Source organism: Bombina bombina, chromosome 5 (genome assembly GCF_027579735.1).
Source record: "Bombina bombina isolate aBomBom1 chromosome 5, aBomBom1.pri, whole genome shotgun sequence".
Taxonomy (NCBI): Eukaryota; Metazoa; Chordata; class Amphibia; order Anura; family Bombinatoridae; genus Bombina; species Bombina bombina.
This window is the reverse complement of record NC_069503.1, coordinates 402,915,217-402,987,305: the sequence shown is the minus strand read 5'-3', so window position 1 is coordinate 402,987,305 and position 72,089 is coordinate 402,915,217.

The window sequence follows — 72,089 nt, the reverse complement described above, 5'->3', positions numbered from 1 at the left end:
GATAGATAGATATTCAGTTAATAAAATATACATTTATTTGTACAGTGCTGCCTAATTCCATGGTACTGGTTCTAATACCTTATGTTTAATCCTTCAGTCATATGCTTCTGTGACAATTATCATGTTATTTTACTGAAAATACTATTACTGCTTTTACCTCCAGAAGGTACAAATCCTGGAGAAAGTGCAATTAATATTAGTACCTTAGATATTTTCTATTACATATTTTATAGTTGTAAAAGGAAATTTGTCTGCAGTGAACCATGCACCGAAACTGAACTATCAAAATAATACTGACTTGCAGAATAAAATTACTAATATAGAGTATAAAATAATACAGTAACTCTACTGTGATATAAAGATTTTTAAAAAAAGTTTTCAGTACCTTGAACAAACTCTCTAGTTTCTCACAATATACTTGGTTATATTATATTATTATATTATTTCTTAGAACCAAAATCACTCTTTAACAACATACATTTATTTTATCTGTAGCATCACCTCCATCGTTTTCTCGCTCTTACTATTCTTCTCTTTTTTAACCTTTTTTGCCACTTTCATCTGTACATTCACTGAAATATCCCCATTAAATTTAATGTTCAGAAACACTCTTCATATTTCTCAGTGCATGATAAAACACAGCATTTTGTGCTTTAGTTTGGTGTAACAATGGATTTATTTGGTGCTCATGGGATTTATTTGGTGCTCACTGGCAATGTCTAATACCTCAGAGGGACACACAGCTTGCATTTGATACACCTGTGTTGGAAAAACCGCCTCTTTAAAAGGGGCATGGATTAATTTTTGCAATATACTTTGATAATTAAAATGCTTCTAATAAAAGCTATCTCTGCGGACATATGTTCCATAGTTCACTGAAGCAGTAATAGATATTACTAGAAGCTAATACTAACACAAATGGATTGCAAACATATTTCTCTTCAAAACTGAAATGTAATCCTGTGTATTTTTCATGTATGCCCCTTTAAAGGGATACTAAACCCAAATTGTTTCTTTCATAATTCAGACAGAGAGGCCTACTTATCAAGCCGTCAACTATGCTGCATTCGACGGCATCAATACGCTCGCCTAACTTCACGGCCATGGACCTGAATACGCTCTCCTGATTTATCAAAAAAGCTGTCAAAAAGCCGCACACCAAGTATGTGCCGATGAACAGCGGACTGTTGTTAACTAACAGTCATCGATCTCGCTGCTATTCAGGTTTTTACCAACTTTATTTATACTCTGTCACTAAACACCGCCACTATACTAAAATGTTTAAACCCTATCTAGCTGCTCCCGAAGCCCACCACAAGTCTACTAAAGTTATTAACCCCTATCCCGCTGCTCCCGGACCCTGCCGCAACGAAATAAATATATTAACCCCTATCCCGCTGCTCCCCGAGCCCACCACAACTAAATAAATGTATTAACCCATAAACCGCCACTCCCGGAGACCACTGCAACTAAATAAATGTATTAACCCCTAAACCCCTGGCCTACCACATCACTACCACTTACTAAACCTATTAACCCCTAAACCCCCCACATTGCCATAAACTAAATTAAAGTATTAACCCCTAAACCTAACAACCCGCTAACTTTACATTAAATATTAACTCATTCCTATCTTATAATAAATTAAAACGTACCTGTAGAATTAAATTAAACTATATTAAACTACTATTTAACCTACCCTAACTATTATACTAAAATTACATTAAACTAATAATTAATCTACCCTATTATACTAAAATTACATAAAACTATATTAAACTATTAATTAACCTCCCTAACTATTATACTAAAATTACATTAAACTATATTAAACTATTCATTAACCTATCCTAACTATTATACTAAAAATACATTAAACTACCAATTAAATTAACTATATTAAATTTCTAAAAACCTAACCCTACTCAAGTTATTTAAATCTACAATAAAAAATTACTAAGTTGCAAAAAAATAATAACTAAGTTACACAAAATAAAAAAACACTAAGTTACACAAAATAAAAGATTGAGCTTTTCATCCTATTGGCTATTCCAATCAGCCAATAGAATGCGAGCTCAATCCTATTGGCTGATTGCAACAGCCAATAGGATTTTTTCAACCTTAATTCCGATTGGATTGGCTAATAGAATTCTATCAGCCAATCGGAATTCAAGGGATGCCATCTTGGATGACGTCATTTAAAGGGAAACTTCATTGTTCAGAAGAAGTCGTCAGAAGAGGATGCTCCGCACTGGATGTCTTGAAGATGAAGCCACTCTGCACCAGATGGATGAAGATAGAAGATGCCGTCTGGATGAAGACTTCTGCCCGGTTGTATGAAGACTTCGGCCCGCTTGGTTGAAGACTTCTGCCGGCTTCTCTGAGGACTTCTGCCGCTTCGTTGAGGATGGATGTCGGGTCTTCAAAAACTGTAAATGGATCTTCAGGGGTTAGTGTTAGGTTTTTTTAAGGGTTTATTGGGTGGGTTTTAATTTTAGATTAGGGGTTTGGGCTGAAAGAGCTAAACGTCCTTTTAAAATGGGTTTTACTGTAGGGGGGGTATTTGTATTTTTATTTACAGGTAAAACAGCTGATTTATTTGGGGCAATGCCCCACAAAAGGCCCTTTTAAGGTTTATTGTAGGCTAGAGTTTTTTTTTATTTGGGGGGGGGGGGGCTTTTTATTTTGATAGGGCTGTTAGATTAGGTGTAATTAGTTTAAATATTTTTATTATGTGTAACTTTTTTATTTTGGATTTTGTGTAACTTCGTTGTTATTTTTTTGTAACTTAGTAAATTTTTATTGTAGATTTAAATAACTTGAATAGGGTTAGGTTTTTAGAAATGTAATATAGTTAATTTAAGTGGTAGTTTAATGTAATTTTAGAATAATAGTTAGAGTAGGTTAATTAATAGTTTAATATAGTTTAATTTAATTCTACAGGTAAGTTTAAATTTATTATAAGATATGGATGAGTTAATATTTAATGCAAAGTTAGCGGGTTGTTAGGTTTAGGTTTCAATAGGTTAATTTAGTTTATGGCGATGTGGGGGGCTGGCGGTTTAGAGGTTAATACATTTATTTAGTTGCAGAGGGGTCTGGGAGCAGCGGGATAGGGGTTAAGAACTTAATTTAGTTGTGGTGGGGTCCAAGAGCAGTGGGATAGGGGTTAATATATTTATGTAGTGGCAGCGGGGTCCGGGAGTAGCGGGATAGGGGTTAATAACATTATGTAGGTGGTGGCGATGTCAGGAGCGGCGGAATAGGGGTTAATCATTTTATTACAGTTGGGGCGATGTCGGGGGGGCAGATTAGGGGTGTTTAGACTCGGGGAACATGTTAGGGTGTTAGGTGTAAATGTTTCTTTTATTCTACCATAGAAATCAATGGGATATCGGGCACCAGCGAACATAAGCTTTCTCTGCTTTCAGACTCCCATTGATTCCTATGGCATCCGCGGCCTCCAGGGTGGTGGTTTGAAAAGCAGGTATGCTGGGCCGGAATAGCCACAAGCGTACCTGCTAGCAGTTTGATAACTTGCAAAAGTAGTCAGATAGTGCCGAATTTGTATTCGGAACATCTGTAATGACATAAGCATCGATCTGTGTCGGATTGAGACTGGCGGATCGTATGTTATGTCACAAATTTCAACTTTTGCCGGTCTGTAGGCTTTGATAAATAAGGCGAATCAGGCTCGCCACAATTATTCTGCGGAATTCCAGCGTATTTGCGGTAGACGGCTTGATAAATAGGCCTTAGAGCATGCAATTATAAGCAACTACATTTAGCCACCATTCAGTAAGCGCTACCCAGGTGCTGAACAAAAAATGGGACAGCAATTAAGCTTAGATTTATGCTTTTTCAAATAAAGATAGCAAGAGATCTAAGAAAAATTGATAATAGGAGCAAATTAGAAATTTGCTTATAATTACATGCTCTATCTGAATCGTGTAAGAAAAAAAAATGGGTTTAGTATCCCTTTAACAAAGAACAAAAAAAATCTTTAATAATAGACCTATGAGCTGAGGCATTGTGTGTATATCGTACATGTGTATACAATGTGTTACGTATACGTATGTTTCTGTAAAGTAATATAATATGTATTTAAAATGTTTTTTGTTATTTAAAGGGACACTCAAGTCAAAATAAACTTTTATAATTCAGATAGAGCATGCAGTTTTAAGACACTTTCCAATTTACTTCCTTTATCAAATTTTGCACAGTCTTTTTATAGCCACACTTTCTAGGAAACAAGATCCTATTGAGCATGTGCACAAGTTCACAGGGTATACATATACTAGTCTGAGATTGGCTGATGTCTGTTACATGGGAGAAAAATTAAATGTGTAAGAAAATAATCTACTGCTTATTTAAAATTCGGAGTAAGTATTATTGCATTGTCTTGTTATCATGTTCTTGTTGATTATGTAATTCTACTGCATTGAGTGGCCCTTTAAATAAGCATGTTTGTAACTTTTAGTGTTTTGGTTTTACAAAAGTATTTTCTTTTTTTAACATTACACTATGTAAAACATGTTTTTTGAAATTGCTACACTGTTAAAAAAATGTGTTATTAATATAGAACACATTTTAAGAATATTAAAAAATTAAGCTGTCAATTTCAAAAAACATATTAAGCAAATTTGTAAATTGTATTGTAATTCTATATTGTCTAAAAGTATTTTTTTACATTACACCTTCGGTGTAGGTGGCAATGCTGATTTTAAAATCCCATAAATGTCAAGAAGTATCGCCTCCCACAAAGAAATATATCAAAAGCAAAATGCCGCTTTGAGACTTGTCAGCCACATGCATTATTTTATTTTGTTTATGTAGCCATATTTTTTTTTTCATGGCCTCCAGACTTTCCATGTGGGGTAACTCAGGAGGCAAAGTTGCAGTCTAGTTACAGAGTGTGGCAAAGGAACTAGAAGTAGAACAGTGTGGATGAATGCTCTGTATAAAGGTTGTCACCACACCTGTGCTGCAATAGGCATTTACTCTCTGGGGGACGGTATCGGACAATTTCCTATGGCCGTCCTGAGTTAGTAAGTGTGCCCCAGGAGGTCTCATTCTGTAATTAAATCTCCTGCCAAAAAAGATTGTTACAGAAACGGCTCCAGCTTCTAAATTCTATTTGCTCTTCATTTCAGTTGGCAATGTTTTGTCAAAGTGATCTACCAGAATCACCACCTTTCTCTGATATTTTATGGAAAATTCAAACCAGGTGGCAAACCGTGCTGCAAGTAGTATGTGCTGGGGAAAAAATAAAAAAATAATAATGCCTCGCACCTCGACTCCCAAAAAAAAAACTAATCTCCCTATGGGTTAATGGAGAAAAATAAAGCAAAGAAGGGGAGCATCGCTAAGAGAAGCAATAGGGTATCTACTATGATATATAAATTAATAGATGGGTGATACCTAACAGCTAGGACTACAAAAGTAGAGAGATAGAGGAAGAAATAGATGCAGATGAACTAGAGACTGAAAACCCTGGAAACATAATACAAGCAGAAGCCAATCCCCCAAATCACCTACATTTATTTAAGAAACAAACCAAAGAGATAAATTATAGCTATACACACACAGAACAAAGGTTGAATGAAGGAAATAGGGATTACCCTAGGAATATGAGAACTAGACAAAATGTAGAAACAGGAAGAGCATACGATAGATAAATCCATAACAGAAATTTCCATGAGAAAAAAAGTTATGGATGGAGGAAAGAATACAATAATGGGATAAGATCCCAACACAATACACAGTATAATACTAATTACCCCAGAGGACATCACCAACAACACTACCAAAGAGATCACCCCAGAACATAAGACCAACATAATTACACTAGAGAAGAACGTGAATGGAGAGGTGGATATCAACAACACCAGGAGGGAAACAATTATCAAAGGCACACCTATTGAGTAATAGAGGACAATATCAATAATAGACTATACAACAAAGATGAAAACTGGAGACCAGTACAAACACAAATAATAATAGACAATATTCAAGATATGAAGATTGAAGAAAAGGAAATTCCAACACATAACAGATTTGAAAAAGTATCTGTCCAAAACATAGAAGAACCATCCACATCCAACTATTCTTTTTTGGGGGTAACCCCAACCCATCAGGAGGTTTTCAGAGAAATAGAAAAAAAGGGGAAAAATGAACCAATGTTAACAAGAAAAGGAAAACAAAGATTAGAGGGGGCAGAGGGTCCAGAACAAGTAGAAAACCCAAAGAGACTAAGATGAATAGTGGAAAACCAAAAGAGACTAAGAAGATTAATACAGGGGTTTTTAATCTTAGCAATATCACACTTAACAACAAACAAATCAACATTTTAGGTAAGGGGTTAACATTTGCCCCCACTTGTAAATTAGACAAATTCAATACACTAATAAGTGTCAACAAGTTCATAAGAAATTTGACATGGAAAAGGTACTTTACAAAAAAAACGATTGAGAGGAATTCTAAAGACACACATAGTAAATTTGTACACACGAATTTCAAACCCAGATCAAAATTTTACCCTACACATGAGAAAGGTGATTTTATAAAAAAAAACTGAAGAGGTAGTAAAAGACGACCTTAAGAAATATGATGACCAGAAAGAGAGAACCCATTGGAATCTAACTAAAAAAGAAACAAATACACTGAAAAACCTACAACAGAACCCTGATATCATGATAAAACCAGCGAATAAAGGGGGTGGGGTGGATCAGGACACTAACGGCTAGATTTAGAGTTTTGTCGGTAACGACCCGCGTATCTAGCGCTGGCTTTTTTTCCCCCGCACCTTTTAAATACCGCTGGTATTTAGAGTTCACAGAAGGGCTGCATTAGGCTCCAAAAAGGGAGCGTATAGCATATTTACCGCCACTGCAACTATCAATACCAGCGGTGCTTACGGACGCGGCCAGCTTCAAAAATGTGCTTGTGCACGATTCCCCCATAGAGTCTAAACACCCCTAACCTTACACTTATTAACCCTTAATCTGCCGCCCCCGCTATCAGTGACACCTGCATATTTTTTTAACCCCTAATCTGCCTCTCCGTACACCTCCGCAACCTACATTATCCCTATGTACCCCTAATCTGCTGCCCCTAACACCGCCGACCCCTATATTATATTTATTAACCCCAAATCTGCCGCCCCCAACGTCGCCGCTACCGACCTACAATTATTAACCCATAATCTGCCGAGCGGACCGCACCGCTACTATAATAAATGTATTAACCCCTAATCCGCCTCACTAATCCTATAATAAATAGTATTAACCCCTAATCTGCCCTCCCTAACATCGCTGACACCTAACTTCAAGTATTAACCCCTAATCTGCCGACCGAACCTCACCGCTACTATAATAAATGTATTAACCCCTAAAGCTAAGTCTAACCCTAATCAGCCAATAGAATGCGAGCTCAATCTGATTGGCTGATTGGATCAGCCAATCGGATTGAACTTGAATCTGATTGGCTGATTCCATCAGCCAATCAGAATTTTCCTACCTTAATTCCGATTGGCTGATAGAATCCTATCAGCCAATCGGAATTCGAGGGATGCCATCTTGGATGACGTCCCTTAAAGGAACCGTCATTCGTCGGGAAGTCGTTGGTGAAGATGGATGTTCCACGTCGGCGGGATGAAGATGGATCCCGAAGAAAGAAGATTGAAGATGCCGCTTGATAGAAGACTTCAGCCGGATCATGGACCTCTTCAGCTCCCGCTTGGATCAAGACTTCAGCCGGATCATGGACCTCTTCAGCTCCCGCTTGGATCAAGACTTCAGCCAGATCATGGACCTCTTCAGCTCCCGCTTGGATCAAGACTTCAACTGGATCATGGACATCTTCAGCCCCTGCTTGGGCTTGGATGAAGACGTCGGAGCCAGGATGGATCGGTGAACCCGGTGTGGTGAAGACAAGGTAGGGAGATCTTCAGGGGCTTAGTGTAAGGTTTATTTAAGGGGGGTTGTAATGTTGGGGGGGTATTGTATGGTTTTTTTTTTACAGACAAAAGAGCTGAATTCTTTGGGGCATGCCCCGCAAAAGGCCCTTTTAAGCTGGTAAGGTAAAAGAGCTTTTCTATTTTAATTTTAGAATAGGGTAGGGCATTTTTTTTATTTTAGGGGGCTTTGTTATTTTATTAGGGGGCTTAGAGTAGGTGTAAAAGTTTAAAATTGTTGTAATATGTTTCTAATGTTTGTAAATATTTTTTTATTTTTTGTAACTTAGTTCTTTTTTATTTTTTGTACTTTAGTTAGTTTATTTAATTGTATTTATTTGTAGGTATTGTATTTAATTAATTTATTGATAGTGTATTGTTAGGTTTAATTGTAGATAATTGTAGGTATTTTATTTAATTAATTTATTGATAGTGTAGTGTTAGGTTTAATTGTAACTTAGGTTAGGATTTATTTTACAGGTAATTTTGTAATTATTTTAACTAGGTAGCTATTAAATAGTAAATAACTATTTAATAGTTATTGTACCTGGTTAAAATAAATACAAAGTTGCCTGTAAAATAAATATTAAACCTAAAATAGCTACAATATAATTATAATTGATATTGTAGCTATATTAGGGTTTATTTTACAGGTAAGTATTTAGCTTTAATTAGGATTAATTTATTTAATAAGAGTTAATTTATTTCGTTAGATTTAAATTATATTTAATTTAGGGGGGTGTTAGTGTTAGGGTTAGACTTAGCTTTAGGGGTTAATAAATTTATTAGAGTAGCGGTGAGGTCCGGTCGGCATATTAGGGGTTCATACTTGAAGTTAGGTGTCGGCGATGTTAGGGAGGGCAGATTAGGGGTTAATACTATTTATTTTAGGGTTAGTGAGGTGGATTAGGGGTTAATACATTTATTATAGTAGTGGTGAGGTCCGGTCGGCAGATTAGGGGTTAATAATTGTAGGTAGGTGGAGGCGACGTTGGGGGCGGCAGATTAGGGGTTAATAAATATAATATAGAGTCGGCTGTGTTAGGGGCAGCAGATTAGGGGTACATAGGGATAACGTAGGTGGCGGCGGTGTGCGGTCGGCAGATTAGGGGTTAAAAAATTTTAATAGAGTGGCGGCGATGTGGGGGGACCTCGGTTTAGGGGTACATAGGTAGTTTATGGGTGTTAGTGTACTTTAGAGCACAGTAGTTAAGAGCTTTATGAACCGGCGTTAGCCCAGAAAGCTCTTAACTCCTGACTTTTTTCTGCGGCTGGAGTTTTGTCGGTAGATTTCTAACGCTCACTTCAGCCAAGACTCTAAATACCGGCTTTAGAAAGATCCCATTGAAAAGATAGGATACGCAAATGGCGTAGGGGGATCTGCGGTATGGAAAAGTCGCGGCTGGAAAGTGAGTGTTAGACCCTTACCTACAAGACTCTAAATACCAGCGGTATTTAGAGTCTTGTAGAATGCTGGTTTTGACGGCTAACGCAGAACTCTAAATCTAGCCGTAAGAAACTAAGAGGAGATCCAGTAAAGACACAAGAATTAGAATTATCCAAGCTAATGAATTCATAAAAAGATACAGGAATTATAAAAGATCAAGAGTTTGATTTTTTTAATGCAAAAAAATCCCAGAACCCAAATCTTCTATTTTTTTGCCCAAGGTCCACAAGAGTCTCCAAAATCCACCAGGGAGACCGATACTTTCAGGTATTGGGTCCTTGAAAACTAACATGTCCCAATATGTTGATTTTTTCCTACAAAACAGTGTTAGTCTTTTACCAGCATACCTGAGAGATACAGCACATTTCTTGGAGGTTTTAGGAGGTATAGACTGGAAGAAAGGATACATAATGGTAACGTGTGATGTAAGTTCATTATACACCAACATAGATCACCAGTTACGTTTAGAGGCAGTTAATCACTTTCTTAATAACAATGGAGAAATGAAAGATGTTCAGCAATACTTTATTTTACAATTAAAAGGAACAGCTATGGGCACAAGGTTCGCCCCCAGTTTTGCCAACTCGTTCATGGGGTATTTTGAAGAATTCTTTCTCAGTATGCTCCCCTGGTGGGCGAACCTTGTGCTCTATAAAATGTTCATGGATGATATTTTTATTATTTGGCAGGGAGAAATAGAAATTTTAAGCCTATTTTTGGAAGATTTTAACAGAAATTAATTTGGCTTTAAATTTACTTAAGAACGCAGTAGCCAAAAGATACATGTTTTAGATTTTGAAGTATATATATAAGACAACAATCTGAAAACTAAGACATTTAAAAAAAAAAAACAGATGCAAACAATTATATTTTTTTCAGATAGCTGTCATTTAAGTATCTGTAAAGAAAACATACCTAAAGGTATCAACACTTTTGAGAGAAAGTTTTAGAGAAAGGGGTTACGATGCAACCAAGATAGATAACACCATCCAAAGAGTACGGTCTATGAAAAGAGAGGAGCTGTTAATTAACAAAAATGAGAGTACAATAAAGAATAAGAGACATACCAATAATGAATGGGAAGTCCCATTCGTAACAGGTTACAGCACCGACCATAGAGCAATTACCAAAATCATATCCAAACATTGGCACTTGGTCAAAGAAGATCCCCTAATAGGCAAATCACTGAATGCCAAACCCAAGTTTATCTATAGAAAAGCGAGGAACCTCAAAAACATCTTAGCACCGAGCGAATTTAAAAGGAAATCTAATCTAACAGAACAGAGGAATTTAGAGGGGGGGAACTACAAGGTTTTTTTCCTTGTGCAGACTGTAAATCGTGTAAACTAAGTTACAAAACTAAATCAGTGAGAATAGCCAACACCAGTAAAACCTTTACATTAAAAGATACCATTAGGTGTACAGACAAAAATGTCATATATATGTTATAGTGCTCATGCTCTCTACAGTATTTAGGCTAAACCAGCAGACAATTGAAGGATAAAATTAGAGAACACATCTGGCAGATAGAAAAAGGAAAAACTGAGAAAGTCCTGTACAGACATTTTAGAGAAATTCATAAGAGAAAGACTAAAGACTTGTTATTCTGGGAATTAAGAAAGTCAAATCAGACGACAGAAAGGGGGATTTTGAACAAACCCTACTTCTTAATGAAGCCAGATTAATTTACCAATTCAACACTCTACACCCTTCAGACCTTAACACAGAACTAGATCTTTATGTGTTATGCTATGTATAATTGATTAATTGATTTTACTTTTTATTTATGGGAAGTTTAAACAAAATAAAATCCTCAACCTCTACCATATATTTTTTCCAATCTAATAAATGAAATAGGGCAGAATAAATATTTAAAAATTAGTCTAATCACCCAAGTCCCTATAGACCAAATGAATACCAACAGGACACAACATATATTTCAGAATGGATTTAAAAATCTAAGTCCCTGTATATGGAAGATACACTAAATCTAAATGTTTTATTTAGTAATAAGATTACCCACTGCCCTAAGTATAGATAGAGAGCTGAGTGGTTAGGGAGATTTTTTTTTGTAATTCACACCTTCCCTGTACCATAAGTTCGAGCCCCAAGTTTGGTACAATTGCATAATATCCAATTTTTAAACAGATGTATGACTAACATAACTACTTAAGACACATATCTAAAATAAAGGGATATCAGACAAACCTATTTTACCATCATTTAAAATTGTAAAGCTTCACTTAATAAACAGGAAAATAACAACTCACTAAGTAAGAGAGTAGCTTAGTGGATAGAGAAATGATCATCAGTAGTTTGTAGCCCTTATTTTTCCGAAAGTTCGACTCCCAATAGGTATATAGACATATATATATATACATATATATATATATATATACATATATATATACATATATATATATATATATATATATACATATATATATATATATATATATACATATATATATATATATATACATATATATATATATACATATATATATATATATATATATATATATATACATATATATATATATATATATATATATATATATATATATATATATATATATATATATATATACATATACATATATAGAATCTATGGAGTTCGATCCCCCTTGAGGATCTGAGAAGGATCTGAGAAGCTTTAAGATATCTATATAATTGAATCATATTTCTATCTTACATAAGATCAAAAAATACAAGCAAAATTAAGAGGCAGAGTGGTTAAGGAGTCAGATGATTTGCAAGATGAATGGCCAAAAGGACAGGGGTTCAAACCCCGGTGGAATAATTATACAAAACCGTATGAAATATATTTCTTGGACATAATTTTTCACAAATTTCTTACTTATTTATCACAAGGAAATACTGATAACCACTTCACAAAAACTAAATACCTTTAACAGGTAATACAGTCAAGACCAAATATCACACATAAAGGAATCTAATTAATTAGCCAGCACTGGGTTAAGTCTACAAAATGTATATGAGGTAACCTTAGAGACAATCAGGCACTCTTGAAAAAGGCTCTTTGCAGCTAAAACCGGTAGACATAACATGATTGGTTCACTCCTTTTTGAATCTCCAATAGCTCACTGAGCTTACTGAACAGCGTCCTGTAATGGCTACATCTCAAGGAACCAAGTAAAGAATATTCAGCAATACTCTGTAAACAGGCTTCCAACGAAGCCATTGAGTGACTGCACTCTCTTATTTAGAGACTCATCACAAGATCCAGGAACAGATGCCTGTGTGGTCACACAGCTAAATTGGCTGACAGGCTGACACACAGGATACTTCAACACTATTCACCCAGCTGTGTTAAGGTACTTTATATCACCATTTGATGACATTTGGAATAACACTCCCATCACTTAAAGGACACTTTCCTATGTATGTGCACAACCATTGGAAAATAAAAAATTTTTAATTTTTTTTTATCACTGACCTTATATTTTTGAAAACTAAAATGGAAAAATAGCACTTGGACACATTTTTCCCTATTTTGCTGACTTATATATATTTTTTAGATATTTTATACCACTTGGTCCATCATAGACTATTGCAATAGTTTCATATTTTATGTGTAGAGGATGCGGATCCTTATCATTGTTTTATTGTACTATTTTATTGTGATACAGTATTGTTAAGAATACACTCATTCTCTTACCCAAACTTTTTTGTTTTATATATCATTTATATTTCTTTGCATACTATAATTTTTGAATTAATTGTATTCACTATTTGATATAACATATACCCACATTTTAAGTCCACACTCCCTAGCTATTAGGTATCACCCATCTATTAATGTATATATCATAGTAGATACCCTATTGCTTCTCTTAGCGCTGCTCCCCTTCTTGCTTTAGGTAGTATGTGCTGGTGAGACGGTTTATTGCTCATATCAAATTGCTAAATAGTTCTCCATTAAATATCCAAGAATGATGCTTAAAATGGAGTTAAACTGGTTGTTAAAAGAACAGATATGCTGTCTTCAAGCTTCTGGAAATAATTTTGAGTGCCTAGGGCAGCACAAAACCTTAATACACAACTGCATTTTATTATTATTATTATTATTATTATTATTATTATTATTATATTGTTAATTGCACACATTTAATTCATTATCATAAAGTTGAAAAAGTTGCATGCAAACACATTCAACAGTCATCATTAATACTGAATCAATTAGCCACTATGTTTTACTTGTGCTTAATCTGCATATCTTTCTCTTCAGTGAAAGTTGGTAACAAGCACGTATCTTACATTTTGCTTATGTTTCTCTAATCTGAATGTTAAAAGTCAGCATTTGCCTAATGCAGAATATGGGTGAATTAATTATTTCAGACAGTGCTGCCTCTAATTGATTGGAATCCCACATAGAAAGAAGCCAAAACTAGGCATGGTCGCTATCAGTGGCATTCATATCTTTTTGGCGACAGATTTCTTCTTGTGACAGTGCAGCACACAAAGATCTGGATTTGTAGTAGTTAATTAACCGTATTCTTCATTAGGTAAATGCAGACTTTTAACATGTTTGGCATTCATTTGCTAACCAAGTACACAGATGCACATCTACCAAAAACACTGATGAGCACAAATTCTAAAGGAGTGGATTTGGGTACAAAATTGGATAGTGCTGTCAATGCCCGTCTTTGCTACTTCTTTTACATTATAATATATAAATCCTTTATTATTTCTGAATAAATCAATTCAATACTTTTTAAAAAAAAAAAAATTTTCATTAGGTTTGCACTTTTACAGAAGCTTCTACAGACAAGCTTGAGTGCTCTACTTTCAGTTAATTATAGTTGACCATCAAGTTTAACTTGCATAGGTTAGGACAAACATTTTTATATTTTCATTACGTTTGCATATATATTGTTTTGTCTTCTAATCTAGGGAAATTATTAGAAGTCTTATAATAAAAAAAATATTACCGTTTATCAATTTCACATACATGCTGCCATCAAGCAAGAATTCAATCATGTTTAATACATTATAGATATAACTGTTTAAGGTATTAAATAGTGTCAATTCTTGTACAGTCCCCAGAGGCTCTACAGCAAAGTATAACCTTTCCATGACTGTGCTGAATATAGTCCAACTCTTTACCACCTGACTTTCTACAATGTGTCAAGGACATGTCCAACTGCTTAATCATGCAGAAAGCACATATTATTTATTTAAAACAACATGACAGTCACACTTGTGTGCCTCAAACTCAGAGGCATATGGTATTTATATAAAGTTTAAATTATCAATACATTAAAACAGAACAAATGATCTCATTTCCTTGACTTTGTTTTGCGACATTCTATTTCTGTTACTGTTACAAAGAACAAACATCACCTGGATTATTGCTGAATGAGAGAATTGAGAAACAGAAATAGAGAAGATTGTAGATAAATTAGACGCAGACCAATAAATGAATATGAAAATAATAATGTACATACACATACAATTCTGCATTCTTCTGATAACTGGAACAAGATATAAGTGATACAGATATTAGCAATACTGTGAGTTAAGAGGCTACAAAAATAAATGAAATAGGTTTTAAACAATGAAAAGCTTAGAGAAATGTTATGAAGGGATCTTTTCTGAAAAGGCTGGAAGAAGCAACTCTCAGCAGATGTGTAGTGGCCCATATAGTATGGAAATCAATGAAAAGTGTGAAAGAAGTGCGGAGGATAAAACTGGGACCAATTAAGAGCCTAGTTTATTACTGATAACACTTTGAATTCTATTTTTTTTTTTCAATTTTTCAAACATACTGTTGAGAATAATGTTGATTGCAATGTCACCATCAGAGAATCTGCCACTGCACTACAACCAAGCACCACATTTTCTGTGATTTAAAATAATAAAAATGCACAAATTTTAAAAAAATAAAACTAAAGCAATACGAGAAACTTAATTACTAACACAATTACCTTCTATAGATTTTTTTTTACTGTCGTGATATATATACATTTATTATCTTTTTTTTAAGAATATTTTTTTCTTTGCTAATCATACACAAACACACATCTATCTATCAATATATCTATATATAATCTACTTTAATGTTTCATTACATCTCTTTATAACTTGGCTGTATTCTTATTAAATTAGTTAAAGAATATTTTTTTTCTTTGGTACTCATACAAAAACACTCATATATCTAATCTATGTATAATCTATTTATCTATCTATATATTATCTATCATCTATTTATTTATCTGTCTGTCTATCTATCTATCTATCTATCTATCTATCTATTTATCATCATCTGCTTTAAAGTTCCATTACATGTCTTTATAAGGTTGTATTCTTTGTTTCTGTTTGCAACATATTATGTATACTTGCCTGTCTCTGCTATGTATTATTTGAAATAACTACTAATCAAGCATTTTACTACCTGACTGGATCTGTTTCCTTATCTCAGGGATACAGACAATCTTACTTAAGAAGTTCTTGATCATGTCAATGTAAACTTCCACTGAGAAAAATGTCAACCTAATCCAGGCATGAAGTATCAAATAATTGAACTTTATTGTGTAATAATTCCTACCCTTTTCTTGCTTATATATATGCAAATAGTAGAAGAAGATACAGATGATCGTGTTTCTTCTAGAGAAGTTTACAAATATTTACTTCTTATTAATTCCTTTCTATTCTTGAAATGAATAGAAAGTGTCAGTTGCTATGAAAACACATCATTACCACAGATGAAACCAGAACCTTCAGAGAGCAAAAAGATAATCTAGTGCACTTCATTGTAATAATGTAGCAGTGATTTGTTCTAAAGTTGTCTCTTGTATATATACAGTTGCAGTGACTTGGTTTTAATGTTTTTTTCTCTTTTTTTAGTATAATTTATCTAAAATAAAATCTCTTATTTTGCCTAATATGTTATATATATGATAGGGTTAGCATGCATTATTATAATGCCAAGGAAAACTGTAATTGGTAAATGTAGAAAAAAAATGAAACTATACACACATACACAGTCACACACATATACATATATATATATATATATATATATATACATATATATATATATATATATATATATATATATGTATATATATATATATATATATATATACATATATATATATATATACATATACATATATATATATATATATATATATATATACATATATATATATATATATATATATATATATATATATATATATATATATATATATATATATATATATATACTTAATATGGAATGTATAGCTTCTACTTAAAGTGGGAGGCTGTATCTAAAGTAGCAGGGTAAAAAGTACAATGCTGTGGTTGCTTTTAACATAGAAAACATCAGGCCTGTTTTTTTATTTGTTAGAGATAAATATAAAATAAATTAGTTTTTGTTTTAAAACATTGATATTGGCTCATTTTAACAAAAGCATATTAAAATAAATATCCGTTGGAAATGAAAAGTATTTTTTGATATATTTTTTTGGAATTGTTAAATTTATTGTGATTCTCTTGCTTTGTGAAGGTAAGCTGGGTACACTTGACATGGTCAGTAGGTGAGCATAAGTGATTACCTTGGTTGCAACTTGCTATTAAGGAGATAAGATTGGCTGATGGCTGTCACATGAAGTAGTGGGAAACAAAATAGAAAACCTTTTTGAAATTTGTCAAAAAAATAAAATCTACTACTCATGTGAAAATCAAACTAAGTGGTTTTACATTGACTTTTTATTATGTATATATTATTTAAGCTATTCTTCTCTGTTTAGTGGTCTTTTAATTCTTATAACATAGTTTGGGTGTGTTCTTCCATGTAACTCATAATCTCAATCAAAGGTATATGGTGATGAATACCTGAAATATGTTTTTCTTTGTCTTCATAAACATGATCTTCCAAAGTTTGGCCTTCTTGACATTTTTTTGTGTGTGTGTTTTATCATTGTTGGATTTGTATTCATAAACAGGGTCTTGTTATTGTACTTCTGACTCAATTTCTTGAAGTTATTGTAACCTGGCCTGCTTGTAAAGGGTAATGCCACAGCATCACAGACTAATATCTCAGCCTCATGCGTGGTTAATTTCTTAAGGAACTGGACTTGATTACTCTTGCATCTGCTTGTAGTATGGAAAACAAAGCTGACCAAGTTCTCTTTCCCCAAGGCAGAGCATACTGTGCTGTGAGATATCACATAAAATACAGCATGTTTGCAAATCGAACGGGCACATGCAGCAACTATTTGCACTTTTGCTTTGCAACACTGCTCAAGGTCAGGCTGTTCTCTTCAAACAGTGCTGTGCTCTGGCTGCACTATGAAAGTTTCCCTAACATAGTGCAGCCAGAGCAAAGCGCTGTTTGAAGAGAACATTTAAATACAGAGCAGCATTGTGACATGGCAGCGTACTGATTGTTTTACTTGCTCTTAAGGATTTTTTCAAACCCCAAATCTTTGGCTCCTGAAGGTAAAGCTGTTCTTGTGAGCAATGCCCAAAATTTTTTACAAGATTTTTACTTTATCATTATGTGATGTTAGATGAAGAGCACTGGAAAGATATTCAAGATACATTATAAAAAACTTAACATTTGGGTTTTCTTTCATGATTCTGATAGATCATACAATTTTAAACAACTTTCCAATTTACTTATATTATTTAATTTGCTATATTCTTTTTTTATTCTTTGATAAATGTGCAGCAAAGCACCACTGGGAGTTGCCCGATGGGTGTTTAATTTTTTCTCTCCATTTACTTATATTAGGAATGCAAAAATGTGTAGGTGTTTGTGCAATCTTAGGCGTTAGGCTTTTCTCACTTTTTTTCCTTCATTGATTTCTATGGGGGGAATAGATGCAGAGGCACGCAAAAACATAAGTTAGGTTTTTCGCGATATTCTAGTTAATGCTAGCTCAAAATAAGTGTTTTTGAAACTTGTTATACAAATGCAACCCGATTAGTGCAAAAAGCTTAACACAAGCAGAGTTTTCATGATAGCGGGAAGAAAATACAGCGCCACTTGTAATGTAGCCCTTACTTTGATTTTTACTGTGTATATTTACAATGCCTTGCAAAAGTATTTACCCCCCTTGGCATTTTTCATGTTTTGTTGCCTCACAGCCTGGAATTAACATGGATTGTTTGAGGATTTGCATCATTTAATTTACAGAACATGCCCACAACTTTGAAGATGTTTTTTTTTTTTATTGTGAAGCAAACAACAAATAGGACAAAATAACCGAAAACGTCAATCGGCTAGATTTAGAGTTCTGCGGCCAAAGGGGTGCGTTAGCTACGCATGCTTTTTTTTCTCCCGCACCTTTTAAATACCGCTGGTATTTAGAGTTCACAGAAGGGCTGCGTTAGTCTCCAAAATCGGAGTGTATAGCATATTTACCGCCACTGCAACTCTAGATACAAGCGTTGCTTACGGACGTGGCCAGCTTCAAAAACGTGCTCATGCACGATTCCCCCATAGGAAACAATGGGGCAGTTTGAGCTGAAAAAAAGCAGCGTTCAGCTCCTAACGCAGCTACATTGTTTCCTATGGGGAAACACTTCCTAAGTCTGCACCTAACACCCTAACATGTACCCCGAGTCTAAACACCCCTAACCTTACACTTATTAACCCCTAATCTGCCGCCCCCCGCTATCGCTGACCCCTGCATATTATTATTAACCCCTAATCTGCCGCTCCGTACACCGCCGCCAGCTACGTTATCCCTATGTACCCCTAATCTGCTGCCCCTAACATCGCCGACCACTATGTTATATTTATTAACCCCTAATCTGCCACCCCCGCTATCGCTGACACCTGCATATTATTATTAACCCCTAATCTGCCGCTCCGTACACCGCCGCAACATACATTATAGTTATGTACCCCTAATATGCTGCCCCTAACACCGCCGACCCCTATATTATATTTATTAACCCCTAATCTGTTCCCCACAACGTCGCCGCCAGCTACCTACAATAATTAACCCCTAATCTGCCTAACGGATCTCGCCGCTACTCTAATAAATGGATTAACCCCTAAAGCTAAGTCTAACCCTAACACTAACACCCCCCTAATTTAAATATAATTTAAATCTAACGAAATAAATGAACTCTTATTAAATAAATTATTCCTATTTAAAGCTTAATACTTACCTGTAAAATAAATCCTAATATAGCTACAATATAAATTATAATTATATTGTAGCTATTTTAGGATTAATATTTATTTTACAGGCAACATTGTATTTATTTTAACCAGGTACAATAGATATTAAATAGTTAATAACTATTTAATAGCTAAAATAGTTAAAATAATTACAAAATTACCTGTAAAATAAATCCTAACCTAAGTTACAATTAAACCTAACACTACACTATCAATAAATTAATTAAATACAATACCTGCAAATAACTACAATTAAATAAACTAACTAAAGTACAAAAAATAAAAAAGAACTGAGTTACAAAAAATAAAAAAATATTTACAAACATTAGAAAAATATTACAACAATTTTAAACTAATTACACCTACTCTAAGCCCCCTAATAAATTAACAAAGACCCCCAAAATAAAAAAATGCCCTAACCTATTCTAAATTAAAAAAGTTCAAAGCTCTTTTACCTTACCAGCCCTGAAAAGGGCCATTTGCGGGGCATGCCCCAAAAAATTCAGCTCTTTTGCCTGTAAAAAAAAACATACAATACCCCCCAACATTTACAACCCACCACCCACATACCCCTAATCTAACCCAAACCCCCCTTAAATAAACCTAACACTAAGCCCCTGAAGATCTTCCTACCTTATCCTATGGAATCTGTTTTCAATTGGAAACTTTCATTAAATGGAATAAATCCAACCCATTTAAGAAACCAAAAGCCAGCCTCTAAGTCCGCATGAAGGTGCAACTCTCATTCCATCTCAGCTGGAAGGGGGCAGATTAAGGTTTTTTTCAAGGATGTTTGGATAAATTCTGTCCAAAATCAATGGTTTCAGAATATTGTCTTTCAGGGGTATCGAATAGGATTCTGAGTAAGTCCTCCTGTGAGAAGATTTTTTTCTCTCACGCATCCCAGCAAATCCAGTTAAAGCTCAGGCTTTCCTGAAGTGTGTTTCAGACCTGGAGTTTCAGGGGTAGTCATGTCAGTTCCTTTTCAGGATCAAGGTATGGGGTTTTATTCAAATATATTCATTGTCCCAAAGAAGGAAATTTCATTCAGACCAATTCTGGATCTGAAAATTTTTAATAGTTATGTAAGAGTACCAACTTTCAAATGGTGACTTTAAGGACTGTTCTGCCTTTTATTCAGCAAGGACATTTTAGGTCCACAATGGACTTTCAGGATGTATTAATTCCGATTGGCTGATAGAATCCTATCAGCCTATCGGAATTCGAGGGACGCCATCTTGGATGACGTCCCTTAAAGGAACCGTCAATCGTCGGGAAGTCGTCGGTGAAGATGGATCCGCGCTGGAGGTCTTGAAGATCAGCCGGTCGTCATCGGATTGAAGAACATAGAAGATGCGGCTTGGATGAAGATGTTTGCCGGTCCGGATGTCCTTTTCTGCCCGCTTGGATCAAGACTTCAGCCGGAGGATGGACGTCAGTCTTCAGCCCCCGCTTGGGCTTGGATCAAGATTTCGGAGGCTTGGATCAAGACTTCGGTGGACGGATCGGTGAACCTGGCATTCAGAATTACCTGGAATTAGCGCAACAAGAATTGGATTCTGATTTATCTAGCATTGTTCGCTTACTGCAACATATTAATCAGTTCTGATGCCATTTTTTTATATCATCAAGATTGATGTTAGATCTATGTCTTTAGCTATTTTTAGCTAGAAGAGTTTTGAGGCTTAAATCTTGGAATGCTGATATGACTTTTTAAGACTAGATTGCTATCTCTTTCTTTCCAAGGTAATAAGAGACCTAATATAATATAAAGCTTCTAATCATTTTTGTTCTTTTTGTCCAATAAGGAACAAAAACCTAATTCTTCCCTATGGAATCTGTTTTCAATTGGAAACTTTCATTAAATGGAATAAATCCAACCCATTTAAGAAACCAAAAGCCAGCCTCTAAGTCCGCATGAAGGTGCAACTCTCATTCCATCTCAGCTGGAAGGGGGCAGATTAAGGTTTTTTTCAAGGATGTTTGGATAAATTCTGTCCAAAATCAATGGTTTCAGAATATTGTCTTTCAGGGGTATCGAATAGGATTCTGAGTAAGTCCTCCTGTGAGAAGATTTTTTTCTCTCACGCATCCCAGCAAATCCAGTTAAAGCTCAGGCTTTCCTGAAGTGTGTTTCAGACCTGGAGTTTCAGGGGTAGTCATGTCAGTTCCTTTTCAGGATCAAGGTATGGGGTTTTATTCAAATATATTCATTGTCCCAAAGAAGGAAATTTCATTCAGACCAATTCTGGATCTGAAAATTTTTAATAGTTATGTAAGAGTACCAACTTTCAAATGGTGACTTTAAGGACTGTTCTGCCTTTTATTCAGCAAGGACATTTTAGGTCCACAATGGACTTTCAGGATGTATACCTTCATATTCCGATTCATTCAGATCATTTTCAGTTCCTGAGATTCTCTTTTCTAGACAAGCATTACCAATTTGTTGCTCTTACATTTGGACTAGCAACCGCTCAAAGAATCTTTTTTAAAGGTTTTAGGTGCCCTGCTTTATGGAAACCAGAGAGCAGGGTATTGTGGTGTTCCCTTATTTGGACGATATATTGGTACTAGCTCAGTCTTTACGTTCTGCAGAATCTCACATGAATCAACTAGTGTTGTTTCTTCGAAAACATGGTTGGAGAATCAATTTACCTCAGACAAGGGTCACCTTTTTTAGGTTTCCAGATAGATACAGTGTCCATGACTCTGTCTCTAACAGACAAGAGACATTTAAAAGTTGTTGCAGCCTGACGGCACCTTCAGTCTCAGTCATTCCCTTCAGTGGTTATGTGCATGGAAAATTTAGTTCTCATGACTGCAGCATCAGACGAGATTCCCTTTGCTCATTTTCACATGAGACCTCTCCAGCTTTGTTTGCTGAATCCATGGTGCAGGGATTATACAAAGATATCACAATTAATATCCTTACATCTCAATATTTGACACTCTCTGACGTGGTGGTTAAATCACTAGCGTTTAGTTCAAGGGGCTTCTTTGTTCGGCTAACCTGGACTATGATCACTACAGATGCAAGTCTTTCAGGGTTGGGGAGCTGTTTGGGGATCTCTGAAAGCAGAGGTGAGATTAACAATCAATATTTCAGAACTCCGCGCAATTCTCAGAGCTCTTCAGTTTTGGCCTCTGTTGAAGAGAGAACCGTTCATTTATTTTCAAATAGACAATATCACAAACAGTGACATTTGTCAATCAGCAGGGTGGGACTCACAGTCCACAAGTTATGAAAGAAGTATCTTGGATACTTGCTTGTGCGGAATCCAGCTCCTGTCTAATTTCTATGCATTCTTTGGACATTTAACTACTTTCTTGGAAAGTGTTGTTCCTTTTGGCCATCTCTTCTGCTAGAAGAGTTTCTGAGCTATCTGCTCTTTCTTGTGAATCTCCTTTTCTGATTTTTCATCAGGATGAGGCGGTTTTGCTGACTTCATTTAATTTTTTTCCTAAGGTTGTGAATTCTAACAACATTAGTAGAGAAATTGTTGTCCCTTCCTTGTGTCCTAATCCTAAGAATTTTCTTTGGAAAGATCCTTACATTCTTTGGATGTGGTGAGAGCTTTGAAATATTATATTAGAGCTACTAAAGATTTCAGGAAGACTTCTAGTCTATTTGTTATATTTTCTAGTCCTAGGAAAGGTCAGAAGGCTTCTGCTATTTCCTTGGCTTCTTGGTTAAAGCTTTTGATTCTTCAAGCTTATTGGAGTTGGGTGAGGCCCCACCTCAGAGAATTACAGCTCATTCTACTAGATCAGTCTCCACTTCGTGGGCTTTTGGGAATGAGGCTTCGGTTGATCAAGTTTGCGGGGCGGCAATTTGGTCTTCTTTACATGCATTTGCTAAGTTCTACCGTTTTGATGTATTTGCTTCTTCAGAAGCAGTTTTTGGTAGGTTCTTCAGGCAGCTGTTTCAGTTTGATTATTCTGCTGATGTTTTAAGTTTTTCTTATCATTTAAAGAATAAACATATTTTGGGTTGTGGATTATTTTTTCAGAGGAAAATGGCTACTGTTTATTTTCATCCCTCCCTCTCTAGTGACTCTTGCGTGGAGTTCAACATCTTTGGTATTGATATCCCATACATCACTAGCTCATGGACTCTTGCCAATTACATGAAAGAAAACATAATTTATGTAAGAATTTACCTGATAAATTCATTTCTTTCATATTGGCAAGAGTCCATGAGGCCCACCCTTTTTATGGTGGTTATGATTTTTTTGTATAAAGCAGAATTATTTCCAAATTCCTTTGTTGATGCTTTTTACTCCTTTCTTTATCACCCACTACTTGGCTATTTGTTAAACTGAATTGTGGGTGTGGTGAGGGGTGTATTTAATCCCTTAATGACATGCGTCGTACAGGGTACGTCGCACACAACCTGGTCTTTAAAGACCAGCGACGTACCCTGTATGACGTTGGGGTTGAAAGCATCTGGAAGCGATCCTGATCGCTTCCAGCCGCTTTCCGGTTATTGCAGTGATGCCTCGATATCAAGGCATCACTGCAATAACATTTTACCCCATCCGATGCAGAGAGAGCCACTCTGTGGCCCTCTCTGCACGGGACATCGATGGCCCGCAATCGTTGGTGGGAGCCAACGTGGGAGGCGGGTGCGCGGCCATCGGTGCATTACGTAATGCAGAGGTGGGCGGGATCGTGGGTGGGATCGCTGGGGGCGCGCACGGACGCGCGCGTGCACAGGGGAGGCGGGAGGGCGGGCGCGTGCACGGGGAGGGAGCGGGTGGGAACCATTACACTATGGAACAGATTTTGTTTATATTTAGAGGTAGAGAAAGGGAAAAAATAAAAAATATATTTTTTTTTTGTAAACTGGGTACTGGCAGACAGCTGCCAGTACCCAAGATGGCTCCCAATAATGTAGAGGGGAAGGGTTAGAGAGCTGTTTGGGGGGGGATCAGGGAGGTTTGGGGCTAAGGGGGATCCTACACAGCAGCATATTTAACATAGAAGTTAAAGAACATTTGGGTAACAGTGATCATAACATGGTCACATTTGAAATCTATTTTCAAATGCAGTGTTTTAAAGGCTTAACTAAGACTTTTAATTTCAAGAAAGCAAAATTCAACGATTTAAGGAAATCATTAAATAATATAAATTGGGACAATGTATTTTCTAATAAAAATACAGAGAATAAATGGATAATATTTAAAAATGTGTTAAATAAATATACATATCAACACATACCATATGGTTATAAAAGTAAAAATAAAAAAACAAAGCCATTATGGCTAAATAAAAATGTGTTAAGAGAAATTAGGAAAAAACGTAGGGCATTTAAATTATTAAAAGAAAATAGTACAGACTCAGCATACAATATTTATAAGGAATGTAACAAAGCATGCAAAAAAGCAATCAAATTAGCCAAAATTGAAAATGAAAAATTAATTGCTAAGGATTCTAAGTCTAACCCTAAAAGGTTCTTTAAGTACATAAATAGCAAAAAATCTAAGAAGGATAATATAGGTACATTCATGATAAATAATGACAGGGAGAAGGCTGAGGTACTAAACCAGTTTTTTTCTTCAGTATACACAAGAGAAGAACCATTGAATGATACTTTTGAACATAATAGAACATGCCAGTCCATACCACTAACTGGGTTTTGTTTAGAGGATATCAGGAAAAAACTGGAAAATATTAAGGTAAATAAAACTCCAGGCCCAGATGGAATACACCCAAGGGTGTTGAGGGAACTTAGCACTGTTATAGACAAACCTTTACTCTTAATTTTTCAAGACTCATTATCCTCAGGCATGGTACCCCAGGATTGGCGTAAAGCTGATGTGGTGCCACTCTTCAAAAAGGGAAGCAGGGATGATCCAGGAAGCTATAGACCAGTTAGTCTGACATCAATAGTGGGGAAGATATTTGAAGGGATTATAAGGGATTATATTGATGAGCATATTCGTGTAAACAAGATTATGAGTTCTAATCAGCATGGCTTTAGGAGAAATAGATCATGTCAAACTAATCTGATTAGATTCTACGAGGAAGTAAGTCAAAATATAGATAAAGGGGAATCAGTGGATGTGATATACTTAGATTTTGCAAAGGCATTTGATACAGTGCCACATGAGAGATTAATGCACAAAATTAAGGGACTGGGAATAGCTGAAAATGTTAGCTCATGGATAAATAACTGGATAAAAGATAGGGAGCAACGAGTAGTAGTAAATGGATCATACTCAGATTGGACAAAGGTAATCAGTGGCGTCCCCCAGGGATCAGTACTGGGCCCTGTTCTTTTTAATATTTTTATAAATGACTTGGAGCAAGGATTAAATAGCGACATCTCTATTTTTGCAGATGATACTAAGTTAAGTAAGGTCATAAGGTCAGAGCAGGACGAACTGTCTTTACAAAGGGATTTGCTAAAATTAGAACTATGGGCAAGTGAATGGAAAATGAGATTTAATACGGAAAAATGCAAGGTTCTACATTTTGGAAGTAAAAATAAGCAGGCTACGTATTTTTTAAATGGGACAAGACTTAGCCAAACACAGGAGGAAAGGGATTTGGGAGTAGTAATAGATAACAAGCTAAAGATGGGTGCACAATGCAGGGCAGCGGCTTCAAAGGCTAATAAGATACTAGCATGTATTAAAAGAGGTATTGATTCAAGGGAGGAAAGCATAATTCTGTCATTATATAAAGCCCTGGTAAGACCTCACCTTGAGTTTGGAGTGCAGTTCTGGGGACCAATTGCTAAAAAAGATATTGCAGAACTAGAAAAAGTTCAGAGAAGGGCCACAAAGCTAATAAGGGGATTGGAGAAATTAACCTATGAGGAGAGGCTAGCCAAACTGGGTCTGTTTTCTTTAGAAAAAAGGCGCTTGAGAGGTGACATGATTACTTTATATAAATATATTTAAGGCCCATATACAGAGATGGCAGAAGCACTGTTTATTCCAAGAAAATTGTTTCTGACAAGAGGTCATAATTTAAGGTTGGAGGAAAGGAGATTTAATCTCCTGCAACGGAAACGTTTTTTCACTGTGAGAGCAATAAAATTGTGGAACTCATTACCAAAGGAGGTAGTGAATGCCAATACCATAGATACATTTAAAAATAGTCTGGATAAGTTTCTGTATACTAACAAAATTCATGGATATGATTGCTAGTATTAAATGGGTCACATTTTAATGGGGTTATTTAAGCTTAACTGGAGCTTTTTGTAAGTATTTTAGATTTGTATAGGTTGAACTCGATGGACTTCAGTCTTTTTTTCAACCTTATCTACTATGTTACTATGTTACTATGTATATGTAAATATGCTAAAAAAATAATAAAAAAAAAAAAATACCTTTTATTTTAGTACTGGCAGACTTTCTGCCAGTACTTTAGATGGCGGGGACAATTGTGGGGTGGGGCAGGGAAGAGAGCTGTTTGGGAGGGATCAGGGGGTCTGATATGTTAGGTGAGAGGCTGATCTCTACACTAAAGCTAAAATTAACATTGCAAGTTCCCTACAAGATCCCTAATTAACCCCTTCACTGCTAGACATAATACACGTGTGATGTGCAGCGGCATTTAGCAGCCTTCTAATTACCAAAAAGCATCGCCAAAACCATATATGTTTGCTATTTCTGAACAAAGGGGATCCCAGAGAAGCATTTACAACCATTTGTGCCATAATTGCACAAGCTGTTTGTAAATAATTTCAGTGAGAAACCTAAAATTGCGAAAAAATTTACGTTTTTTTAAAATTTGATCGCATTTGGCGGTGAAATGGTGGCATTAAATATACCAAAATGGGTCTAGATCAATACTTTGGGTTGTCTACTACCCTACACTAAAGCTAAAATTAACTCTACAAGCTCCCTACATGCTCCATAATTAACCCCTTCACTGCTGGGCATAAAACACTTGTGGTGCGCAGTGGCATTTAGCAGCCTTCTAATTACCAAAAAGCAACACCAAAGCCATATAAGTCTGCATTTAAAACCATTTATGCCATAATTGCACAAGTTGTTTGTAAATAATTTCTGTTAGAAACCTAAAGTTTGTGAAAAAATTTGTGAAAAATTGAACAATTTTTTTTATTTGATCGCATTTGGCGGTGAAATGGTGGCAAGAAATATACCAAAATGGGCCTAGATCAATACTTTGGAATGTATTCTAAAATAAATATATACATGTTAAGGGATATTCAGGTATTCCTGACAGATATCAGGGTTCCAATGTAACTAGCGCTCATTTTGAAAAAAAAGTGGTTTGGAAATAGCAAAGTGCTACTTGTATTTATTGCCCTATAACTTGCAAAAATAGCAAAGAACATGTTAACATTGGGTATTTCTAAACTCAGAACAAAATTTAGAAACTATTTAGCATGGTTGTTTTTTGGTGGTTGTAGATGTGTAACAGATTTTGGGGGTCAAAGTTAGAAAAAGTGTGTTTTTTTTAATTTTTTCCTCATATTTTATAATTTTTTAAATAATAAATTATAAGATATGATGAAAATAATGGTATCTTTAGAAAGTCCATTTAGTGGTGAGAGAAACGGTATATAATATGTGTGGGTACAGTCAATGAGTAAGAGGAAAATTACAGCTAAACACAAACACAGCAGAAATGTAAAAATAGCCCTGGTCTTTAAGGGAAAGAAATTGAAAACTGGCCTTGGTCCTTAAGGGGTTAAAGGCATTTGAGGTTTGGGAAACTTTGCCCCTCCTGGTAGGATTGTATTTCCCATACATCACTAGCTCACGGACTCTTGCCAATATGAAAGAAATTAATTATCAGGTACATTCTTACATAAATTATGTTTTTTCTGCAGCCAAGCAGGACCAGTGATCCCCCCACCCGCAGCTCCTCTGTACTTACGTCAGCAATGACAAATCCAGCTGCCTCCGAGCATGGCATGCACCCCAGAGCAAAAATTTTCGAAGCCACGCCGTGATTGGAGGAAGCTGGTTTTGTTATTGCTGTACTAAGTACAGCATAAGAAGTGGGATGGGTATCACTGGTCCGGCTTGGCTGCAGAAAGCTGCAATGTAAATTTTCATGAATGTGCCCCAGTTTAAAATAGTATTTTTAAAAAATGGCATTGATTCATGAAAGTTTGCATTCACTTTATAGCCCCTTAATGAGATACACAAAGTTCTCAAGTTAAAGTTTTCCCTTCCAGAATCCTTGAGGAACCCCATAACACTGCCAGAGTTCTTAGCTGATCTTTCCTAAGCAGAGAGCTAATAAGAATCAGACAAACAGATGATATTTTCTTGTTTTTACCAGGATTTACCACAAATTCAAAACATTTTTTAGTAACAGAGATGTCGCCAATTACAAAGCTATTCTACCAGGCTGATCTACTATACCATTATTTAGCTCTCAAAATCTTAATGAATAAGCAATATAAGATAGCTTAGGAATTGGGGAGATTTTAAAAACAGACGCCTAGATTTAGAGTTTTGTTGGTAAAAACCTGCGGCTCTAACGCTCCTTTTTTTTCAGCGCACCCTTAAGCCAACTCTGGTCTTATGAGTTTTCTGAATGGCTGTGTTAGCCTCAGAAACGTGAGCATTGAGCCAAATTTAGCGCCACTTCATTCTCAATACCAGCGTTGCTTACGGTAGGGGTAAGCTGGAAAAACGTGCTTGTGCACAATTTCCCCATGGGATACAATGGGGCTGAGCTGGCTGAAAAAAAACTAACACCTGCAAAAAAGCAGCGTTCAGCTCCTAACGCAGCCCCATTGTTTCCTATGGGGAAACACTTTCTAAGTCTACACCTAACACCCTAACATGAACCCCGAGTCTAAACACCTCTAACCTTACACTTATTAACCCCTAATCTGCCGCCCCCGCTATCACTGACACCTGCATTTTATTATTAACCCCTAATCTGCAGACCTGACACTGCCACCTACATTATCCCTATGAACCCCTAATCTGCTGTCCCTAACATCGCCGACACCTACATTATATTTATTAACCCCTAATCTGCCCCCCCCATGTCGCCGCCACCTACCTACACTTATTAACCCATAATCTGCCGACCGGACATCGCCGCCACTATAATAAATGTATTAACCCCTAAACCGCTGCACTCCCGCCTCGAAAACACTATAATAAATTTTATTAACCCCTAATCTGCCCCCCCCAACATCGCCGCCACCTACCTACAATTATTAACTACTAATATGCCGCCCCCAACGTCGCCGCTACTATAATAAAATTATTAACCCCTAAACCTAAGTCTAACCCTAACACTCCCCCTAAATTAAATATAATTTAAATAAATCTAAATAAATTTACTATAATTAAATAAATTAATCCTATTTAAAACTAAATACTTACCTATAAAATAAACCCTAATATAGCTACAATATAACTAATAGTTACATTGTAGCTATTTTAGGATTTATATTTATTTTAAAAGGCAACTTTGTATTTATTTTAACTAGGTACAATAGCTATTAAATAGTTAATAACTATTTAATAGCTACCTAGTTAAAATAATTACAAAATTACCTGTAAAATAAATCCTAACCTAAGTTACAATTACACCTAACACTACACTATCAATACATTAATTAAATAAATTACCTACAATTATCTAAACTAAAATACAATTAAATAAACTAAACTATAGTACAAAAAAGCACTAAATTACAAAAAATAAAAAAATATTAAAAGAATTTTAATCTAATTACACCTAATCTAAGCCCCCTAATAAAATAAAAAAGCCCCCCAAAATAATAAAATTCTCTACCCTATACTAAATTACCCTGCATCTATTGGATCAGCCAGTAGAATTGACCTCGCATTCTATTGGCTGATCCAATCAGCCAATCGGATTGAACTTCAATCCGATTGGCTGATTAAATCAACCAATCGGATTTTTCTTACCTTTATTCCGATTGGCTGATAGAATCCTATCAGCCAATCGGAATTCAAGGGACGCCATCTTGGATGATGTCATTTAAAGGACCATTCATTCGTCGGGCAGTCGTCGGTAGAGCTGGATGTTCCGCGTCGGAGGTCTTCAAGATGGAGCCGCTCATCGCCGGAAGGATGAAGATAGAAGATGCCGCTTGGATGAAGACTTGGATGGAGGACCTCTTCTGCCCCGATCGGATGAAGACTTCTGCCCGGCTGGAGGACCACTTGTGCCCGCATTGGATGAAGAGTTCGGCCGGTTGGGTGAAGACGGCTCAAGGTAGGGTGATCTTCAATGGGGTAGTGTTAGGTTTATTTAAGGGGGGATCGGGTGGGTTTTAGAGTAGGTGTGTGTGGGTGGTGGGTTCTAATGTTGGGGGGGTCTTGTATTTATTTTTACAGGTAAAAGAGCTGATTACTTTGGGGCAATGCCCCGCAAAAAGCCCTTTTAAGGGCTGGTAAAAGAGCTAATTTAGTATAGGGTAGGGAATTTTATTATTTTGGGGGGCTTTTTTATTTTATTAGGGGGCTTAGATTAGGTGTAATTAGATTAAAATTCTTGTAATATTTTTTTATTTTTTGTAATTTTTTTTTAATTTTTTTTGTAATATAGTTTAGTTTATTTAATTGTATTTTAGTTTAGATCATTGTAGTTAATTTATTTAATTAATTAATTTATTGATAGTGTAGTGTTAGGTGTATTTGTAACTTAGATTAGGATTTATTTTACAGGTAATTTTGTAATTATCTTAACTAAGTAGCTATTAAATAGTTAATAACTATTTAATAGATATTGTACCTAGTTAAAATAAATACAAAGTTGCCTGTAAAATAAATATAAATCCTAAAATAGCTACAATGTAACTATTAGTTATATTGTAGCTATATTAGGGTTTAATTTATAGGTAAGTATTTAGTTTTAAATAGGATTAATTTATTAAATTATAGTAAATTTATTTAGATAAAATTTATTATAGTGTTTGCGAGGCGGAAGTAAGGCGGTTTAGGGGTTAATACATTTGTTATAGTGGTGACGATGTCCGGTCGGCAGATTAGGGGTTAAATAATTTTATTATAGGGTTTGCGATGTGGGGGGGGGCCTCGGTTTAGGGGTTTATAGGTAGTTTATGGGTGTTAGTGTACTTTGTAGCACGGTAGTTAAGAGCTTTATGTTCCGGCGTTAGCCCATAAAACTCTTAACTAATGACTTTTTTAGGTGGTAGGAGTCTTGGCGGTAGAGGCTGTACCGCTCACTTCTTCCAAGACTCGTAATACCGGCGTTAGGCAAATACCATAGAAAAGAGAGGATACGCAATTGACGTAAGGGGATTTGCGGTAGCCAAAAGTCGGGGAAGAAAAGTGAGTGGTAGACCCTTTCCTGCCTGACTCGTAATACCAGCGGGTGTTAAAAAGCAGCATTAGGACCCCTTAACGCTGCTTTTTAAGGCTAACGCAGAACTCTATATGTAGGTGAGGGTTTCTCTAAGATCTCCCATTGCAGTCTTTTAGAGTTTGCCATGGAAAAATGTTACTCAGATATTTTTGTCTTCCTTTTCTATAACATCATAATCCACTAGAAGCATTGCTGTTCAACCTAGCTGGGCAGCCAATGTCACCAATGAAACAAAACAGGAGCATCTGATTTTCCTAAATACTAAGTAAACCAGAAAAAAAAAAAAAAAGAAACAGGCTTTGTTACACTTTTGAAATTTTTAAGCAAATGAAAAAGAAAACCTGGCCACTAATTGATATGAAGCCTTAGGTGTTTTAATACAAGATTTTCACACTGCTAAAAATATCAAAATCAATATCAATTCAAGACAGGTTAATAAACACTTTCATATTTTGTGTTACTTTTTAATTAACATTTTTAAAACATCAAAACACTTCTCAACATTCAAGAAATAACAATCAGTTGAGTTTTCTTTTTAAGTATGAGCAATATTTTTAGCTTTTACTCATCTATATAAGCTAAATAACTAAAACCTATTAAAAAAATGCCATTTGAAATACTGAAGTTCAGAAATCATTATCTACAGAAATTAAGAACAAGCGATCAAACCTTTAATAGGCCCACTTAGGGCCACATTACAAGTGGAGCGCTAATTTATCGCACCCCCGCAAACTGGCAAATTCACCTGCTGGCAGCCATTTCAATTGGCTGTTTATTGCTATTGCAAGCTCGCGGTCACAATTAGTGCTCTAAAAATTAACCAGAGATCTGATCTCAGAGATCAGATATCTTAATTTTCTAAAAGTGCCCCCAAATTTTTTTTTTCATAATAAACTACTGCACTAGTCAGTTTTTAGGGGTTAAACGTGACTTGTGTAGGTTGTTAGAAAAAAAAAAACAGCACAGAAAAGTGCCTTTACATTGCAGTCTATAGGAACTTATAGACATATATATTTATGTGTTAATATGTGTATATAGACACATAAACACATACATATATATGTATATACAGTAAGTATATACATGTATATTTACATTTGCTGTCATTGCTGCAATACTTACTCCCTTCGATGTGCTAGTTCTCATGCCATGTCTCACAACATGAGAACAAGGCTCCCTCTGGAGCCTATGGAAGTGCACTCTCTTGAACACAATGCTTCCATGCAATGCGAACGTGAGTTCGCGTTCGCATTGCACCTAACTCGTAATACCAGTGCACATATGCATGCCTGATATTACTAATTTGCTAATGTTCCGCTCCGGACACCGCCGCCACCTACATTATCCCTATGAACCCCTAATCTGCTGCCCCCAACATCGCCGACACCTATATTATATTTATTAACCCCTAATCTTCTGCCCCCAACGTCGCCGTCACCTACCTACACTTATTAACCCCTAATCTGTGGCCCCCAACGTCCCTGCTACTATAATAACATCATTAACCCCTAAACCTGTCTAACCCTAACCCTAACAACCCCCTAACTTAAATATAATTTAAATAAAACTAAATAAATTTACTATAATTAAATAAATTATTCCTATTTAAAACTAAATACCTATAAAATAAACCCTAATATAGCTACAATATAAATAATAGTTACATTGTAGCTATTTTAGGATTTAGATTTATTTTACAGGCAACTTTATATTTATTTTAACTAGGTAGAATAGCTATTAAATAGTTAATAACTATTTAATAGCTACCTAGTTAAAATAATTACAAAATTACCTGTAAAATAAATCCTAACCTAAGTTAAAAATACACCTAACACTACACTATCAATAAATTAATTAAATAAATTATCTACAATTATCTAAACTAAATACAATTAAATAAACTAAACTATAGTACAAAAAAAAACACTAAATTACAAAAAATAAAAAATATTACAAGAATTTTAATCTAATTACACCTAATCTAAAATTAATTAAAAAGCCTCCCAAAAGCCTCCCAAAATAATAAAATTCCCTACCCTATACTAAATTACAAAAGTAATCAGCTCTTTTACCAGCCCTTAAAAGGGCTTTTTGGGGGGCATTGCCCCAAAGTAATCAGCTCTTTTACCTGTAAAAAAAAAATACAAGACCCCCCCAAAATTTACAACCCACCACCCACACACCCCTACTCTAAAACCCACACGATCCCCCCTTAAAAAAATCTAACACTACCCCATTGAAGATCACCCTACCTTGAGCCGTGTTCACCCAGCCGGGCACCACTGGTTATCCGATCCGTCCAGAAGTCTTCATCCGATGGGGCAGAAGAGGACATCCCGACCGAGAGAATGCTTCATCCAAGCGGCATCTTCTATCTTCATCCATCCGGCGCGGAGCGGGTCCATCTTCAAGACATCCGACGTGGAGCATCCTCTTCTGACGACAGCTAACACTGAATTAAGGTTCCTTTAAATGACGTCATCCAAGATGGCGTCCCTCGAATTTCGATTGGCTGATAGGATTCTATCAGCCAATCGGAATTAAGGTAGGAAAAATATGATTGGTTGATTTAATCAGCCAATCGGATTGAAGTTCAATCCGATTGACTGATTGGATCAGCCAATAGAGTGCGAGGTCAATTCTAGTCAATAGAGTGCAAGGTAGTGTTAGGTTTTTTTAAGGGGGGATGGGTGGGTTTTAGAGTAAGGGTGTGTGGGTGGTTGGTTATAATGTTGGGAGGAGGGGTCTTGTCTTTTTTTTTACAGGTAAAAGAGCTGATTACTTTGGGGCAATGCCCTGCAAAAAGCCCTTTTAAGGGCTGGTAAAAGAGCTGATTACTTTTGTAATTTAGTATAGGGTAGGGAATTGTATTATTTTGGGGGCTTTTTATTTTATTAGGGGGCTTAGATTAGGTGTAATTAGATTAAAATTCTTGAAATATTTTTTTTAAATTTAGTGTTTGTTTGTTTTTGTACTATAGTTTAGTTTATTTGATTGTATTTTAGTTTAGATAATTGTAGTTAATTTATTTAATTAATTTATTGATAGTGTAGTGTTAGGTGTATTTGTAACCTTAGGTTAGGCTTTATTTTACAGGTAATTTTGTAATTATTTTAACTAGGTAGCTATTAAATAGTTATTAACTTTTTGTACCTAGTTAAAATAAATACAAAGTTGCCTGTAAAATAAATATAAATCCTAAAATAGCTACAATGTAATTATTAGTTATATTGTAGCTATCTTATGGTTTATTTTATAGGTAAGTATTTAGTTTTAAATAGGAATAATTTATGGGGGTATTAGGGTTAGGGTTAGACTTAGGTTTAGGGGTTAATAACTTTATTATAGTAGCGGCGACCTTGGGGGGTGGGAGATTAGGGGTTAATAATTGTAGGTAGGTGGAGGAGATGTTAGGGAGGGCAGATTAGGGGTTCATAAAATTTATTATAGTGTTTGAGGTGGGAGTGTGGTGGTTTAGGGGTTAATACATTTATTATACTGGCGGCGATGTCCTGTCGGCAGATTAGGGATTAATAAGTGTAGTTAGGTGGTGGTGATGTTGGGGGGGGCAGATTTGGGGTTAATAAATATAATATAGGTGTCGGCGATGTTAGGGACAGCAGATTAGGGGTTCATAGCTATAATGTAGGTGGCGGCGGTGTCCGGTCGGCAGATTAGGGGTTAATATTTTTTTTTAGTGTTTGCGATGTGGGGGGCCTCGGTTTAGGGGTTAATAGGTAGTTTATGGGTGTTAGTGTACTTTATAGCACTGTAGTTAAGAGCTTTATGTTCTGGCGTTGGCCCATAAAACTTTTTATGCAGTAGGAGTCTTAATACTCGTAATACCGGCGTTAGGAAAATCCCATTAAAAAGATAGGATACGCAATTGACGTAAGGGGATTTGCGGTAGCCAGAAGTCGCGGAAGAAAAGTGAGCGGTACACCTGTACCTCCCTGACTCGTAATACCAGCGGCGTTAAAAAGCAGCGTTAGGACTCCTTAACGCTGCTTTTTAAGGCTAACGCAGAACTCTAAATCTAGCCGAAAGTATTTTGAATTTTCAGAACAAAAGATTAGGCCAATCCAATATTTTTTCCTGTGCACATGTCAAATAAACAGATATGAAAACAAATTATACGCACATTCTTCAAGTAGCATCACTGTCACTGTATTTTGAAAATACTTTTATAAAGAAGAGATTCCTCCAACATAAATGATCTTCCATCATAGATGCAAGAATAAATCTTGAACTTTTAATATTGTAAAAATATTTTTAAATTAATTTTTATCTCTAGAAAACCTTTTCCATTTTTGCAAATGTTTATCTAAAATCAAGAACACTCCAGAAAATCCATTTTCATAAGAAGAAAGTGGTTGCCATGTATCTCATCTCTTTGACAAATATTTATTACAGTAAAAAGATGGCTATGTGCGGTTCTAAATACTGTAAATTATGTTTTTTTAAAAAACAAGACTTTTGTTTAATAGAAAAACCCATTCAACTGATCTTGGCTGCCAATAAACAAGATGAAATGGCAAACTGTTAAATCCTGATCACAAATACGCTATTGCTGATAGAAATCCCATTTAAAAAGATGAAACTACTTTAACTTAGAATCATGAAAATGTGAGAATAAAATAAAAACAAGCATTTTAAGAGCAAAATTGCTAAACACTCTCTCTAGATGTCACAGTTGATTTCTATTTATGTTGTTTCCTATAGATCTTCTTAGCTTTTTTGTAAACGTTTGTTCCGCCAACTACAGAGAGACTGTACAATAGTGCTGAATATAGCTTTAATGAATCTAGAACATCTATTGATATAGCTGTTACCTTTTCACATGTGCATCATAATATAATTATGCCAAATCATTTGGCAAACATGTTACAAAGTTTACAAAGGCCCTTTGCCAACACCCTTTGTGTGATGAATTCAATGTTTCAATTTTGTTGCTGAAATAAAGTGAAAAACTGATGGTCAGGGTCTTGTGATCACTAAAGCCATTGCTGTCCGTGCATCATATGGTTAATTTTTCAACTATCTGCTCAGATCTGTATCTAGTAAAACTTATTACTGTTTTTCTACAGCATATGCACATATCCTGTGAGTGCCGTTGCACCCCTATTCAAACACTAAACCTTCTCAGACAGTCAGCAGTGACTTGTATGATATAAATGACCTATTCAGAAGCAATACACACCACAGCCAGCTCCATCAGAAGGTATGGGGGCCTATTTATCAAGCTCTGTATGGAGTTTGAAGGCCCGTGTTTCTGGCGAGCCTTCAGGCTCGCCAGAAACACCAGTTATGAAGCAGCGGTCTGTCGGACATGATCCGCTGATCGGATCATGTTCGATAGAGGGTTGATAAATCGGCCCCATGGTGTTTGTATACTGGTGCATGGGCTTTCAAAGGATATCTGCGTATGCTCTAGCAAAACAGTAATAGTTTTTACCAGAAGCATTTTTGCTAATGGAAATATATTGAAAAAAGTTTTATATCTCAAATTGAAATGCACCCATGCACATTTCATTTTTTACCTTTCTATCTCTTTAGCTCACCACTTGTAATATATGTGCATACTATTTGCCTTTCCCGTAAAATTTTCAGCTATGTTAAGCTATTTAAAAATCCACTTGTAATACCATATTGTGTGTCAATTCCTTGTGCAAGACTAAGCACAAGATAATACACCCAGAATATTTTTATTTCATACCTAATTCACATGTGCTTTCACGTTTAGCTTGTAAATCCACTCTTTTTATGATTTATGGAAAAGCCATATTACAAATGTACTCAAATAGTTTTTGTACAGATAAACAAAGTATTTGTTATTTCAAACATTAATCTACTAAAGGTTTATTATATGATTAATAAAAACTTAAATGTAAATATATATAAATATATATATATATATATATATAAATAACATAATTTATGTAAGAACTTACCTGATAAATTCATTTCTTTCATATTAGCAAGAGTCCATGAGCTAGTGACGTATGGGATATACATTCCTACCAGGAGGGGCAAAGTTTCCCAAACCTCAAAATGCCTATAAATACACCCCTCACCACACCCACAAATCAGTTTAACGAATAGCCAAGAAGTGGGGTGATAAGAAAAAAGTGCGAAAGCATAAAAAATAAGGAATTGGAATAATTGTGCTTTATACAAAAAAATCATAACCACCACAAAAAGGGTGGGCCTCATGGACTCTTGCTAATATGAAAGAAATGAATTTATCAGGTAAGTTCTTACATAAATTATGTTTTCTTTCATGTAATTAGCAAGAGTCCATGAGCTAGTGACGTATGGGATAAAGAATACCCAAGATGTGGATCTTCCACGCAAGAGTCACTAGAGAGGGAGGGATAAAATAAAGTCAGCCAATTCCGCTGAAAAATAATCCACACCCCAAACAAAGTTTAAATCTTAAAATGAAAAAAAAATGAAAATATAAGCAGAAGAATAAAACTGAAACAGCTGCCTGAAGTACTTTTCTACCAAAGACTGCTTCAGAAGAAGAAAACACATCAAAATGGTAGAATTTAGTAAAAGTATGCAAAGAAGACCAAGTTGCTGCTTTGCAAATCTGATCAACCGAAGCTTCATTCCTAAATGCCCAGGAAGTAGAAACTGACCTAGTCGAATGAGCTGTAATCCTTTGAGGCGGAGTTCTACCTGACTCAACATAAGCATGATGAATCAAAGACTTTAACCAAGACGCCAAAGAAGTGGCAGAGGCCTTCTGACCTTTCCTAGAACCAGAAAAGATAACAAATAGACTAGAAGTCTTTCTGAAATCTTTAGTAGCTTCAACATAATATTTCAAAGCTCTAACTACATCCAAAGAATGCAACGATCTTTCCTTAGAGTTCTTAGGATTAGGACACAATGAAGGAACCACAATTTCTCTACTAATGTTGTTAGAATTCACAACCTTAGGTAAAAATGTAAATGAAGTTCACAAAACCGCCTTATCCTGATGAAAAATCAGAAAAGGAGACTCACAAGAAAGAGCAGATAATTCAGAAACTCTTCTAGCAGAAGAGATGGCCAAAAGAAACAAAACTTTCCAAGAAAGTAATTTAATATCCAGCGAATGCATAGGTTCAAACGGAGGAGCTTGAAGAGCCCCCAGAACCAAATTCAAACTCCAAGGAGGAGAAATTGACTTAATGACAGGTTTTATATGAACCAAAGCCTGTACAAAACAATGAATATCAGGAAGATTAGCAATCTTTCTGTGAAAAAGAACAGAAAGAGCAGAGATTTGTCCTTCCAAGGAACTTGCAGACAAACCTTTATCCAAACCATCCTGAAGAAACTGTAAAATTCTAGGAATTCTAAAAGAATGCCAAGAAAAATGATAAGAAGAACACCAAGAAATGTAAGTCTTCCAGACTCGATAATATATCTTCCTAGACACAGATTAACAAGCCTGTAACATAGTATTAATTACGGAGTCAGAGAAACCTCTATGACTGAGAATCAAGCGTTCAATCTCCATACCTTCAAATTTAAGGATTTGAGATCTTAACGGAAGAGTCCACGGTTGGCAAGTAGCCATCCGAACAAGATCCGCATGCCAAAACCTGTGAGGCCATGCTTGAGCCACCAGCAGAACAAACGAACGCTCCTTTAGAATCTTGGAAATCACTCTTGGAAGAAGAACTAGAGGTGGAAAGATATAGGCAGGATGATACTTCCAAGGAAGTGACAATGCATCCACTGCTTCCGCCTGAGGATCCCTGGATCTGGACAGATACCTGGGAAGCTTCTTGTTTAGATGAGAAGCCATCAGATCTATTTCTGGAAGTCCCCAGATTTGAACAATCTGAAGAAATACCTCTGGGTGAAGAGACCATTCGCCCGGATGTAATGTTTGGCGACTGAGATAATCCGCTTCCCAATTGTCTATACCTGGGATGTGAACCGCAGAAATTAGACAGGAGCTGGATTCCGCCCATACAAGTATTCGAGATACTTCTTTCATAGCCAGAGGACTGTGAGTCCCTCCTTGATGATTGACATATGCCACGGTTGTGACATTGTCTGTCTGAAAACAAATGAACGACTCTCTCTTTAGAAGAGGCCACGACTGAAGAGCTCTGAAAATCGCACGGAGTTCCAAAATGTTGATTGGTAATCTTGCATCCTGAGATTCCCAAACCCCCTGCGCTGTCAGAGACCCCCATACTGCTCCCCAACCTGTCAGACTTGCATCTGTTGAGATCACAGTCCAGGTCATAAGAGCAAAAGAAGCCCCCTGAACTAAACAATGGTGGTCTGTCCACCACGTCAGAGAGTGTCGTACATTCGGTTTTAAAGATATTAATTGTGATATCTTTGTATAATCCCTGCACCACTGGTTCAGCATACAGAGCTGAAGAGGTCGCATGTGAAAACGAGCAAAGGGGATCGCGTCCGATGCAGCAGTCATAAGACCTAGAATTTCCATGCATAAGGCTACCGAAGGGAATGATTGAGACTGAAGGTTTCGACAAGCTGAAACCAATTTCAGACGTCTCTTGTCCGTTAACGACAGAGTCATGGACACTGAATCTATCTGGAAACCTAAAAAGGTTACTCTTGTCTGAGGAATCAACGAACTCTTTCGTAAATTGATCCTCCAACCATGTTCTCGAAGAAACGATACAAGTCGATTCGTATGAGATTCTGCTAAATGTGAAGACTGAGCAAGTACCAAGATATCGTCCAAATAAGGAAATACCACAATACCCTGTTCTCTGATTACAGATAGTAGGGCACCGAGAACCTTTGTAAAAATCCTTGGAGCTGTTGCTAGGCCAAACGGCAGAGCCACAAACTGGTAATGCTTGTCTAGAAAAGAGAATCTCAGAAACTGATAGTGATCTGGATGAATCGGAATATGCAGATATGCATCTTGTAAATCTATTGTGGACATACAATGCCCTTGCTGAACAAAAGGCAGAATAGTCCTTATAGTTACCATTTTGAATGTTGGTATTCTTACATAACGATTCAATATTTTTAAATCCAGAACTGGTCTGAAGGAATCCTCCTTCTTTGGTACAATTAATAGATTTGAGTAAAACCCCAGACCCTGTTCCAGAACTGGAACTGGTACAATTACTCCAGCCAACTCTAGATCTGAAACACATTTCAGAAACGCTTGAGCCTTCACTGGATTTATTGGAACACGAGAAAGAAAAAATCTTCTTGCAGGAGGCCTTATCTTGAAGCCTATTCTGTACCCCTGTGAAACAATGTTCTGAATCCAAAGATTGTGAATCGAATTGATCCAAATTTCTTTGAAAAATCGTAATCTGCCCCCTACCAGCTGAGCTGGAATGAGGGCTGCACCTTCATGTGGACTTGGGAGCTGGCTTTGGCTTTCTAAAAGGCTTGGATTTATTCCAGACTGGAGATGGTTTCCAAACTGATACCGTTCCTGTAGGGGAAGGATCAGGTTTTTGTTCCTTATTGTGACGAAAGGAACGAAAACGATTAGCAGCCCTATATTTAGATTTTTTATCCTGTGGTAAAAAAGTTCCTTTCCCCCCAGTAACAGTTGAAATAATAGAATCCAACTGTGAACCAAACAATTTATTCTCTTGGAAAGAAAGGGAAAGCACAGTTGACTTAGAAGACATATCAGCATTCCAAGTTTTAAGCCATAAAGCTCTTCTAGCTAAAATAGCTAAAGACATATACCTGACATCAACCCTAATGATATCAAAGATGGCATCACAAATAAAGTTATTAGCATGTTGAAGAAGATTAACAATGCTATGAGTATTATGATCTGTTTCTTGTTGTGCTAAAGCCTCCAACCAGAAAGTTGAAGCTGCAGCAACATCTGCCAAAGATATAGCAGGCCTAAGAAGATTACCTGAACATAAGTAAGCTTTTCTTAGAAAGGATTCAATTTCCTATCTAAAGGATCCTTAAAGGAAGTACTATCTGCCGTAGGAATAGTAGTACGTTTAGCAAGAGTAGCGATAGCCCCATCAACTTTAGGGATTTTGTCCCAAAACTCTAATCTGTCAGATGGCACAGGATACAACTTCTTAAACCTTTTAGAAGGAGTAAAATAATTACCCAGATTATTCCATTCCCTGGAAATCACTTCAGAAATAGCATCAGGGACGGGAAAAACTTCCGGAATAACTACAGGAGGTTTAAAAACCGTATTTAAATGTTTAGATTTAGTATCAAGAGGACCAGATTCCTCTATTTCAACAGCAATTAAGACTTCTTTAAGTAAAGAACGAATAAATTCCATTTTAAATAAATATGAAGATTTATCAGTATCAATCTCTGAAACAGAATCCTCTGAACCAGAAAAATCATTATCAGAAACAGAATCAGAATGATGATGTTCATTTAAAAATTCATCTGAAAAATGAGAAGTTTTAAAAGACTTTTTACGTTTACTGGAAGGAGAAATAACAGACATAGCCTTCCTAATAGATTTAGAAACAAAATCTCTTATGTTAACAGGAACACCCTGAGTATTAGATGTTGAAGGAACAGCAACAGGTAATGGAACATTACTAAAGGAAATATTATCTGCATTAGAAAGTTTGTCATGACATTCATCACAAACAACAGCCGGAGGAACAGATACCACAAGTTTACAATAAATACACTTAACTTTGGTAGATCCAGCATCAGGCAGAGATTTTCCAGAAGTAGCTTCTGATTCAGGGTCAATCTGAGACATCTTGCAATATGTAATAGAAAAAACAACATATAAAGCAAAATTTATCAAATTCCTTAAATGACAGTTTCAGGAATGGGAAAAAATGCCAATGAACAAGCTTCTAGCAACCAGACGCAAATAAACAATGAGACTTAAATAATGTGGAGACAATAATGACGCTCATATTTTTTAGTGCCAAAAAAGACGCCCACATTATTTGGCGCCTAAATGCTATTGGCGCCAAAAATGACGCCACATCCGGTGACGCCAACATTTTTGGCGCAAAAACGTCAAAAAAAGGACGCAACTTCCGTCGACAAGTATGACGCCGGAAATGACAAAGAAATTTTTTTGCGCCAAAAAAGTCCACGCCAAGAATGACGCAATAAAATGAAGCATTTTCAGCCCCCGCGAGCCTAACAGCCCACAGGAAAAAAAGTCAAATTTTAAGGTAAGAAAAATTGATTATTCATATGCATTATCCCAAATAATGAAACTGACTGTCTGAAATAAGGAATATCTAACATCCTGAATAAAGGAAAATAAATGTTTAAACACATATATTTAAAACTTTTATATAAAAGTGCCCAACCATAGCTTAGAGTGTCACAAAAAATAAGACTTACTTACCCCAGGACACTCATCTACATGTAGTAGAAAGCCAAACCAGTACTGAAACGAGAATCAGTAGAGGTAATGGTATATATAAGAGTATATCGTCGATCTGAAAAGGGAGGTAAGAGATGAATCTCTACGACCGATAACAGAGAACCTATGAAATAGACCCCGTAGAAGGAGATCATTGAATTCAAATAGGCAATACTCTCTTCACATCCCTCTGACATTCACTGCACACTGAGAGGAAAACTGGGCTCCAGCCTGCTGCGAAGCGCATATCAACGAAGAATCTAGCACAAACTTACTTCACCACCTCCATGGGAGGCAAAGTTTGTAAAACTGATTTGTGGGTGTGGTGAGGGGTGTATTTATAGGCATTTTGAGGTTTGGGAAACTTTGCCCTTCCTGGTAGGAATGTATATCCCATACGTCACTAGCTCATGGACTCTTGCTAATTTGAAAGAAATTAATTTATCAGGTAAGTTATATATATATATATATATATATATATATTCCTGGAAAAACGTCGCACTCACAGGTCTTTGGATAAAGCAAATAAAATACTTTTAATGAAACGTTTTCGGGGAATTTCTCCCCATCATCAGCATAAACACAAACTGCATCAAACAAACATATATAGAAGGTGCAAATAATCAAACTAATTTTCAAAAAACCTGTGTAAAGTGTCCTCTCAGTGTGGTGGCGCCAAACATTGTGTGGGTGGAACGCAAGCTGCGTTCCACTGTGTGAACCGGAAGTGTTACATGTGATACTCTTTCCGGAGTTAGCATTATTCTAAGAAATTAATTTTGAGCAAATATCCTTGTAATAGCTGCATCTTGTAAATTGAAATTGTGGAAATACCAAAGTGTACACAATATTTCTTTATATATATTCCGTGTTTTCTGTGTATACCACTCTATGTGAATTACACGTTTTACGTGTATCGGTCTTGCATGTGTGATCATACTCATTAAAACAAACGTGTATGTGTTTATAAGTGTTATCCTCTTGTTGTTGCCTGCTATGTTATTTCAGTCAACTTGTTTACCTATATGTGTCCCTTGATCAGCTTTGTGGGCTCCGTATATGACCCTGCTGTCATAATCTGGTTGTCATAGGAACCATTAGCTATGCCGGATCTACTTTAGGCGGATGGCTCTATTGTTAGCCCCTTATTATTATATATCTTTACAGTGTCAAGGGGTGAATGTGTGGTATACGTTAATAGTAGTTATATAGACCATCTCTGTATTCTACCTATTCTAGTAAGGACTCTTCTAAGGTATCTAAATGAGTTATATGCTAAGTACACTTATATAAAACTCAAAAGGCTAAAACTAAAAAATTTTTTTACATTAAAATGAAATATATGAAAGCAACTCTATTTTTGTTGCTGTAATGTACACTTAGTGTAAGTTATATGTACATGGTTTTGTAGATTATATCTATCCCACTTGTTTGTCTCCATGCCCCTTATACACACTATAACGAACACATATTCTTTTTCTAATTTTAAGCAAACTGTTGTTTCCATATTACTTCATATGGTTACTTTGTGGCCCATTATTATATACTCTTTTCCTTCAAAATTTCTGTTTTTAATGAATGTTCTTATAATAGTCCCAATTCTATGACCTTGTGTGATGTATTTGCACAACCTGACGTGGGGTAAGTATGGGTTAATTTTTCCTCGAGTCGGGGGTTACTTTCAGCCCCTGGTTGTTATCTCTCCATAGTTCATTATCCTGTGGCTCTGTGGTGTTCTTACCGGTCAATTTCTTGTATCTTTCATCTAGGTCTCATCTGGGCTTGTTACAGATAGATGGTATCCTTGGATTTGTTGCACGGTTTAAGGCTGTTAACTACTTTAAGGCTGCTCAGTGTTTTAAGTGTACTTGAGTTCTTGTGGGTAATTGGAAAAAGAGGACCGAGTATTGTTAACTTGGAGGGGATCATCTCCATGTCCCCCCCAAACAACAGATGTTGCGCCCCACACTAAGAAGTCTACCCCTCAAGTGGCCTGACTTCCAGTGCATCGCTGCATGTTACTCTAGGTCTATATGCCATACCCCTGTGTGTATCTCTACTTAAATGAGCGCCTTAAAATCTGGAGGGGAGTTTAATCCTCCTGGGGCTATAGTGCCCAATCTATACATCCACTAGTGCCCAATCTATACATATATTTCCAAAATCAAAAAAGCACTCACTGGACTGTGGACATCAGTGTAAATCAAAACTTTATTGTGACGTTTCGGGACCAGCAGCATCCCTCCCTCTGACGCTGCTGGTCCCGAAACGTCACAATAAAGTTTTGATTTACACTGATGTCCACAGTCCAGTGAGTGCTTTTTTGATTTTGGAAATCTACATACCTGGCTACAGCACCCTGGCAAGTTGCAGTTTGTTGGTGAGAGTGCACATACAATACAACTTTGCCTATATATATATATATATATATATATATATATATATATATATATATATATATATATATATATATAAATACATACCATATATATATTTATATATATATATATATATATATATATATATATATACAGGGAGTGCAGAATTATTAGGCAAGTTGTGTTTTTGAGGATTAATTTTATTATTGAACAACAACCATGTTCTCAATGAACCCAAAAAACTCATTAATATCAAAGCTGAATAGTTTTGGAAGTAGTTTTTAGTTTGTTTTTAGTTATAGCTATTTTAGGCGGATAACTGTGTGTGCAGGTGACTATTACTGTGCATAATTATTAGGCAACTTAACAAAAAACAAATATATACCCATTTCAATTATTTATTTTTACCAGTGAAACCAATATAACATCTCAACATTCACAAATATACATTTCTGACATTCAACAACAAAACAAAAACAAATCAGTGACCAATATAGCCACCTTTCTTTGCAAGGACACTCAAAAGCCTGCCATCCATGGATTCTGTCAGTGTTTTGATCTGTTCACCATCAACATTGCGTGCAGCAGCAACCACAGCCTCCCAGACACTGTTCAGAGAGGTGTACTGTTTTCCCTCCTTGTAAATATCACATTTGATGATGGACTACAGGTTCTCAATGGGGTTCAGATCAGGTGAACAAGGAGGCCATGTCATTAGATTTTCTTCTTGTATACCCTTTCTTGCCAGCCACGCTGTGGAGTACTTGGGCGCGTGTGATGGAGCATTGTCCTGCATGAAAATCATGTTTTTCTTGAAGGATGCAGACTTCTTCCTGTACCACTGCTTGAAGAAGGTGTCTTCCAGAAACTGGCAGTAGGACTGGGAGTTGAGCTTGACTCCATCCTCAACCCGAAAAGGCCCCACAAGCTCATCTTTGATGATACCAGCCCAAACCAGTACTCCACCTCCACCTTGCTGGCGTCTGAGTCGGACTGGAGCTCTCTGCCCTTTACCAATCCAGCCACGGGCCCATCCATCTGGCCCATCAAGACTCACTCTCATTTCATCAGTCCATAAAACCTTAGAAAAATCAGTCTTGAGATTTTTCTTGGCCCAGTCTTGACATTTCAGCTTGTGTGTCTTGTTCAGTGGTGGTCGTCTTTCAGCCTTTCTTACCTTGGCCATGTCTCTGAGTATTGCACACCTTGTGCTTTTGGGCACTCCAGTGATGTTGCAGCTCTGAAATATGGCCAAACTGGTGGCAAGTGGCATCTTGGCAGCTGCACGCTTGACTTTTCTTAGTTCATGGGCAGTTATTTTGCGCCTTGGTTTTTCCACACGCTTCTTGCGACTCTGTTGACTATTTTGAATGAAACGCTTGATTGTTCGATGATCACGCTTCAGAAGCTTTGCAATTTTAAGAGTGCTGCATCCCTCTGCAAGATATCTCACTATTTTTTACTTTTCTGAGCCTGTCAAGTCCTTCTTTTGACCCATTTTGCCAAAGGAAAGGAAGTTGCCTAATAATTATGCACACCTGATATAGGGTGTTTATGTCATTAGACCACACCCCTTCTCATTACAGAGATGCACATCACCTAATATGCTTAATTGGTAGTAGGCTTTCGAGCCTATACAGCTTGGAGTTAGACAACATGCATAAAGAGGATGATGTGGTCAAAATACTCATTTGCCTAATAATTCTGCACACAGTGTATATATAATATAGATAGATAGATAGATAGATAGATAGATAGATAGATAGATAGATAGATGATAGATAGATAAGATAGATATCAACATAACAAACGTATTGCATTGAACAATGATATTTTTTTATTGGACTAACTATACATTTCTAAGATGACAAGCTTTCGGAAGAATGTCTTCTTTTTTCAAGTCTGAAGCAATCTTAAAAAAGGAAAAACTTGAAAAAGGAAGACATTCTTCCGAAAGCATGTCATCTTATAAATGTATAGTTAGTTCAATTAAAAAGTATCATTGCTCACTGCAATACTCTTGTTATGTTGATATCTAAATCTCTGGACTAACACGGATACTCTAATTAACGTATATATTCAGTATATATATATATATATATATATATATATATGTATGTATGTGTGTGTGTGTTTATGTGCACTGTAAATATCTATCTATCTATCTATCTATTGAATATTGAAAACATTTCTTTCTAAAGGTTGGTTTGTTTTTTTCTCATTTTACTGACACTCTCAGTCCCAGGTCTCAGAAAAGGTGATAATTGTGGTAATATCACACTACTATCAGGATTAGCTGACGCTAACAGCTACAATAAGTGTTTCTAAAATCCATTTGCAAGTTTTACCAGATAGCATGTATTGTGTTTAATGTGTTTGGGTTGACACTTAATTTTTCTTTTATAAAGTAAGTTGTTGTAATAGAAGAATCATTATAGTTTTATAAATATACCTTAATATAAATCATATTTTAAATAATCTATTAATAAATGTAATTATTTATTGGGCAGGACACCTAACAAATAAATAATTTATTATAAATTTAATTATTTATTGGGCAGGACACTTAACAAATAATTTGCTCTATATCTTTTATTTAGTAAACTCTAATGATTTAGAAACGGGGAGACCGAAATACAGTTTTTAGAGTGTAACACTAGGGTAATACTTTGAACATTTTGAGACATGATGCGATACATTTTTTTTTTGATCACGGACTAACTGCACTCTAAGTAAAAATGTATTGCAATAGAGTTACCACGCGTAATACAAGTTGAAAGTGAAAAGTTAGCACATGATTGAAAGACCAAAGTGCGCTCACCTCATGATTTGGGACGCCACAGCTGCACTTACATAATCTCCCCATCAACTTTTAACGCGATTCTGCATTAGACCAACTGCGCTAAACATGAAGTGAGTTAGGAATACTTGAAATTCCTGTTTTTCACATAGACCAAAAAGTAATTTTTTATTTTTAAAAGCTAAATGATGCTTTTTCTGTCTCTGTCATCAACTGTGCATGTGTTTTGTTACACAAGTTGATGCTGTCTTTTAAGGATAAAGGACCAGCCATTTGGGAGATATAAAGGTATTGTAAGAGATGTCTGATATTATAAGTGTATAGTCAAATACTTTAAAGGGACAGTCTAGTCAAGATTAAACTTTCATGATTCAGATAGGGCATTCAATTTTAAACAACTTCCCAATTTACTTTTATCATCAAATTTGCTTTGTGCCCTTGGTGGTATTTTGAAAAGCTAAACCTAGGTAGGCTCAAACTGATTTCTAAACAGTTAAAAACCACCTCTTAGCTCAGAGCATTTTGAAAGTTTTCACAGTTAGACAGTACTAGTTCATATGTGTTATATAGATAACATTGTGCTCACTCCCGTGGAGTTATTTAGGAGTCTGCACTGATTTGCCAAACTGCATGTCTGTCAAAAGCAGTGAGATAAGGGGGCAGTCTGCAGAGGCTTAGATACAAGGTAATTACAGAGGTAAAACTTATATTAATATAATAGTGTTGGTTATGCAAAACTGGGGAATGGGTAATAAAGGAATTATCTATCTTTTTAAACAATACAAATTCTGGTGTAGACTGTCCCTTTAATAAAAGCATCAGCAGCTGGAACTTTTTTAGTGTGCCATATACTTTTAGTGGATAGTGCAGGAAATTAAAAGTTATATTTTTTAAGACCTTAAGTAAATCATCATTATCATTAACAGTATAAAACAGAAGTACGTGAAGAACTCCACTACATGGACACCATCAGATAAGCGCACTCTCGCTTTAGCTTAGTGTTTGAGCAATATTGAATATGAATTTTACTGAGTTTCCAAATAGAATTCTACTATGAGAGAGATTTAGCATAGTCATTCTATTTGACATGCAGATGTTAGCGTGCCCTAGTCTATCACTTGAGCGAGAAAAAAAACTTTGCATTTATAAGCTAAAAAATAGAAAGGGTATTGATTACGCTCAATTAATGTAAATGTTTAATAGCACTAATATTTTTGTGCTCCACTTGTAACCTGTATTTTAGTGTAATAATATCCTATATTATAAAAGGCCAGTTATGTTTGTCTGATGCAGTCATACCCAGTAGAGACTGCAGCGCGCCTTAAACATACCTGGCCTTAACCCCTTAATGACCAGCGCCGATGCACAGTAGAGGTATAGGGATAGAGGGATAGTTATAGATGGATAGGGATAGATTTATAGAGGAATAGAGGGATAGATGGATAGAGGGAGAGGGATAGGGATAGAGGGATAGGGATAGATAGTTAGAGATAGAGGGATATATGATACAGGTACAGAAATAGAGGGAAAGATGGATAGAGGAATAGGGATAGAGGGATAGCGCTAGAGGGAGAGAGATTGAGATATAGAGATAGAAGGATATAGATAGAGGGATAGGGTGAGGGGGTGGGAGCCAGTTGTTACCGCTGCGCTTCAGATAAAAAAAAAAATTGACAGTGGCAGGGAGGGGGGATGAGGCAGAGGGGATCCGAGTGGATGGGTGGATCAGAGGGTAGGGAAAGGTTCTTGGAGGGAGAGGTGGGTAAATGAGGGAGGGGGGAGGGATTTGGAAACATTTTGGCCCGTTTACACAGGCTTTAACACTAGTTATTAAATAAAAGATATTTCTTATGAAATCTTACAATTATACACTACAATTCAAATCTTTATAACTCCATATAAAAATGATACTTTCAGAATTAGTGGCACACATACACATAAACAAAAGAAGCTCTTGAACAATTTAGCTTCTCACTAAACTTCTGATAAAGTTGTAAAAAAATTTGGCACACTTTCACAAGTATTGCTCCTAAGGTCAAAGATTGACAGTAATGCCTCCAAACAAATTCATTATGCGCTAAGATGGTTCTTGTCCATGCATGCTACAGATGGGCAACCACAAAAGTACACTATATGGCCAAAAGTATGTGGAACCTGACCCTCACACCTATAGAGCTTGTTGGGCATCCCTTTCTAAAATCATGGGCATTAATACTGAGTTCCCCATTTGTGGCTAAAACAGCTATAACTCTTCTGGGAAGGCTTTCCACAAGACTTTGGAGTATGTTTGTGAGAAGTTGGGCCTTTTTGTGAGGGCAGGTACTGAAGATGGAAGAAAAGGCTGACTTCCAATTTGCATTACAACTCATCCCAAATATGGTCAGTGGGGTTGAGGTAAGGCTCCATATCCTAATGGACCTTGCTTTGTGCACACAGCATAGTAACACAGGAACAGGAAAGGGCCTTCCCTAAAATGTTGCTTCAAAGTTGAAAGCATCCAATTGTCTATAATTACTTTGTATCCTGTAGTATTTAGATGGCCCTCCAATGGAACTAAGGGACCTAGCCCAAAGCTTGAAAAAAGCCCCAGATCATTATCCCTCCTTTACCAAACTTTACAGAAGGCACTTTAAAATCCGGTAGGTAGAATTCTCGTGGCATCCACTACACCCAGATTCTTCCATCAGACTGCCAGATAGTGAAGCTTGATTTATCCCTCCAGAGAACACATTTACACTTGTCCATAGTCACCTAGCAGCACACTTTACACAACTCTAGCTGATGCTTGGAATTATTTATGTTTATGTGAGGCTTGGTACACCTTCATAGCCACAGAAACCCATGTCATGAAGCTACTGATGTTCTTATGGTGATATTGCTTCCAGATGCAGTTTAGAACTCTGTAGTAAACGATGTGACAGATGATATTTGATTTGTACATACTACCTGATTCAGCACTTAACAGCCCTGCTCTGTGAGTTTTTGTGGTCTACCACTTTCTAGCTAGGCTGCTGTTGCTCCTAGATGCTTTAACTTCACAATAATAGAAGTTGACCAGGGCAGACCAGGGCAGATCTAGTAGGGTAGAAATTTCACAAACTGACTTGTGGCAAAAGTAGTATCCTATGAGAGTGCAACTTTTAAAGTCACAGTCACAGAGCTCTTCAGTATGGCCAATTGTGCTGCAAATGTCTGTCTGTGGAAATTTCATGGCTATGTGTTGCATTTTAGGCAAAATAATTGTATTGAATTTTAGGCAAAATAATTGCATTGGAAAGATTTTTTAAATTATTAAAATAATCTACAGATTTTGAGGGTATATACATACAACCCCACCATTTGGGATGCATCACTAGGGGATGTGGCTTGAAAGTTATATTTAGATATGTTTATGACCATTCTGTAGCTAATAGTATTGAAACATACAGAGAACACACACATACGTATGCACGTTAGGGAAATAAGTTGCAAAGTGTTGATATGTAATATTTTGGTGCTGAGTATATTAATATACAACATGGATCCTCACAAGAGTTATTAAAAGTAAGTTTTATTGGCATAGTACACTATAAACACAATAGGTGGTTTGTTAGGTTACATGCATCTAGAAATTGTACTTACACAGGAAGTGCAGACATAATTGTGTACTATGCAAAACAGATCGTCTGGGGTTGTCATGTTTCTTGTTCAGAGGAGAATTGCCTGGTATTTCGGGGCTGAACTGACCATGTCGGCAGGATCAGACTGATATACTGCAGGAAAGTTTTCCTCTATGAAAAGCAAAATTGGGCAGAAAGAAGCTACTACCAGGTGGCAACCAGGCCATAGAACAAGCTATTGATGCTGCTGTTCGTTCCTGGCAGACTGCTTCTCATTCTGTTTTGCATATGTAAATATGACCCTGGGGATAGTCTCCCTAAGGGTGATGGGGGAAACCAGACGTGGACTCCTTGCCCAATGTGCTTAGAGGGATAGGGCTGCACCTCACTGACGAGGCTCAAAGGAGGTCAAAACGATTGTCTGGGGTTGTCATGTTCCTTGTTCAGAGGAGAATTGCCTGGTATTTCGGGGCTGGACTGACCATGTCGGCGAGATCAGACTGATATACTACAGGAAAGATTTCCTCTGTGAAAAGCACAATTGGGCAGAAAGAAGCTACTACCAGGTGGCAACCGGAACATAGAACAAGCTATTGATACTGCTGTTTGTTCCTGGCAGACTGCTTCTCTTTCTGTTTTGCATATGTAAATATGACCCTGGGGATAGTCTCCCTAAGGGTGATGGGGGAAACCAGACGTGGACTCCTTGCCCAATGTGCTTAGAGGGATATGGCTGCACCTCACTGACGAGGCCCAAAGGAGGCCGAAACGATCGTCTGGGGTTGTCATGTTCCTTGTTCAGAGAAGAATTGCCTGGTATTTCGGGGCTGGACTGACCATGTCGGTGGGATCAGACTGATATACTACAGGAAAGTTTTCCTCTGTGAAAAGCACAATTGGGCAGAAAGAAGCTACTACCAGGTGGCAACCGGGCCATAGAACAAGATATTGATGCTGCTGTTCGTTCCTGGCAGACTGCTACTCTTTCTGTTTTGCATAATTGTGTACTATTGAATATAGCATCTTCGGTATATAGGTTAATACATGCTGACACGCAAACAGCTCTTGTTGCCATTGTTACCAACGCTATTTTGCAAGCAAGCCGTCCTAATTCACTACACATATATATGTTGTAACACACAGGGCAAGTATGATCAGTATTTTGAGTTTTGTAACTTTTTTTCTAAGATGACAAATAATTTGAGCCGGAGTGTGATATAGGACCAGAAGTGACGTAAGCGCACTTCCGGGTACATGAGACAGTGGAACGCAAGTATGCATTCCAGCACTTTAGTTTAGCTCCACAACTTTGTGAGACAGGTTTGGAATTTGATTGATTTGTTTTTTCACTATATATTGTGTGATTTTCTTCATTATTGTTATGCTGATGAAGGGTAGTATATACCCGAAAACATTCCATTAAAAAATAACTTTGTTATTCCTTATAGAAGTCCTGTAGGTGCAATTTTTTGTCTTGATATATATATATATATATATATATATATATATATATATATATATATATATAACATATTTAAATCCATTATGATTGTGCCTGTGGTGAGTTTCCCATGCTCACAAGTTTTTATAAAGAGAAATAAAATTCCACCTCTTAACTTTTCAACTTAAGGTAAGTCATAAATAATTCCAAGCTGTGAAAAGCTGCAGGCATGCCAAATATATCGCTTAGAAGCAGAAGCCCCACTTAGGGATTCCCTTGCATCTGCAACAGGTGCATCGTATAAGCTATTAAATTATTCCAACTGAATTATTCAATTAAGTCTTTTTATACTCATTAGATATTGCCAGCAAAATAAGCTTTCCCATGAAAGCAAATCTTGAATATTTTGACAGATTGTGGCATTTCAAAAATGATACATAAGTGTTCCCTATATCAAGATACAGACTTTTATTTTTTAAAACCTATATCATTCTTTTAACCATCTTCCTATATACTGTATTCCCTGTAGAACAACATTACTACTGAGACTCTATTATCCTAAAGTTGTTATTGAGAGTTTGGTACTCTTCACATTTGAAGTGTAATAATAGTGTTTTTTTTTAAATTAGGTATATGTAGAAAGTATTTGTTATTCTTTTTAAATTCATAGTATTATTTGTGAAGTACAAAATAAATTAAAAAAAAAACACTTGCAGCGTGTTAAGAAACACAAATACCATCCAAATTAATAAATCAATGTCAGACAGGATACAAGTTTATTTGTTGAATCCAAAATGTAGTGATATTTGTTTATATTTGGAAAAAAACAAATTGGAATAGCTGGTTTGCAAAAGAGCTTTATCCTGATGAAAGATCAGTAAGAGAGCTTTAAAGGAAAGAGCAGAGAGCTCAGACACCTGAGGCAATCAGAATCAGTAAAGCCTATTTTTGCTTGATCCTGGCTATCACTTTGGGCAGCATCACAAATGGAGGAAAAATGTAAATCAGACTAAATGACCATGGTACCACTAACAGTGAATCAAAAGACAGCAGCACCGCTAGGTATATATCAATATCCTTTTATTAGTGAGACATCACATAAAACAACAACGACCTTAATCATGTTATACAAATGAGTATTCTTAGCCATTTTTTATACCCTCACATAGGGGAGGGACCAATTACCTGTCCAGGTGATACATATTTTGTATTTTTCACAAAAGGTTACAAAAACCCCTCTAGAGGACACAGTAATAACCATCTTCTTTATACTGTACATTCTAACCTGAAAAACACAGATCCAAAAACATATTTCATTTCATATATATAAACTCAATAATTTCATAAAAACAATTATTATCATAAACAGCAAAAATAGTGATTATGTAAAAATTCAGCAAGAATTACCACCATAGTACAAAAATTCTTAATTAACACATAGTCATACCGTATTTATAAGGTGACATTCCAGTCAATCTCCTTATTCATCCCCAGTGGGATGAGGGACTGGAGGGTATAGATCCAAAATGTTTCCCTAGACTTTAAGAGTTTTTGTCTATCTCCACCCCTCCTTGGTTTCCTAACCTGTTCAATAACTTGAAATCTAAGTTGTAAAATAGTGTGGCCTGGCTGCAAAAAATGATGGGACACAGGAGCATCCATATTCTTACAACGAATGTTAGATTTGTGTTCGTTCATCCTATCTCTGACCCTACGTGTCGACTCACTGATATATATCTTTGAGCATGGACACTTAATCAAATATATCACAAAATCTGAATTACAGGTAAAAAAGCCAGAGATCTTAAACTTTCTTCCAGTTAACGGATGAACAAAACAATCAGCTTTAATCACATTTTTGCGGTTGCAGCATCCAAGGCACAGAAAACACCCAAATTTAGGGGTGGAAATAAAGGTCTGTCTCATACCCTTATCTGAGCCCATATCAGCTCTTACCAATGTATCCTTAAGATTCTTACATCTCTTATAGGCTGACATACATACATGGTACCACTAAGCCATCCTGGGAATCCTAAGATTGGACACAATAACTGGAAATATTGTGATTCAAGCAAGAGTTTACAAAATCTATCTCCAGCAATCCCCAAGTCTCAAAATCTGTTCTGGTCCTCATACAGATATTACTTTCCTGGATAAAGACAACAGGATCTGAGAAATTCAACCTCACAATTGTTGATTCCCGGGATGTGAATAGCTGATATCAGGGAACAGTGTTTTTCTTCCCACCTGATCATGTGAGAGACATCATTCATTGCCTAGAAACTTTATGTTTTACCTCTGATTATTGAAAGAAGCCACAGCTGACATTGTCCAATCGAAACTGAGCTGTGACATTGTGTGACTGAAATCAGATGAACAGTTTGTGTCAGAGGCTGGGTTAACGCTAGAGAGTCATGAAGATTCCAAAATGTTCATAGGTAACCTTGCATCTCAAGGAAACCAAACTATATATGCCTTTCAGAATCCCCAGACTGCCACCAGCCCCTTTGGCTAGTACCTGTCCAGACCAGCTGACCAAATGTAAATTTATACGCCAACTGTATCTGCGGAGCATCAGTAGCACAGTATCAATATCTCTGTGTTTTCCACTACCTTTTGAAAAGAAGGGACTGCATAAGAATATCTTCCATATAAAAAAGCCACCATCAGCAAGGCCCCAAGTGCCTTGGTGAACATTCTGGGGGCAGTGGCTTCTAGACTAAACGGTAGAGCCACAACATGGTAATGATTTTCCACAAAGGCAAATTAGAGGAACTTCACATGGTCTTTGGTGGATGGGATATGCAAATAAACATTTTTTTAAACCTTCCTGTCCTAAAGTAAAAATAGTTCAAAATATTTCAATCTTGATGGAGGGAATATTTAGGAATAAGTTTAAGACATTTAAATTTCAAAATAGGTTAAGTACCCTCCTTTTTAGGAACCAAGAAGAATTTGGACCTGACCTTGCTCTGGTACAGGATTTGGGGTGAAAACATATTTTCTATTTAGGTCCACAACTTAAGATATCAACGTCCTGGTCTTAATTGTCTCTAATAACAAAAAAAGAAGAGAGTATACTGGCATCCAAAAATGGTCTGAAGTAGTATATAGTATATAGAGTAGACCAAATATATAAAGAAATAAATATAACAATACATTTTTTATAGAGAGATGTTTTTAAATATTGCAGTAGAATTTATTAATGAATAAGTACAACATAAAAACTATATAAAAATCTAAGGACGTCCTGTTGCATAAAAATACATAAATGTGGTGTACATAAAAATATAAACTTATAAATTAAAATAATATTTTACAAATAGTCTTTTTGGTTATTTAGTCAGATGTGGATACACTCTGCAATTTCAGAGGCGTTCTGTAAATAACGTACCTTTGATAAGGTTGTAAATACCCTGAGTAATTGTGTAGGTATTTTTACAGTGAGGCTTTGTGCAGTGTGTGTCCTCGCACCATCTTTGAATGAACCCCTTATGATGTCAGAAATAGGGGCCTGGTCCAAACTTTGTATCATTTAAAAAAAGGGTCTAGCGTACAATTATACTGAAATAATATAAGGTTGCCGGTGTAGCTTGTGGACGTTTCCAACTGGGTCTTTCAGCACGTATCTGTTTATAGTGATTCAGTTTCTGTTTAATGATCCATGATCCATTGACTGCAGCTCTTTCCCGGCTTCGATCTCCACTAAGTTCAATGAACTTGCTCTGATCCTATTTTCGGCAGCTTCTTCCCTGTTGCGGTTCCCTCTAAGTTCAGTGAACTCACTGTAGTCCGCTTGCAGGTTTAGATTCACTGTGATTTATAATGATAGGTGAGGATTGGTCTAAATTCAGAGACCTCTCCGTGATCCGTTGTTTGCAGCTACTTTGTTTGCTGCGGCTGGTAACAATAGTTACTCCAGAATCCAATGGACTCGCTATAATCCTGTATTTGCGAGTTAAAGTTCACTGTGGCTTCTAAAGATAAGTTAATGCGTTTCAACTGAAGGCTTTTTCAAGACATATATATATATGTTGAGCTTACCGCTGACATTACGAGTTGAAAGTAAACACGATCGCTTGAGTGCAATTAGGCTAGAAGGATTACCGCATCCTCAGATCTCTGGTTAACTGTTTTGTAAAACAATTTTTTTTTTACAAAACACATCAAAAATACATTACAAAGTACACTTACGCTTATAGTGACTCTATCTAATAAAAATTATTTAAACAAAATGTTGCACACAGAAGTTATAAGGGCTCAAGTATATGAGATATCAGGTGTTAGAAAAAAGGCACGAAAGGGGTTTTAACATAGAGATACATACCCTGTACATATACAGTACATGTCTAAAGAGGTATATGTGTGTGTGTGTATATATATATATATATATATATATATGTGTGTGTGTGTGTGTATTTATGTAGCTATATATATGTGTGTATTTATGCCGTTATATGTGTATTTATGTATTTAAAGACATATATACACATATAAACACATAAATACATATGTACACATACTGTATTTAGACATATATATATATGTGCACTGGACCCCTTTGCATTTAAGTAGATAAAAACATGAAAAAAACATTTATGCAATATTAATTTTTAATAAAAGTTTTAAATGTGTATTTACTGTAAATATTTTACATTCCAATGTTCTGTACATAGCAGAATATGTTATATGTATTTTTAAATAGATATTACTATATATCTGTATATAACTATACCTATATATAATCACCTATATATATATATAGATATGGATATATATATTGTACTAAAATACTATCAGATATATATAGAAATATTTATTTCTGAATAAAGAGAACATATCATTCTAGGTGAAGAACATGAACTATTCACATTTTCATGTTAGTTTACTGCATGGGGGAATATGCGATTGGGCTTGCACGTCAAATTGCCTATAACAATCTGACAGAAACCTCTGGGAAAGCATGACATTGTGAATGTATTTAATAAAATTAATTTACAAAAAAATAAACATAAATATTCAGCATTTTCCTATATAATTAAAGACTAATCTATTTTTCAGGATGACTAACCATTAGATTATAATGTACCTTAAATAGAAAATATATTTAGATAGATTTTTCCTCAAAAATCATTTTATTTAAAAAAAATAATTAAAAAATCCCATTTAAATAAAAAAATCTGATTTAAATAAACAAAATTGATTTAAATAAACAAAATTGTTTAAATAAAAAATTGGATTTTATATATATATATATATATGATTTATTTATATACTGCATGTTAGCCCTTAGCTGCCATATACCATATACCTTTGAAGCCTTATAACTTTTTTAATTAAAATGTATATGAACAATTTTTATCAGATAGTGTTTATATGAGTGCAACTGTATTTTTTTAATGTATTAATGTTGTGTTTGCTGCACATCTTTTTAGCCTTTTACCTTTAACTCAAGGTCTTCGGACGCGCAAATCCGACGAGCATAAAATAAGTTTGCACTTGCACAGTTACCTTTAGTTTTAACTTGTAATACCAACCTAAAGTTATTGCAGTCGCGGGCCACTTGTGATCTAGCCCTCAGATATAAGGAAGGTATAGCACTGTTTAGGATTATTTATCCTCTTAGTGAGAGGCTAAGCAGGAGTGGGTGAGTCATCCACTTCCAAAGCACTTAACATTATCCCTTAACAGAATATGAATGTGTTCTAACCTGAAGTTGCCTCACAGCCTGCAAAGGGGGGTTCAGAGACTAAGAAAACATATTCTTAATCGGGGAACAGTCTGAATGGAATGCACCATCTATGTTTAGCAAGGGGAGGCATAGTAGCTATAAGCTCACCCAAAGCCGAGCTTCCAGAGGGACAGCCTTGATAGGCAACAGACCTTTAACCACCCTGACCTGCAGGCAGTGCAGCAAAACCCTGTCTAGGGTTAGATAAAAGCTCTGCACAGCCCTGCAACTCTCCAGCTGAACTGCATTAATGAGCTCTATAATTCGTGCGAAAGTAAGGAAAAGGAAAAAGTATGGCATACAACATTAACTGTATAGTATCCTCAGGGGAGAAACCTAAACATACAGTAAAATCAAATAAATTACAAACAGGACAAGACATACACAAGCATTATTCAGCCAAATAAATACCCCACATATTCAGCTTTTTATCTTAAGAAAGGGAAATAAAGCTGATTAAGCCTGTGGTAATGGCCAATAACATGACTGAGAAACAGGTAGCTGATTTAAAAAAAAAACATATAGCATTACTTGCTCTACAATATTTTATAATTATTGTCTGCACTTATGAGTTCCTTCCTCTGGCTGCTACTATGAGGGTGGAAGTCTTCAATTTCTGCATTGACGTGGAGGGCAGTTAGCTGGGAGATTGATAGGTACCAGTCTGCTTATACAGCACCTGAAGGTGCACAACAATTGTGAGTGTTATTATTTTACTACATCTTTACTCTTTGGGTTACTGTACTAGGCCATGTTGCACTGCACGAAATGGCCTGGTATGGACCCCAACTACTTTGTACAACACCAAATTTGGTTACTGTTCTTCTGGTCACCTTGTGTAAGTCAAAAAACTAGTGCTATCTACTCATATGTGATATTCCCCATCAACTACTTTATACTGATTTATCTAATGTAATGAACATCTGCACTTTTAAAAATCTGAAAGCAATCTCTGACATAAGTTTGGACAGCAGAGTTGAAGAGCTAAAAGAATGTATATTCTCCATGTAGCTTATCCTAATAAAAATCATGCACTGTATATGGAAACAGTATAGTTATAATAGGTATATGTCCCAGATCTGAGACATGTACCTATTATAACTATACTGTTTCCATATACAGGGGTTATTATATATAAACAGAAATATGATCACATCACTATCTGTTTAACATGTTGTTTTGTTTATTGTGAATTTGATATGAAATATTTAATGATGTATGGACCAAAAGGGGTGGGATCTAATGTGATTGGTTTTAGTTTATTTTAAATAGTTCAGGGTGTTGTAAGGTGCTTTATGCCTGATGAAACAGCGATTTTTTAGAAGCCGAGAAATGCGTTGCATACAGGGGGCTATATGTCTATGCCCCTCCACTTATTGCTTGATGTTTTTAATGTGATTTTTAAATAAACCATTTTTAACAAAAGCTAAGTGCAAGCACCTTATTATCTGTTAGAACTGCATCCTGGAGCCTACTGTTCTTGGAACTCGCATCCTTTTTTCCAGTCTGAAGCCAGGACAAGGGTTAGCTGAGTTATCAGCCTGCGACTACCGGCACATAAGGGTGCTATTGCTACACGTGAGTACCCATTTGGCATCTATGGATATTTTTTGCTGGTGCATTTTTGATCTACACATGAGGCGCCCCTCTGTTTTGTGTTTCTATACAGTACATATATATTTACAGGGAACACACAGTTCCCATAGACCGCAATGTAAAGGCACTTTTCAGTGCTGTTTTTTTTTTCTAACATCCGCCAACTTTTAACCCCTTAAAACTGCTTATAGTAGTATTTCTTTATATATAGAAAAAATGTAGCTTTTTTCTCATAACAAAAAATAAAACACCCTTCTATTTTAGGGGCATTTGGTGCACTATTAGAAGATCTCTGGATAATTTTCTGAACGCTAATTGCTAACATCAGCTTGCGGTAGCAATAATCAGCCAGTTGTAATGGCTGGTTATTTATTGTGCTCCCGCAAAAGGGATAATTGGCCCATTCACAGGCATGCAATAAATTAGAGCTTCAATTGTAATCTAGCCCTTAATAAGTCTAACCCTGCCACATAGTCCAAGTCCTAATTGGCACCTCCAAATAAGGCATGTGGTTGGTGGAGTTGGGCTATTGTAAACTGTAGCAAACACAGTGTTAATGCATTAATTTGTTCACCCACATAGCATGTATTGCATGACCGCAGAAAAACATTGAACTAGAAGTTGTTTACTGTCTTTTTAAGAAATTAAAAAATATCATGTTGGTCATGTAGCAGCAAGACTACTTAAGTTTATGTAAACCATTTTTCAGCAAACTAATCATTTTTTGGTTACAAGCTTTTAAGCCCCTTCAAAAGGTGCCTGGAGTTTTTGATAATTTAAATCTAAGCACAAACCTACTAGATCAGATTGATTTCTTCCAATAAGCCACCGTTTTTAACCAGTGTACTCAAGGAATCTCTGAAGAAATATGCATGCAACACAAGAAACACATCAGATCTTTTATCTGTACAGGATAATACTTGTTTTTTATTTACTAATGTTATAATAAAATTTGGACTGATTACTACATTTCATGGTGTCTGCTATAGACACAATTTTTTGGTGGAGGCTGGAGCTAGCTTGTATGTACATGCAGAAACTTTCTCTTGTACCACATGTTGACACTGATAAAATATATAATAACTACCCCCTGGATACAAATTCTGTGTAGTTATCATCACCTTTCATCAAACTGGCAAATGATGAAAAGCAAAAGGACGGATACATTATACAAAATGTATACAGCATTTTTAGTTTGAAGGAAACTACCCTATCTGCAGGGAATGATGCTCTTCTTGACATTAACAAAATTAAAATTAAAAGCAAATAAGTCTGTAGTTCTAGATAATGTTCATCTAGGGGTCTAAAATAACTTTGGATTGTGCTAGTAGCATTATTAGATGTTTTTTAAATGAATATCTGTTGACATAAATCATTTGAGATGTTTGCTTAGGATCAAAGGGAAGATTTTATTAACAACAAGTTAATGAGTTTAACTTCATCTGTCAGAGGGGTTGTGTGTTATATAGTTTGCTAACAGGATCAAAGATGTATTTTTAAATACGTAACTAACACGACTCATTGCGATTGAATAGTATGAGTTCATTGTTCTTACAGTTTGAAAATCTTCTTAACATAGTTTAAGAAAACAAAATAATGTCCAGCTGTAAACTACATTCATTATTATATGATTTTTTTATTAGCTGAAAATACAGAGGTGGAGCTATCAAAGGAAAATGAAAGAGCAGTTATAGGGGCCGAATGATCAAGCTCCGAATGGAGCTTGATGCCCCTGTAACAGCAGTTATGAAGCAGCGGTCTAAAGACCGCTGCTACATAACTTGTCCATCTGCTCTGAGTCTGCAGATATCAATCTGCCCGATCCTATACGATCGGGCTGATTGACACCCCCTGGTAGCGTCTGATTGGCTGTGAATCAGCAGGGGGCGGCATTGCACAAGCAGTTCACAAGAACTGGTTGTGCAATGATAAATTTGCGGCAGACATGATACGCTACATCATATCATGTCCGCTAGCACTTTCATAAATCGACCCCTTAAAATCGAATTGCTCTATCCACTGCATAGTAATAAACTTAGGGCATGTTGTTTCTGTTGACGACAATCAGCAGTTGGCAAGTTATTTTGGCTCTTAAAATCCTTTATTGTCTAATGTCTGCTATTTTACACCCAGTTTACATACTTTACCATTATGTTTTACCTGCTCACAAAAACTTAGTAGGTTTTAAGTTTAAATTTGCAATTTCCCCCTTCGTTTCGACTATGCAAGATGTGATTGCTTTTGTAAAGTCAGGCATACAGAAATACTGAGATCTTGCCACTGTCGACAAGATCACATCTCACAGAGCACAGCACATCAGCTTTGTACAGGCTACAGTGTGTGTCCTTAAGTGCTAAATGACACCTTGAACGAGATTTATGAATCTCAAATCTAGGAAAAAAGGGTCAAGGTAAACTGCCTACGGACTTCAAGCTTTAAACAGGGAAAAATTATTGCTTTTAGGTGGACGATAATTAATTTCTCCTTTTGAATATACAGTCTACACTATGAGATGCCCTTTAGTGTTTTATTTCCAGTGATCTTTCTGAGGTTCCCACACCATATGAAGAGGAGCGTCCCTACTGAAATCCAATTTTTGGCTGGACTGATACACTTTGAAATATTTTCATTATACAATTTTTTTATACATTATGGGCCAGATTACAAATGGACCGCAAAATATCGCTTTTGCTAAAGCGATTTTTGTGCTCCACTTTTTAATTGATTTATTTTCATTTTAAACTTTTCTTTTATTTAACAAAATGCAGTTGTAAATTAAGAAATCAATGTGGTATTACAATGTATACAATCATAATAGTACGTTGTATGTGTTTACAAGTAGTTATGCTTGCTGATGCTGAAGGTTCCTGCATCTCCTCCTTGATTCATAGTAGAACAGGTGAAGGTTCTCAAAGTTCGGAGGATGATGATTGTTTAGCATTGCGCTCCACTTTTTAATACTAGCGCACACAAATGTGCGCTGGTATTACAAGTTAGGTGCAATGTGAACAAGACCTCACGTATGCATTGCATGGAAGCTTAGCGCTCATAAGAGCACGCTTCTATAAGCTCCAATGGGAGCCTTGTTCTCATGCCATCAGACAAGGCATGAGAAACTAGCGCAGCGAATGGGGTAAGTCGTGCAGTGTTGGGCAGCAAAGTGTAAATAAATATATATATGATTTTATATATATATATATATATATATATATATTTATGTGTTTATATGTGTATATACACAAATTTACACATAAATATATATGTGTATAAGCATATACATTTATATTTATTTTTACAGGGAGGCGGGGAATAACCTTGATAATTTCTTTATAAAACATATTTACTTACAGGGGTCAATTTATTAATATGCAAGCGGACATGATACGATGTAGCGTATCATGTCCGCCGCACATCGATAAATGCCGACAGCATATGCTCTTGGCATTTATCATTGCACCATCAGTTCTTGTGAACTGCTGGTGCAATGCTGCCCCCTGCAGATTTGCGGCCGATTGGCCGCTAGCAGGGGGTGTCTATTAACCCGATCGTATTCGATCGGGTTGATTTCTGTCCGCCGCCTCAGAGCAGGTGGACAGGTTATGGAGCAGAGGTCTCTCCGCTCAGTGGATCATGTCCGACAGACATCAATGAATGCCGAGAGCATACGCATTCAGAGCTTGATAATTTGGCCCCTTTGCGCCTATTTGAAATGCAAACTTCATTTTTTTAGTGGGAATTTTTTTTGTAAATGGAGGTCCTTGGAAACAGAATGAAAAATGTTCCCTAAGTTGTTTACACCTTTGTTTCAAATGCAAATATAACTTGTGTTGCTGTGATAACAGTTTCACAGATTATAAATGAATATGCATGTATCCTTGAAAAGAATGCTTGGGAAGCCCCCTCTAATAACAGACACATGACCAACACGTTGCCAAGCTAAAAAAAAACATGTTAAATAAACAGCACAGCAATTAAAGGGATAGTAAGCAACATGAGACTGTCATATAAAATGTGTAAAGAGTTAGGAAGGTCAAAATTAAAATGTACCTAAGCCCCTTTCAATGTGAAATATAAGTATTTTTGCAGTATAATTCTATTAGGAAAAATGCATCTAGTAAAAGTTATTACTTTTTTCTGTGGCATATGCACATATGTTGTGAAAGCCATGCACCAGTATTCAAATACCATGTCTACTAAGAGAGCTGGTAGCGGTGTGTATTGCCTTTGTGTCATCCAAGCCAACACTGAGAAGGTGTGGTGCTTGGATACTGGTGCACAGGCCCTCAACAGTAATAACTTTTACTAGAAACATTTTTTCTAATGGAAGTATATTGCAAAAATGCTTCTACTTTAAATTGATATCTACCATTCACATTTCAATTTGGACTTTTCTATCCCTTCAATTATGTGTATAAAAGAAAGAAAATATATTTTTTGTCTGAATAAATATATTTTTTTTTTACAATAGCCCCCCTATTAGAAAATAAATAAAATATATATATATATATATATATATATATATACACACACACATGTATACAATTTGGAGCCCTTTTCACTCAAATACCTCAAAAGATTAAAAATGAATTGCCGTAGAGCCGTTGAGCAAGTCACGTGATCACATGGAACAACTGCGATACCAACCACACTTATGGACTGCTGAGGCTTCAGGATTGACAACAACAAATCAGTGGATATCAGAATACGGGCATGGATAAATAAGGTCAGACTGTTAGCTAAAAGCTAAAGACTTCAGCGGAATGCAAATAAGCTCAGAATGCTAAATATAAGCGAACACACTTCAGCATTAGATACATATAAAAAGACCAGATTGTGATTACTTATTCACTGAACCACATTTACAGGGGTAGATTTATCATGGTGCGGACATGCATGATCTGCTGTAGCAATCATGTCCGCCGCACATCGATAAATGCTGACAGCTGATGCTGTTGGCATTTATCATTGCACAAGCAGTTCTGGTGAACTGCTTGTGCAATGCTGCCCCCTGCAGATTAAATTGGCCACAAGCAGGGGGTTTCAATCAACCCGATCGTATGCGATTGGGCGGATTGATGTCCGCAGCCTCACAGCATGCGGACGAGTTAAGGAGCAGCAGTCTTAAGACCGCTGCTTCTTAACTCCTTTTTCCGGCGAGTCTGAAGGCTCACGCAAAAACAGCTGCATCAAGCTTCATTCGGAGCTGGATGAATCGGGCCCACAGGCTCATTTGCACTCTGATCTTAAGAGGGACTATTTTTGATGTCTTAGTCTTGTTAACCTTATAGTGACAGCACTTTAAACTGTATATTTGAAAGACTTTTCTATAGGTTGGCCAACCTTTTTACAGCATCTTTTTATTACATCTTGTTTATATCTTGTTGTACCCGGGATACCCATGATTTTATTGATTAGCTGTGATAACTACAAGGGGCTAATACTGTTTCCTACACAGCCATATCAATATTATTTAAATAATTTATAGACCGACTAATTGATGTTCACTAGTGACTAACACACACCTTTTTATCTATACATATATATACTTGTATATATATATATATATATATATATATATATATGTGTGTGTGCATGCGCGAAACGCGTTAGATGAGTGTACCTGGCTTACCTATACCTGTATCCAAATAAATTGATGGATATACTCTAAAGACCCAGCGAGCTTTCTTTTTCCTCATCCTATATATATATATATATATATATATATATATATATATATATATATATATATATATATATATATATATATATATAAATATATGCACATTATGAATAAAGAAGGACTAAATGACATACATTATTGTCACTTTAAAGAAAGGAAAATTTGCACACAAAAATGTTTTAGAGAGAACAAAGTTCCTCTCATGTTTATTTGCTGCAGCTTGCAGGTGTCAGAATTGGATATCATTTACAAGGATAAAAGTTATATATGTGACATACAAATAAGCAAACAGTATGAAAACAAAACAGACATATATACAAAAGAAATTGGAACAAATTCAGGAGGATACTAACTCCCAGGCTAATATGGTAAATATGTATACACCAATAGCAAACAAACTGCTGCTAATTAAGCTGGCCAGCTAACTACCGTAAACAGGCCAAACATGGGGGTACCTCCCAAAAGCTTCCACCTTTGTGCTACTCCAGAGAGAACTGTATAATGGAGGCTGGTAAACAGTTAGTAGAAAAATGGCTGTGTCATACCATAAAGCTGTACAAACAAACTGCATGCTTCCAAAAGCTCATAGAAGTGATGTCACAGTAAGGGTGTGTCAAGGGTGTGTCAGCAGCCATACACACCTCTCCTCCAATTGGTGGAATATCGATCTCTCTGCACAAATCACAACAGAGCCCGTCCTGGCTCAAACAATTGTGAAACAAAAGACTGTAGATTAGTGCAAGCACATAGGTAGATCGTCAAGCTGAGAGCAAAGTATGGCTATCTCAACTCTTGCAGTGTACTCCGTTCAATATACACTTGCTTGGTGGGGTAAAACCGGACACATTTCTCAGGTCACTCCTGGATATCCGGAAGACTCCTCCCACCAGCTTCACAGGACACTGCAGACTCACAGACCTCACACGATGCAAAGTCAAATGTCCCAATTTTCAATGAGAGTAATGAACACAGATGTTAGCAGTGTCCACATACAAGCAACACATTCAGTGTCCAGGTAAACACACTTGGTGCCAATGTCATGAGCGTTTCACCCCCACAAATCTCATGTATGTCAGGGGCTTCCTCAAGGCATGATTAGTAACTCAGAACCACCTCCTTTTATAGCACCTGTCTGTGCTCAGGTGATCCACCTCTTAATTACTTAAAGTGAACTTGCATATCATGCTGCAACTTATACATACATGCAAAGAACAAAGTTATACCCAGGTTATACACATACTACAAACAGATAGCTTAAGTAATAGCAAGATTATTCCTAGTGCACATTAACACAGCTATATGTCTATCAACTGCTGACACATACATCACAAAGTGATATGGCATTCACTCTCATAAGTTCAAACTGTTAGAAAGGTACTTATATTATTTAAGAAAAGTTTCAGGTAACTAACTTATGGAATAAAAAATATAGGTTGCACTAGCTGGATTTGAACTCACAACCTTTGGCTTGGGAGGCAGTTAACCTAACTACTGGGCCACAGCAACCTCAAAGGAACAATAGGGAACTTGTCTCAAATTAAAAGATGTTAACACATCATAAAAAAACAAGCATATTCACACCTTTCATTAAGGCCAGAAGGGAATTTAGTCCCCAGCCTAAAAATCAATTTAGCTTCTTTTTTAAGCAGAACTTTATTATTATCACCACCCAGAAGAAATGCCATTATCAATTATTACAAAAGTAAGGGAGTGCACATCAGCATTCTGTGAAAGCGCAAAATGTTTTGCCACATTAGTGTCCCTTAATTTTATAATGTCGTCTCTATGTTCTTGTACCCGGTCCTTCATGGACCTTTTGGTTTTACCAACATAAGACCGGGCACGAACACCGTAGGAGATAGTTACCCCTGTAGAATTACAATTAAAAAAGTATCTGATGTCATAGCGTTTTACACCATCTACAGAAAAGGTTTTGGTACTATCCATATGGGTACTGTAAACACAATGGCCGCAAGGAAAGCTTCCCTTAATTCCTTTACTTTTATGAAGCCAATCAGAACTTGATGGCCCTTTGATGAATTGGCTTTTCACCAACTTGTCTTTTAAACTGAAAGCCTTTCTTGCAGCCATTGAGGGTACCCTACCTACTGCTTCACCTACTTTCTCATCCATTAACAAAAGATACCAATTTTTCTTAATGATTGACCTAATGTCCTCCCATTGTTTGTTATATCTGGTAATAAACCTTATGCTGTTGGACATCGGTCTCTCTTTCTTTTTATAGTGGATATCATCTCTTGACTGCTTTCTTGCTTTTCAAAAGGCTTTTTTTATGCAATTTTGAGAATAGCCTCTTTTCAAGAAACGTTTCCTCATCAAAGAGGCATGATAGTCAAAGCTCTTAATTGAGGAACAATTCCTTTTCAGGCGCAGAAACTGGACATAGGGAACACCTTTTTTAAGGTGGTCCATATGCCCACTGTCCACGTGTAGTACGCTATTCGTTGCCGTGAGCTTCCTAAAATTTTCAGTCAAAATCTCCTGTCCTTCCCTCATGATGGTAATGTCCAGGAAGGACAGGGACTTATTACTGGTCTCAGAGGTTAAAAAAATGTTCCTAGCATTCTTATTCAGAATTGATACAAATTCTTTAAACTCATCTGCAGTACCATCCCATAGGATGAACATGTCATCCACATAACGCACCCACATCCATACATGATCCTCCACAATATCACTGTATTTTTTGAACACATCCTCAAGTTCCCAGGCCCCTAGATGTAAACATGCATAGGTGGGGGCACAAACTGCCCCCATGGCTGTACCTCTCAGCTGTCTGTAAATTTTACCATCGAACATGAAAACATTGTTTTCCAATACAAATTTTAATAGCGAGATCACAAAATCATTATGTTCTTTAAATTCTGGGCCTCTACTATTCAAGAAACACTTCGCAGCTTCCAAACCAGTATTATGAGGAATTGACGAGTACAAACTTTCCACATCCAGTGATGCCAGAATACACGTCTCTCCCACACATATACCATCCAGTCTTTGATTGGCCGCTAGCAGGCGGTGTCAATCAACCCAATCGTATTCGATCGGGTTGATTTCTGTCCGCCGTCTCAAAGCAGGCAGACAGGTTATGGAGCAGCGGTCTGTCCGCTCAGCGGATCATGTCCGACAGACATCGATGAATGCAGAGAGCATACGCATTTGGAGCTTGATAATTTGGCCCCTTTGTGTCTATTTGAAATGCAAACTTCAATTTTTTAGTGGAAAAAAAATTGTAAATGGAAGTCATAGAAACAAGCCTATCCTTGGAAACAGAATGAAAAATTTTCGAGAAGTTGTTTACACCTTTGTTTCAAATGCAAATATAACTTGTGTTGCTGTGATAACAGTTTCACAGATTATAAATGTATGTATCCTTGAAAAGAATGCTTGGGAAGCCCCCTCTAATAACAGACACATGACCAACACGTTGCCAAGCTAAAAAAAAAACATGTTAAATAAACAGCACAGCAATTAAAGGGATAGTAAGCAGCATGAGACTGTCATATAAAATGTGTAAAGAGTTAGGAAGGTCAAAATTAAAATGTACCTAAGCCCCTTTCAATGTGAAATATAAGTATTTTTGCAGTATAATTCTATTAGGAAAAATGCATATAGTAAAAGTTATTACTTTTTTCTGTGGCATATGCACATATGTTGTGAGAGCAATGCACCAGTATTCAAATACCATGTCTACTAAGAGAGCTGGTAGCGGTGTGTATTGCTTTTTTGTCATACAAGCCAACACTGAGAAGGTGTGGTGCTTGGATACTGGTGCACAGGCCCTCAACAGTAATAACTTTTACTAGAAGCATTTTTTCTAATGGAAGTATATTGCAAAAATGCTTCTACTTTAAATTGAAATGTACCATTCACATTTCAATTTGGACTTTTCTATCCCTTCAATTATGTGTATAAAATAAAGAAAAAAAAATGTTTGGCTGCATAAATATGTATTTTTTTACAATAGCCCTCCTATTAGAAAAAAATAAATAATATATATATATATATATATATATATATATATATACACACACACACATGTATACAATTTGGAGCCCTTTTCACTCAAATACCTCAAAAGATTAAAAATTAATTTTATTAAATTGTAATTGAAACAACCATTGTTTTTGGACTCCATCTGCTTGCCGTAGAGCCGTTGAGCAAGTCATGTGATCACAAGGAACAACTGCGATACCAACCACACTTATGGACTGCTGAGGCTTCAGGATTGACAACAACAAATCAGTGGATATCAGAAAAAGGACATGGATAAATAAGGTCAGACTGTTAGCTAAAAGCTAAAGACTTCAGCGGAATGCAAATAAGATCAGAATGCTAAATATAAGTTAACACACTTCAGCATTATATACATATAAAAAGACCAGCTTGTGATTACTTATTCACTGAGCCACATTTACAGGGGTAGACTTATCATGGTGCGGACATGCATGATCTGCTGTAGCAATCATGTCCGCCGCACATCGATAAATGCCGACAGCATACGCTGTCAGCATTTATTATTGCACAAGCAGTTCTGGTGAACTGTTTGTGCAATGCCGCCCCCTGCAGATTCAATTGGCCGCTAGCAGGGGGTTTCAATCAACCTGATTGTATGCAATCGGGCGGATTGATGTCCGCAGCCTCACAGCAGGTGGACGAGTTAAGGAGCAGTGGTCGTAAGACCGCTGCTTCTTAACTCCTTTTTCCAGCGAGCCTGAAGGCTCAGGCAAAAACAGCTGCATCAAGTTTCATTCAAAGCTGGATGAATCGGACCCACAGGCTCATTTGCACTCTGATCTTAAGAGGGACTATTTTTGATGTCTTAATCTTGTTAACCTTATAGTGACGGCACTTTAAACTGTATATTTGAAAAACTTTTCTATAGGTTGGCCAACCTTTTTACAACATATTTTTATTACATCTTGTTTATAGCTAGTTGTACCCGGGATACCCATGATTTTATTGATTATCTGTGATAACTACAAGGGGCTAATAATGTTTCCTACACAGCCATATCAATGTTATTTGAATAATTTATAGACCGACTAATTGATGTTCACTAGTGACTAACACAAAACCTATTTATCTATACATATATACTTGTATATGTACAACACACAGAGAAAGTCCAGCACTCAGTTACAAGCTCTCATATATTTTTATATGTATATATATAATTATATATATATATATATATATATATATACACACTGCCATTTTACTTATGTTTTATACCATAAATTAAATAATGCTACATACAGTAATAAATAAACAAAAATAAGTGCATAGCAGTTAGCAAAATTAACTAGGGTTCTGGGGAAGACACACAGCTGGACAAAAAAATGTTGCTGAACTAAGAGAGTGCAGAGAGTGTTGACATTATTGTGAGGTCATAGCAGACCTGGAAAAATTGTTTTATAATTATGATTTCTCATCTATCTTTCTCCACTGCCTCCTCTTTCCAATCTCTCTTTTTGCTGCCCCCCCCCCCCTTCTCTCTAAGGCCATATCTTTTCTTTACACTCTTTCTCTCTCCTCTCTCTTCACTCTTTCCTTTTTTTTCTCCACTCTTTCATAATGCTATCTTTTTCTCTACTTTCACTTTTCCTCTCCAATTTCTCTCTGCCCATGTTTACCCTCTCAGA